This window comes from Phacochoerus africanus, chromosome 13 (assembly GCF_016906955.1).
Source record: "Phacochoerus africanus isolate WHEZ1 chromosome 13, ROS_Pafr_v1, whole genome shotgun sequence".
Classification (NCBI taxonomy): domain Eukaryota; kingdom Metazoa; phylum Chordata; class Mammalia; order Artiodactyla; family Suidae; genus Phacochoerus; species Phacochoerus africanus.
The window spans coordinates 41,142,262-41,214,350 of record NC_062556.1 but is presented as its reverse complement, the minus strand read 5'-3'; positions in this window follow the sequence as shown (position 1 = coordinate 41,214,350).

Below are 72,089 nucleotides of genomic sequence, written 5' to 3'. Positions count from 1 at the left end.
TCTCAGTTTTTAACCTCACATACTTTGACATTCATTTATTCAGTACATACACAGTAAAGACTGCTATGTCTTTTTCAAAATTCACCACTTTAACATTATGTAATACTCCTCTTTATCCTTGATAATCTTCCTTCTGGCTTCTTCAAAGAATTTTGGATTGTATTTTAATTTCTGCAATGTGAATAATATATATCTGGATTTTTTTACTTTTGTTTTAATCCCCCTGGAGCTCTCTGGGCTTCATGAATCTATAGCTTGTCTGTCATTATTTTTATAAACATCTCAGTAGTTTTCATTTGAAGTATTTTATGTAACCTCTTGTTTTCTTCTGCTTCTCCTATTCCAGCCACAATTTTTTTATTCCATTTGGTCATGACCCACAATTTTTTGTCAATCTTGATTCTCTTTGTGTTTCAGTTTTAGAAGTTTCCATTAATTTATCGCAGTCATAGATTCTTCCCTCATATGTGTATTCAGTCTACTGGCATTCCTTCAGAGGCATTTTTGATTTCTGAAAGTTTTTAAAATTTTTATTTTTAGGATTTTCCTCTGATTCTTTCTTAGATGTTTCATCTCTCTGCTTGTATTACCTTATGTTCTAAAATGGTGTCTATTATTTCCAGATAGCCATTAACATATTGGTTATAGTGACTAATTCTTTATGATAATTCCCAGTATCTTTGTGATAACTGTGTCCGGTTATGATGATTGCTTTATGTCTTCAGGGTATGATTTTTTTTTCTTTTTAAAAGTTCTTATATGTATTCTGGAAGCTAGGTATGTTGTATCAGGCAGTAGAAAAAGAGATAAATAGGTCTTTAGTATTAGTTTTTACATAAATCTTCCTAGGATTTCAGCTATGTTTTATATTTATTGAAATAAGTTACCAAAAGTTTCATACTCTCCTAATGTATTTGTTTTTTCTTTCTCTTTACCTTGTTTTTCCCTAGTCCTTTTCTTAAGAGTCTGCTTCTTGAAAATCTCTGCAATAAAATGCTATCATTCTGAAGTCCTGTTGATCTGGAGGTAAGGTCTAAGAGATTGGAATTTCTATAATTTTATGATTAGATTTCAGACGTATAGTGTGCCTATCTTCTGGAACTATTACTGTTACAAGAGTTTGTCCAATCCCCCCCCCCCACACACACACTTCTGGATCAATTTTCTTGATTTCAGCATTCCCAATCCTTTTCTTGGTGTCCTGACCCCTGCAACAATGTTTATTTTTTCCTTTAGTTGCAATAGGCAGGCAGGATGTGGTTAGAATGGTGAGAAAGCTCCTTCTCTACATAGATTTATAAATATATTCCATTTAAATTATTGATTTATCACATACAAAATATTTATTTTTCTTAATTATTTATTGATCGTCTAATATTAGTGAGGAGTAATAATTCTATACATTTCCTGTATATACTTGAACAAAAAAAATATAGCTTCTGTTATTGTGCATCTCGAGTTTAAATAAGGGAAGATATAATAGACAAATTAAAATGATAATTTAAGTGCTATAATATTCTAGAAAGACTGTTGTATATGGCTACTCTGGGTATCGTTGTCAGGGAAATTTTGTAAAGAAGTAAGATTTAAGCTAAATTCTTAATTATGTGAAAGAGCATCCTTGAGAAAAGAAAGAGGGATATTATTTCTTTAGGGACTAGAGAACCTTCAAAACCCTTGATCTAGGAAAGAATTGTGTTTAAACCATCTAAATAAGGCTCATATGGCCAAGAATTTGTTAGGCGTGTGTGGAGGAACAGTGACTAAATGAAGTTGGAGGTTGTGGGAAGTCAGGTTATTAGAAGTACAGGGGAGGGTTTCAAAAGGTCATATTTGATTTTTATTTTTAAAAGTTCCTGTAGCTGCTGTGAGCAGAACTCATAGCAGGAAAGTAAAATAAGGTAAACATGCAATAGTTAGGACTTAACACACATTACACCAGAAAAATGATGATAAATTGATGGAGGCAGGTAGACTGGTAGAAAGGAACAGATGAGTGAAACATATATTGTGGAGATGGATTCAGTACTTCCTACTCATTAATTAGTTATGTATTAAGATTGGAATCAAAGGTGATTTCTGTATTTTTCAATGCAAAACTTGATCACATGTGACACCATGTCTTAAAATGGGGCACATTTAGTGAAAAAGTGTGGACTGTGGTAAGAAATAATTAAGATTACCTACAGCTATACTTAAGTTTGTGATTTCTATTAAATTTTTACCTAGAGATAGCAAGAGGAAAGTAGGATGCACTGTTAAGAAGCTCAGTTCAGACAAGCCAGGAAAAATAATTACAATATTTAATTTGTTTTTTTTGTTTGTTTGTTTGTTTTTGCTATTTCTTGGGCCGCTCCCACGGCATATGGAGGTTCCCAGGCTAGGGATCAAATCGGAGCTGTAGCCTCTGGCCTATGCCAGAGCCACAGCAACGCGGGATCCGAGCTGCGCTGCGACCTACACCACAGCTCAGGGCAACGCCGGATCGTTAACCCACTGAGCAAGAGCAGGGATCAAACCTGCAACCTCATGGTTCCTAGTGGGATTTGTTAACCACTGCGCCACGACGGGAACTCCTTTTTTTTTTTTTTTTTTTACAATATTTAATTTGTAAATCATGAACTTAAATCTGATTTGAGGCCATGAAATTATTTGAAATCACCAATCATCAGAGCAGGAGATCCTCATGAGACAGGAGAAAAAGAAAAAAAGTAGTTAGATAGATATTTAATTATGAAAAAGACAATTGCACTAATTTTGAATCTTTGAATATTCTTAATATGAATATTTGATTATTATTTTCCTTATAAGTTTCTGTAGTGTATGAGTAAATTAAGTTAAAGAATTTTAGCCCTCAGTCTTTTCAGAGGCAAAATTTATGCATTAACAATTATTAATTGATTGTATTAAACATATGATCAAAAGATAATTTTCTAATATTTTAGTTGCTTTTCCAAAGGAATGAAATTACCTCTGTACAAATATTTCATAGAATTTAAAAGGAATCTCACTACCACTGTGTCCTACCCACTTTTCCTGCACAAGGTGTCATTCCAGGACCATGCTTCAGACATGTAAACTCATCATCCTTTAAAGGATTCATGTCTCTGTGCTAATTCTGGGCTCCTTACTAGTCTTAAAGATGGGCAAATACAGGCCTTTTGGGTCTGTGTGGTGTAGTTCAACAATTCAGAGAGCCAGCCAGGAGACAAATGTCCCTGAATACCAAAATGACTGAAAATTCAAGATGGAGAATGGGAAATTGAAGGGGTTGTCCATGAATATGTGGGGCCCAAAAGTTCCAGGATTGATCCCAAAAGATGTGTGTGTGGGGGGTGTCTACATGTTTCTACAATATTTTCTTAGTCTTTTTGATGAAAATTCCATCTTGTCCTGCTTTGCTTTACCCCATCTTCCTGCTAGAAAAATAGTCACAGTGCTGGTAAATGGCTTAAACTTAAGAACAAAGACCTAAAAGCATAAGTTATTCATAGGGTCAGCTGAATGAGGACATAATACATTGGTCTAGGCATCCTGGCCTGTGCATATTGGCACACCATTTGCACAGTGTGATATGTCCTCTTAAGAATAGAGTAAAAGGAATCTCATGGCCCCAAGGGGTTTATGAGGGGTCCTTAGCAGGATATGCATTAGCAAGGAAAACCAAGGTGCAAACCTAGGCACTCTGCTGGGTTGCTACAGATAGGCATGCTGTCTGCAGAAGCACAATGGTGATTCTCTATAATGCTATGCAGAAATAGCTGATGCCAAGCTTCCTCAATGATAATGATTGTTAAATGCCTAAAGTCAGAATAAAATCTTAATCAGCAACCAGCTATGTGACTTTTAAAATAACTTAAAAAAAGCCTATATCCTGTACCTGCCACACCTTCCTCACTTGATGTAATCCTCAAGAACACAGTGAAAGCAGTGTGGCTTCTTGAGGCAGTGCTCTTGGTCCCTGAGACCTTGAGTCCCCTGGTTCCCACCTTTACTTAAGATAAATGTCTCTGTGTCTTGTTTTATGTTAACTTTTTTCCATAAGTTTCACAGCACCCATTCTTTAGCCCCAACCTACTGAGCTGGTCTTGGCAGGGGGGAAATCCCAGTGTGGATATCCTCTAGTATGTGGGGCCCTGTGTTGGCCATCCTTGATGAATGAGAGCTGCCAAGTGACCTGGAGAACAATATCCTCTAATGGCTCTACTGTTGTATCAAAGTGAACTTTTTGTAAATGGTTAAGCTAGCTCTCTAGAAAGAATTGGTATTTTTCTTTTTCTGTCTTTGAGATTTAAATTATCTACCTAGGATTTCTGGAACTTTAATATTATGTGATATAAGAGTAAAGGAGATAAAACAGCTCTTAGGTAAACTATAGAAATATTTATGTTTTGGGAATGGCTCTCTATAATAGCCTTTCTAAATTCTGGTATCTTGAAACTAAAAAGTTAAAAGCAGAGATTTCATGGGTCATTTCAAATAGGATAAAATACTGGAATATTATTTGTTGGTTGGGTCTAAGTTTACTTACCATTTTCTGCTTAGGAGAGGAAGATTAAAACATTGTTTTCTGATTAGATATTGCACAATGATTTGCTTCTTGGTTTTTGCCAGAGATTAAGATTTTTAGATGCAAAGATTATAGTTGGTCATAATTCTGGTTATTGTAACCAAGTTTCTTAATTGATTATATTGTGATCAGGTATTTAACTGTGACTTTCTAAGTCTTTTGTCTCTTATAAACAATATATTGTTGTACTCTGATGCTTTTGCAAAATATTTCATGTTCAGGACTATTCATAGGCAGGGCCTTTAAACAAATAATGGACCTCTGATAAATTTCACATCATACTGGAGAAACAGGTAAGAAATTAAAGAATCTGAATGAAGACCTGATAACTTCATAAAAAGTTAACAGGATTAGCTATTGAGTAAATTGGTGGATATGGTCATAATATTTATTTTTTTGTCTGGAATATTACTGGTTTTGATCTGTGTTTTCCAGATATAGGGAGTCCCATTCCCCTCAAGTTACTTATGACTTACAGCAGGTTGGAAAATTACACTTCTGGGTAGAAGTGAAATATTTTTCTTTTCTCTCTGCCTAGTGCTTCCAGAAATTGGAGACTCAGGTTCCGAGCAACCTTATCATGTGAATGGGATAGAATATCTCCTGGCATTTAAAGGAATCTTGATATTTTGGTTACCTCTGGAAGAGAAATCCACCAAAGTGGAACCTGAAGGCAAGGCTTTGGCATGACTTTCCTGGCCTTGATTGGCATTTTGGAAATTCAGTCTGAGACTCTTTCTGAGGAATTCCACCACAGCCAGTCTGGAGGAACCTTTATGGTCAATTAACCAGACTCGTTTTGCAAACAAATTAGTCTTGACTTGTCTGTGTTTGGTGGGGATAAGTTTAATCTAAGAAAGAAAAAAAGACTACTTTAGTGGATATTATATTCTCTTTCTGCTAATTGAGGCCTATATTTATGAAAGTTCAGCCATACTTTTGCCCTGATATTCTGAATGTAAAGAAAATTATCTAATGGAGTTGTCACAGAGTCTAACTACTCATGATATGTAGTACTGCTTGCTTTAAGTCTATTGCTAAAGGCACATGTACAATGCTTGTGTGACAACTGAGTATAAGTGATAAAAATATGGCCTCTTAAGTGTTTCCCCATTAACACACCTTTAAGCCTATTTGGAAGGTGTAATTTTTTCCCCCAACATAAATGACTAGATGGATATAAAGGAGGCCTAGCAGTAAGGGACATGATCTGAACCTGGGTTAGGAGCCAGAACCCCAGCATCATGAGAGGAATACTTTGATCATCAGTGCTTTCTTTTGAAAGATTTGCAATCCAAAGGGGAAATGACGGGAAATTTTATGGTGTTGAGGTTTGGGGAAGTCAGAAGACTAATACATAGTTTAACTCAAGTTTCAAAGCAGCCAGTTTTGTGGACTTTCAGACATGCATTGCACATCTGCTTTGGCCACTGAGGAAGGTAATGCATTTGAAAGTCACAATGGAGTAGCTGTGATTCAGACATCGAGGTAAAATTTGGTGGCCATTGTAGACATTATTTTAGAAATAATTGAAAATATTAATAATTTTAATTTAAAGTAATAATAATTAATTGCATTATTGAAAAGTTGAGTTTTCTGAACTGTATTGCAGACCAGCACAAAACCCACAGGTGAGTGTGGTATTCTCTCAGAGTGCAGCTACTACTGCTTGTATTTTGCTCAATGGTCATGATTTTCCCTGTTTCAGGCATGTTAGATGTCCTACATTTTGTCCCTAATCTGAGCAAAGGAAATCTCTTCTAGGACTGAGGAGAAACACTGGCCTCAGTGTGAAATGAATCTAGTTGCTGGGTCTACAGTGAGAGGCTGTTGTCATCCTCCTCTGGACTTCCATGAAAAACTGACCCAGCTACAGTGACTCTGGAGACCATTGACACTGGGAGAAAATGATTCTCACCCCCTTCCTATCTCACATACCAATACATCAGAAGAACGCCTGTCAGTAAATGTTACCACACAATTGTTTGCCCATGAACCCCTCTGGGCTATGTTTACTTCTGGACACATGAGCTCAGGTAATAGGATTAACTATTATTGCTTGAAAAGACCTAATGAGCCCACCCTTAAATGCACCCATCATAACATGGAATAGAAGATCCCTGTTGTGGCTGTTGACTGCTGACAAGGCCATCAGAATATTTCTTTTATAGCCATAGCCTGCCTGTCCCCTTGGAGGTGGCTCTGGGTTTGTGAAAATCAGGGGTGCCTTACTTTCTGTCTGCAGTGTATCTTGTTGTAATGCACCCCTATGTACTTGACTCCAAGGATATTGGGGAAGAGGGATGGGCCAAGATTGTAAGGGTCATGCAAGGAATATAGGGGTGGAGTGTATGGTCAGGCACTCAAGGGCTCTGCACATCCCCTGCCCAACCAGTGCCTGCTTCACCTGTACCCTATGAACATAATTAACCTTCCTAGGTACTTTCCCCAGGACCAAACTTGTGATTGTTCTTTATCAAAGGGGCAGTGTAGGGCCCCTTGCTGGTTTCCCTGGTAACTAATGAGCCCACATGAAGTCAATTCCCTCTATAACTGGCAATCTCCCCTGTAATAGCAAACCCTTCCACCATGTCCTGTCCATCATCCATAGCACCTTGTATGGAATCACTCCAGGACTTTGCCTCAGATATATACCCTCCTTTATCCATTAAACTTTTGATGTCTCTGTTGCTGAAAAAAAAAAAAAACATGAATCTGACTTACAAATAGGAATAATATGTACAAATAGAATGTGTATTTTGTGTAAAAATATAAATAACTGATAAAATGGCATTACAGGAATTTTAGGATTTTAGACTTTTTTTTCTATAATAACAAGAATTTATATGTCTGTGTGTATATGTGGAATTTATCTCTGTACCAAGTATCCAAACCACTATGAACTAGGTATGATGTTATATCTGGAATAATAGTCAAGCCAGGCTTATTCTTGAAAAACAAAGACATATAAAAATATTTTGACAGAAAACTCAAAATCCATATCTATTCAAAATGAAAACTTTTAGAAATAGAAGGTAATTCTCTAACCTAAAGTTTATCTCTTTTGAGCTGAGTAAATATCATGTTTATTGAATGAGATAATTGACATAACACTGTAAACCAGCTATAATGGAAAAAAATAAAAATCATCATATAAAAAATTAAAAAAATAAAATTAAGATATCCTTTAGGAAAGTAGGACTAAATCACTTGAACAAATTGCAGGGCTAGTTTCTCAAAGAATGCTCCATTTTTTATATCGATAATACCTAGCATGATTGTGGAGTATTGGGTACGTTGATAGACTCTATACCAAGAATCTAGACTCTAACACATAAGAGAAAATATTTCAAAATAAACAAGTGACAGCAATAAGGAGAGAAAAGACTCATAACATAAATGTTATGGATATCAAAGAAGCTAAGTTACAGAGAAAGTGGGTAAAGAAAAACATGGGAAAATAAATGGACAGTGAGGAGAACTTCTCCCTGTGACAAATGACACAATCCAACACCCCAGAGAGTTGGTGCCAGCAGTGGGGGTCTGGTAAATCTTTAACAAAAAACAAAACATATATTATATATATGTTATATATTACAAAATATTGACATACATTGCCGGAGGCCAGCTCCAGTGGCCAAGGAGTATACATCCCAATCGGAGATGGACAGTGTAGGCGAAAGAACGGAGACAGCGTCTTTGGCCCTTCTTTCAGGGCACTGGACTGCTCAAATTTTATTGGCATAAGTGGTTAATTATATAGACAGTTTTTCACTACAGATTACATCATAGTGTTAAAAATACATTGGTTAACCATTAGGCTTTGTTTTTTAATCACATGGTACAGTAGCAATACGTCATGTTTTAAAATCTTTAGTCTAACTAAATTTAGTGAGTACAATTCAAGGACAAACAGGTGCAGCATATCATGTGGGAAAGAGGAGACCCAGCACAAACCATCTCATGGTCAGCTAATTCCCACAAGCTGAAGAAGTTACAAACACAAAAAATCCTGTCTTTAGACTAGTGTCTATCTTCAAAGTGTCCTTGGCAGGGAGACAGTGTGAGAAAATACAAATCAACTTAGCTAGCTACTGTTAAAAGTTTCTAAAGTCAAGGACAAAACTCACAGCTGGGTTTCTTTTGATCAAGAATAATATATGTCTAACTTCTACAGACCTCATTAAAATCCTAATTCTAAAGTTTAGTGTATAACTAGTTAGTAGATAAACACTATGTTTAATTAAGTTGGATCTAAATAGGGGAAAGTCCCTTAGAATAAAATTCTTATTATATTATTATTGTAATTTTGTTAAGTCACAAATCACCACAGGAAAATAAGAATGGGAAATGAGAATAATAAGCAAATAATCAGGACAGACTGAGGAAACCTAAATAAAACAACAGGAAAGACTAGGTCACCTGAGAAACAATCCATGATCTCCGGCGCAAACATGGAAATTGTTTTCCCAGGAAAGCCCCGATTCTTCCCCATAAACATCAAAATGAGAGCTGTGTAACCTGAGGCCTGCCCTCGGCTTGTACCGTACAGGCAGGCTTTCATCCTGACCAAAAGCCCACCTTTGGCATGTACCTTTCAGGTGAGCTCCCTTCCTTGGTTAAGAACCTGCCTTCAGGTTTTTCTGCCATCAGGCAAGGTCCTTTTTTTGAGTCCTTGCATCTCCTCGGCTCCCCGCAATACATATAATTATACGTAGTAGTATATAAATTGTATTACATATTACTGCATCTAGCATTTATATAGTACATCATATATAATGTATTGTGTTTATCATATATATTATATATATTGTATGCATAATGTTTATATGCATACTGTGCATATTATGTTTAGTAACAGAATCATAGTTATGTAAATACATAAAGGGTTATATATTTATAGTATAAAATTTACCAATATAAAAGAAGTGAAGCAAAATTTAAAATAAAAATTAATAAAATAAACTCTATTTTTCAATATAAATTCTTCATAGCTGACATTCTCAAAGTTACTTGTTGATTTCTTACATTTAGAGCCAACCTGTGGTTTCAACCCAATTATACTTGATAACTGGAGTTGCATCCTATCCAATAAAGCTATTTCCAAAAAATGTATCATATTTAAACCTGATATGTGGTTTACTGTTAAAATATTTTTATCTCTATACAAATGATAGTTATTAAACAGTCTTACTTTGGCCTCAGCATTCAGTATGTTGGAGTGTCACTCATCTTTCAATGACCTGAGTGACTTTTTTGTTGAGTTGAATAATACTTTTTTTTAATGCAGGGAAAATACTTTCTAATTTCTGTCCAGTTTACAATGTATGTCTACTAATGTGACACATTTTAAGATTTAATAATCATTTTTCAGATTCTTCCATTACTTTCTTATTTAGAAAATCAATAAAATAATACATCAACCCCTGATTTGTAATGATTTGCCAATTTCCACCTTGTAAATACTATCACCAAGGCTGATTTTAATCTACTTATACAACGTCACTGAATGCATTGTTGGGAAAGGAAGTTGGTATCGTCCTGTTATGTGGTACTTTCATCACGTAACTGTAATAGTCATAAATGTGTATAAACAACTAAAAAGTAATAAAATAATTAGTTTATTATTTTACGTATTTAATACCTTTGTTTTTAATATAATTGTATACTTAATTTTTGAAATTTTATGATTGTAACAAAACTCACTATTTAAATCATTTCTAAGTTTACTGTTTTGTGATTTTGGGTATATTTATATTTCTGTACAAGCATCACCACCATCCATCTTCGGAACTCAAAACTGAAATTCTGTATACATTAACAATAACTGTATATTCTCTCTTCCCTGTAGCCACTCTAAAACCACTTTCCACTTTCTATCTTTAATAATTATGCCTCTGTAAGTAACTCATATAGATCGAATCATACAGTACCCAGTATTTTTTTTTTTTTTCTTTTTAGGGCCACACCTGATGCCTATGGAAGTTCCCAGGCTATGGGTAGAATTGGAGCTACAGTTGCGGGCCTACACCACAGACACAGCAACGTGGGATCGGAGTCACATCTGTGACCTATACCACAGCTCACAGCAACCCCAGATCCTTAACTCACTGAGTGAGGCCAGGGATCAAACCTGCATCCTCACAGATACTAGTCAGGCTTGTTACTGCTGAACCATAATGGGAACTTCTGTATTTGTCCTTTTTATTTGGCTTATTTCACTGAATATAATATCCTCAATAATTACAGTATCTGTCAGAATTTCCTTCATTTTAAGTATAAATAATTGTCCATTATAAGTGTTTTCCACATTTTGCTTATTTATTCATTCATCAGTGGATACTTAATTTGCATCCATGTTTTAATTATTGTGAGAAATGCTGCTATGAAATGAATTTTACAAATATGTCTTTGAGACCCTGCTTTCAATTATTTTGGGTATATATCCAGAAGTGGAATTACTGGATCATATGTTAATTCTATTTTTAAATATTGAGGCGCCACCATATTGGTTTCTATTGTGGCTGAACCATATTATAATTCCACCAACAGTGCACAGGGGTTTCAATTTCTCCACATCCTTGCTAACTTTTGTTATTTTCTGTTTCTTGGATACCAGTCATCCTAATGGGTGTGAGGTGGCATTTTGTTAAATTTTTACTTGAATTTTCCTAATGATTAGTGCTGTTGGGCATCTTATGTGCTTATTGGCCATTTGCGCATCTTTTTTGGAGAAATGTATTTGCCCATTTTAAATTGTGTTTGTTTTTTTGTTGTTGAGGAATTTGTTACATGTTCTGGATATTCTGGATGTTAATCCCTTATAATAAATATAATTTGCAAATATTTTCTTCCATTGTGAACAGCTATTTTATTTTGCTTACAATATTTTTTGATATAAAAATTTTACAGGAAGTCCAGTTTGTCATGAAGTCCAATTTTTTCCTTTTGTTGTTTATGTCTTTGTTATCGTAACCAATAAATCATTACCAAATTCAATTGTTGTGAAGAGTTTGTTCTATATTTTCTTCTAAGCATTTTATAGTCTCGGATCTTACTTTTATGTCTTTAATCCATTTCAAGTTACTTCTTCTTCTTCTTCTTTACTTTGGCCATTCCCACAGCATGGAAAATTTCCCAAACCAGGAACTGAACTCAAACTACAGAAGTGACTGGAGTGACAAAAGTGACACTGCTGGATCCTTAACCCATTGAGTTTACCAGGGAACTCCTTTCTTTTTCTTTTTTTTTTTTTTTTGGTGGGGGGAGGTACTTTTAATTATTTAACGTTTTTCTTAATATATTAGAGCAATGTTTTGTATTTTCATTTTACAAAGCTTACATTATCTTAGTTGTGCTAATTCCTAAGTATTTTAATTTTTTGGATGCTGTTATAAATGGAATCACTTTCTTAATGTTTTTGTATTGTTTATTATTAATGTATCAAAATTAAACTGACTTTTTATGTTGGCTTTGTATTCAGATATTTTGATCAGTTTGTTCTAAAATTTTTTCTGGAAATTTTTTTTACATGTAAAATATCACCTGTTGTTTTTTCATAAGTAGTTTTTATTATGTTGAGGTAGTTTTGTACTATTCCAAGTTTTTTTAATTTTTTTGCCATAAAGTGATACAGAATTTTTACAAATAATTTTTCTACATAAATTGAGATGACCACAGTTTTTTTTTTCCCTCCATTTTGTAAAAATGGTGTATTGTCAGCTATGTGTGTTGAACCATCCTTGCATTAGAGGGATAAATCCTACCTGATTATGTTTTACAAAATTTTAATACACTGCTGAATTCATTTACAATATTTTGTTAAGAATTTCTGCATCAGTGTCCATAAGAGATATTAGTGTGTAGTTTTCTTTTCTTGTAGATTTTTGTTGGGATTTGTATCAAGGAATGCTGGCTTCATAGAATGCATTAGGAACTATTCATTCCTATTGAATTTTGGGGAAACATTTTAGAAGCAATGGTGTTAGTTCTTTAAATATTTGGTAGAAATCCTGGTTAAGCTATCATATCCCGGGCTTTCCTCCATTGGGAATGGAATTGGATATTGGTAGCTGTTGCTAAAATAAGAGCTGAAATTAAACTTAATTAACCACAATTTACCCTTCAGGCCTTTCTTTGGAAGTTGCAGGCTTTCAATAATTTCTAGAGTCTTCCAGTATCATTGTCTGTGAGGAGACAGATTCCGTGCTTACTACTTTGTCATCTTCCAAGAGTCATCTGTGTTAATTTAATTTTAACACTGACCATATATATTAATAAGCTTAAACACCTTTCTAAAATTTAATAGAGTATTTAATATTGGTCAGCTCCAACACAACACTGACAGCAATTAACATCATTTTTATTGTACAGTGAACATTCAAAAAAGAGAGATAAGATGGTAATGGGATGGAAAGTTTTGTGAGTATAAAATAATGTGGCTTGGATTTAGAAGGTGGAGAGAGGCTACATTAAGTACAAGGTAGCATTTATCATCATAGATATGAGGTATAAAAAGAATTGCCAACATGAGGGTAGACATATAATTTAATATTAAATGAGTAAGATAATGAAAGATACATTATTTTGCCTTAAATGAATATATTGATGCAACTAAGCACTGCTACAGTTGGACAGATAATTTGTTTTCCTTGTCATATTGCAAGAATCACCATATTAAGTAGAATGGTTAAAGCAATAGTAAGCTAAACATAAAATTTATTATTTATTTATTTAGAGAGTTAGTTTTGGCTCTATTTATTTATTTTTAAATTTTTATTGGAGTATAGTTGACTTAAGATATGGTCAATTTCAGCTGTATAGCAAAGTGAATCATTTATATACAGTGATTCTTTTTCCCCATAGAGATTATTACAGAATATTGAATAGATTTCCTTGTGCTATACACTAGATCCTTGTTAGTTATCTATTATTTATATATAGAAGTGTTATATGTTACAAACAAGAAATTCATTATTGATCTTTGAGTACTAATTATGAGCCAACTTAAAAATGTAAAAGAAAAAAAACTCATATCTTAATGTGTCAGATGTTATTCAGATAAATATAAAATAAAATGTAAAATTGTAAGCCTGAAAATCTTCTTAATAAATGCTATATGGGTCCAGTCAGGTGTGAAATTAGAGGATGCTGCACATGGAGAGACTGGAGAAAGTCCTCCCTGAGGAAATAATATTTGAACTTTGAACTGAAATTGATGAGAGATAACAATAGGCACATTTGAGAGAGAGGCACATTTGAGAAATAGGCACACTTAAGAGATAAGAATATCTAGAAATTTTGGATAGGTTTCAAAAAGCCCTTTTAAAAATAAAAAAAATTTAATATGCCATATGAGAATAGAAAAAAAAATGTGCAGAATGTTTTCATTTTTAATCATGGGAATAAAATCAAACTTCTCTAATCAGGGAATAAAATTTATCTAACTTACATAATTGAAAATTTTAAGCATGGTTGCATTCCATATTTAAATAATGCATCAATAATTGACTTTCTTGCAATTGCTTGGTTTGGAATTGTATTATATTGTCCTCATTCTTAATTGTCTCCTTTCTCATTTGTAGAAGTTGACTTTCATAATATCTAGTTTCCATCACCTCTCAACTACAGCAACAGTATTCTTCTTACACTATGATTCTAATAAAAACCTTGGAGTTTTCTCGAATGTGATTTTCTTCATTTTCAGTAATGTGTATATGTTACAAAATTTTTCATCTTTTTATCTTCCACCTGTTTCATTGAGTTGGAACTGAGTTTCTTGTAAACAGTATACAAAGTGGTGGTATTGTTTTCTTAGCCACCCTGCCAATTCCTGTCTTTAATTGGTTTACACAGAACATTTATATTGAAGGTTTTATTAATTGGTTACTAATCTGCTATTTATTATTTGTTTAAAATTAGTTTCTTAATTTCTTTTTACTTCTCTGTTTCTCTTTTTTGGCCGTAGTAAATGTTACTTGAATAATGTGAATAATTTTTTGGACTCAGTCTTGATTTATTTATAGTGTTTTGAGGATATCTCTTTATATTTCATAGTGGGTTGGGCTGGTTTTTTAAATACACATATATGAATTATATCAGTCCACTCATAGCAACATTTTACCCAAATTTGAGTGAATTATGGAGATTCACTATGACATATTATCCTTTATCCTCTCCACCAATCAATCTACCACATGTTTCAGCAATTCCACTGCTGGGTATATACCTAAAAGAAATGAAAACAGGATATTGAAAGATATCTGCACTCACACATTTATTACAGCATTATTTAAAATATCCAATATATGAAAGTAACCTAAAAGTCTATTATCTGGTGAATAAAGATTTGCTTTATATATATGCACATATAAATATAATTCAACCATGAGAAAGGAAGGCATCCTGGAATATGATCCGTGCAAGCAGATGTTGTCATTACTTAAAATTGGGAGTAGAGGCAGACTATATGGATTATTTTTTTCCCCAGAGAAATGAAAGACTATAAATCAAATGTTTATATATTTCAATCTAAAATTGCAGAGTTGGGAGGTCCCACTGTGGCTCAGTGGTAACAAACCCAACTAGTAACCATGAAGATGCAGGTTTGATCCCTTGCTCCATTCAGGAGTGTTGCCATGAGCTGTGGCATAGGCTGGTAGCAGAGGATCCAATTGACTCATAAGCCTGGGAACTTCCATATGCCACATGTGTGGCTCTAAACATAAATAAATAAATAAATAAAGCCAGAGAATTATTTTTAAGGTGAAATTCAACTAGTGGAAATTATTTTTTTGTATAACCTTTATAGGAAATAGCACTATTAGAAATAAAGAATGATAAATATATTTGATTTTTATGTTAGTATTTTATTAATTCACATAACTATGTGGTCACATGAGGAAAATTTTGTTTATAAGAAACCTTTTTACAGTGGGAAGAGTGTGATAAGCTATATTAAATATTAACTTTACTAGTGAGAGACTTCCCAAATGTAAAGTTTCCAAAGATATATTTCAGTTTAATAAGAGTATTAGCAAAAGTTAATGATCAGGTAGATGTGAGTAAAATTCAAACTGAATAGGCATAAAATTATAAATGGTATATTAACCCATATTATACATGTTGTCTTACAAACAAATAGAGAGTAGCTTATGACTTATCAACCTAAAAGTTTTGCAGAATCATCTTTAAGAAAATTAAAAGGAAAAATGAAATTAAAGCATTTACCTCCAACTGACTTTTATTCTATAAAATTTTATTAGTGCAAATAATTTATTTCTTCAATCAGCATTTCCTCCACATTGGTAGTTGCTTTATTTGATTATGGAGTTTTTGAGGGTAGTGTCACTGTTCATCATTTTTCAGTTTTGGCACCTATAATAGAGTCTCTATTATTTAATGTGTTCAATAAATATTTTTTCTATTGAATCGATATTTTCATGAAATTTCACTCAGTTTTGTCTAAATATTACATTTTTAAATATGGTAAGATTACTCAGATTTTGATTATTTCAAAATATCTATGTTATCACTATTTAGGGAATCTGCTATTCCTTTTAGAGTCTGCTTAGCAACACCATGGGAATTTGGAATGTGTGTGATGTTTCTTTCTAGTTTTGACTTTTCACAAATTTCCTTAGTTCATAGTAAAATTTAAAACTATAAAAGTACTATGTTACTAGATGATTTTATTTATATGACATGATCCTCACTTTCCTCTTGTAAAACATGTCATTCCAAAACACCTGACACATAAATACAAATTAGTGCCTAATGCCAACATTTTGTTTCCAACCATGTCAAGCCCTGTTATTTAAATGAATTCAGATGTATTTATTTTATTAAATAAATTTAACTAAATGTTTATACACTTTAAAAATAATATTGGAGATAAAAATATGTCCAATATTTCCTACAGGGAGAAGAGTAAAGGGTACAAGATGTATTGCAGATCACATTGCACACAATTATTATTTTTTTGTAAAGAAGTTCCTTTAAAAAAAAAAAAGCTGTGAGACAGATGCTCACTGTAAGCTGTAGGACTTTAATGAGCATAAAGAGACTAGGTCCAACCTTTAGAAATACAGTCTGTCAAGTATTTAACTTAGAGAGAGCTCCTTGCATCCCCCATACTGAGGAGAAAATAATTTATAAGAAAAGCACAACTTCCTTTGCTGAAAAAAGAGTTCTAAAGATTTGGCCCTTAACTTGAGCACAGAACTCAACAGCCACTGATGTTAGGTAAAGGTCACAAATATCACATATAGAAAACGTTTGTCAATAAAAGAAAATACTAAGAATTAAAATCATAAATGCTATTTATCGATGAGGCCCAGGGAAGGCCACTCAAAACTCTACCTTGATGGAATATTGATTATTTCAAATTAAAGTTGCTTGAAAAGCATCAGGTGTAAGAAGGGCACTTTGACACCCCTTTGTCTTTCTCAGTGTTGGAAATAAAGCTCCCATGTGAAGTACAATCCCCCTGTGCCAGGAAGCTAGTGAGAAATATCCTAAACACCAGGGATAGGAAATTCTGGGCCAACAAGCCTATATAAACAAACCTGTTATGTTTTTACTAATGTAATATATAAGCCCAAACTTTTCTTAAATTCCTTACTAACCAAGCACTCAAACCTAAGCTTCTGTGTCCTGTCATATCCTCACAGTTTTGTTATTTCTTTATGTAAAAAGATATATAAAAATTGCCTGCTTTGAGTTGTTCTCTGAGCATCATTGTCATAATCCCCAGTCCATGCAAAATTCAATTAGTGTTTTTTTTTTTTTTTTCTATCTGTCCCTGCAGCATATAGAGTTCTGGAGCCAGGGAGAAGATCTGAGTACAGTCATGACCCTACACTGAAACTGAGGCAATGTGGGATGCTTTACTTACTGTTGTGCCAGGCAGGTGATTGAACTTGTGTCCCAGTAATCCCAAGACATCTCTGATTCCATTGCAACACAGTGGAAATTCCAGTTTTCCTTCTGTTAAACTGTCTTACGTGAATTTAAATTTTAGGCCACCTTCAACTACATAGGAGAGTGGAGGAATTTTTTTTTCCTCCTTAGTTGCTTGCAAACACAAAGGGACAAATTCTTTAGCTAGACTCAGCTCCCTTCTAGTTGCTGCAGTTGAGAGATCTGGGAATATCTGAAAAACAATGGTAAAAGGTATCATTTCTTACCTTATCAGTCTCTCAGATCTCTGCCTGAAGGATCTATTAGAAGTAAAATGGTAAGGGTTTTTTTGCTTTATTTTTTCTAAATTTAGATTAGCAAGAGAAAATATTTGTGGAACTAGTATCTTAAGACACAGAGACTGGTAAATTTGGTAGAGTACTCTTGACCTTATTGGTCATTTCCCTCTCAGAGATGGTCACTATTTTTTATTGTCTCTGTCTTTTCCTCTCTTCATAATGATTGAGAATATTCTCTCTGATCTTCCCCAGCTAGAGGACACTTATGCATTTCAAAGGCAGCTGACGAGGCCATGGATACAAGCTTAGGGACTCTGAAAAAAAAAAAAAAGTAAACTTTTGGCTTGAAAAGTCACCATATTTTGTTCGTGAGGGGAAGGAAACAAGTTATTTCCTGTTTTAGATCAGCTGTTTATAACAGGACGCCTCATAGTTATTGCCTTTGCTTTCTTAAGTTAACTCTGTGAGCGAACTTTCTGGATCTTATGAAGGCTGCAGTTATTTCCCACTCTCTATGAAATGTCTCTTGCATCCTTAGTTAAACCATAAAAAAGCTTATTTGTTTGAATCACAATTGAGATGAATAGATACTACACATCAATGGACAGAATATCAGCTCTGTGAATTGAAAAAACTTCTAAATTGAAGAAAAAAATTCTTCGAGGTTTCTCTTACTGATATAATGTCTAGCCATTAAGACTCTCTTAATAAGATAGAAGGAAAGAAATTAGAACAAAAAACTAAGTCTACTCAAACCCCTTCCAGTTTTGCCTTCAGACATTTGCAGATCCTATAAAAATGTCAGTACAATTGTCCTGAAAATTCAGAGAAAAATGAAAAATTATATATATTAAAAGTATGTAATATACATACAGCTAGACTTAGGTACACTATAACAAGATGAAAGAATAAAAAATAGATTAAAAGTTTTAAAAATACAGCATAAATTCCCTTCCCCTCCTTAAGAACTTCCCCATCTCCTCAGCTAATTCTCAGGCCTTCTTACAAATAATTCAGAAATAAATCTACTGTAGGTCAGTAATCAAGGGCTAATATAAACAATTCTCTTTATCTTGTAAATATCCACAAAGCCAGAATAGAACTCTAGAAGTACATCAAAGCTCGCATAACTTTCACAGTCTCAAGGACTTACCTATTCTTCTAGAAATTCCTATAGATGTAAAAGATCAAGATATTAAAAATAATTTTTGATATTTTAAAAATGAACATAAATTATAAATTTTACAATGTATTTAAAATATAAACAGCCCTGCAGATAAGAGCCCACAATCACCTGAAAGTGAACTCAATTAGCTCATTGATAGACTCTAAAACAAAACAAAAAATATTTTAAAATAAAAATTGAAAAAATTTTTGCCCAACACTAGAACATAATTTCCTTATTTACTTAAGAGCAATTCTAGGGACAAATACAAATCTTAATTCTTCTCCAAAAATAGTTTAAAAAAAAAATCCACAGCCATTGGAGTAAATAAACCAAACATGTCCCAACTGTTATTTAAAAACTAGTGAATTTTCTGTTGTATTTGATTCATGGTTAAAATTTTAAATGAAAGACATGAAATCTCTGTTTTTTATCTGTGTGTATGTTTATGTACCTACATTATAGATAAACAATTTTTTTTTAACTTCAGGTGCTATTGCCAAAATTAATTTGTAAAAGTTTTATTTAACTGCCTTAAAAGTGCTTATAAATTAAGTATTTATAAATCTCAGACATATAATAAAAGTAAACCTATTTTATTTCAAATTCATGTGACCTATGACAATCTTTGGTAAATAAATGCTAATTTTAAGCTCATTAGTTTAATTAATATAGCAGTGTCTACAGAGTTATCAACACAATATAATGCAGATAAAAAATGTTTGTTCTACTTAGGTTTGCTAGTCAAATGGTTTATATTGTCTCTGTTGCAAAGTTTGTCAACAAGGAAAAAATAAAATATATTACATATATAATAACAGATTATGGTGAACTGCTTTAAGATCTCATGAAATTTTCAGGAATAAACTTAATGAAGAATAAATAAATTAAATGTATGTGAATGAGCTAAGAGTTTTTAAGTGAACTTTTTACCAGTAATTGTGTTATAAGTCTTCTTAAAGAGATTCCCAAATGTCTCTGGTAACTTAAACCCTTAGAGTTAAATTAAATGATGAAAATTGATTAACTATCTAGATCATTTCCAAAAAAGATAGAATAAAGAAATATTTGCTGCTAAATATGAGTCATATCTACTTTTGGCTTCTTATTACAGAGGAACTAAAAATGTTTGATTTTCAATTGGTAAACATGTTTAGTGTCAATTTGAAAAATTTATACTGTAAAATATGTTTTTCTAGAAATTATGAAATGTATTCACATATTCGTCAATCTGAAAAAAAACTGGTGTGACAGATGGTTCATAGTTGTTTACTTCTTAGTTTTCACTGGAAGTTAGAGCTTCTAAGGGTTAAAATTCTAATTAATACACATAATTAAAGCTACTAGAGATAATAAGAAAAAAAAAAACAACTCCATATGCAAAGAAGGTAGGATATGTTTGACTAAGAAAAGGCATAAAATAGGTGATACAATCAAATAATACCCCTTGGAAATATTGGCCAGGAAACTTGCTTACAGAATTTCCAACAAATTTACCAAGTGAGAAAATAAGTTCACTTCCTGGCAGGTTTGAGGAACTTAGAATATCTTGGGGACTTCATGAAGAGAAGAATCCACCCAAATTTATAGGTATTGAATGTGAAGTATGATGATGAATATTTGGCTTGGCCTCAGCCTCGAGAGGATATTAAAAATTCCATCTAAAATTCCTTATGAAAAAGTAATTAAAAGCAGATTTAAAAGAGCCTATATAGGAAGGCAGGATCAAGACAGTGGAGGAGTAGTACATGTCATTCACTTTCTCCCACAAACAACTCAAAAAAAAATACGTATATATATATACATGTAGAACAATTCACACAGAACATCTGAACAGTGGCAGAAGAACTTAAACCTCCCAAAATGGCAACAAAACCTCCTTTTTTCTCCAAAAAAGGAGAAAAAAGAGAGAGAGAAAGAATCATGATCAGACAAGAACTCCTGAGAGAGAGCTGTGAAAGAAGAAATGAATCCACACCCTGGGAAGCCACCTAACTGATGGGGAGATCAGCCAATACAGAGGAAACTCAGAGACTTAGAAAAAAGCACAACAGCCAGACTGAGAATGGCAAAGTAGAGAGAGAGCCACACAGACCACTGGTACTACTTCCCTGGACACCACAACATGAGATGCTCAAAGGGGGCTGGGTGCTGATACTTAGGCTCTGGAGGTCAGTTCCAGGGAGAGGACTAGGGTTGGATGTGTGGAGACAGCCTGAGGGCTGAGGAGTGGTATGTTAAGGGATGGGGAGGAGAATGCCACAGCCAAGGGGACCAGGGAGGTCTGGCCCTGCAGGCAAAATAAGATGCCATTGTTGGGGGGGGTTAGAGGAGGAGGGGCAGATCACCATAAGAATACCTTTCTCTGCACAGGCATGGACTCTTGGAGGGTGGGGCTATGGGTGATGATTCCTCCTGTGTGGGCTAAGTGCAATCAGGCACCTCTTGCATGGTCTACAGGCAGTGGGAGCAAACTCACCCAACTCCAGAGGTGGGCAGGGACCACCAACACTAGGGATTCTAGAACAGGAACCACCTGTAGCCCCAGTCACCTCAGAGATTGACACAGAGGAGGGCATTGCAACCAATCACCACTGTTGTTGCTCTCACTCACCTGGAAATGCAAATACTCTGTAGCTGCCACTGCCAAATTTACTGGGTACTGCCTACACCTGCCTGACTCTCACTGCCACTTTCCAAGGCCCTGCAAATAGAAACAACTTGTGCCACCTTCCCACAGGTCCTTGACACTCTCAGGGGCCCAGCAACCAGGAACTGGCTACTGGCCTTGCCCATTACCTCCATCTCCCTTGAAGTTCATGCAGACCCTATAAAGGGGATAACAGCCTGCAAGTGCTGAAAAAAGAGAGAGCAAACATTAAAAAAAAAACAAAAAACAAAAAACAAAAAAAAGCCCTCATGCCAGAAATGAATACCCAGGGGCACTTACAAATACCCAGGGGCACTCTTGACTATAAATAACCCTCCAAGACTACAGTAGTTGTTTTCCCTAAACTCACAGAAATAAGAAAAATATAAGCAAACTGAAGAAGCCCAGTTAAATGTACTGGAAGATTAACCTCAAGGAGCAAAACGGAAAGAGATCTCTTCAGTCTAACAGACACTGAGATAAAAAAGGAGATAGTGAAACCACTGAAGGAATTGAGTAAATATGAAGGAATTAAGAGTCAATATAAACAGTAATGAAGATTGCTTTAAGAGTAACTAGAAAAATATAAGGAGGAGCCAAAGAATATTAGAAAATTTATTAGAAAATGCAGAGATATAAACTGAGCAGAATGAATAATTCACAAGAATGAATTAGTGACTTGGAAGATAGAACAATGTAAATTACTCAATCAGGACAGCAGAGAGAAAAGCAAATGAAAAAAAAATGTGAAAGCAATATAGGACATCTATGGGATAATATAAAGCAGCCAATATACACACAATAAAAATTCCAGAAAGAGGAGATGAATAAAAATGGATTGAAAATATATTTGGGGAAATTATGGCTGAAAACTTCCTAGATCTAAAGGAAACAGATATCAAAATACGGGAAGCACAGAGGGCCCCATGTTGGAGGCTTGCCAGATGTGCATGTATACAGACCATAGTGAATCAAAGAAACTAGATGGTGCTTGAAGAATGATGCTAATCTAGGCTTGCAAAATATATGACTTTCCCAGACCTCTGGGGGAAAGGGAGTGAGACAGGAAATGTATATCATATAAGTGGCTGCTTGAAAGCAAGTTGCCAAATACTCCAGATGTTGTCAATGGAAAGCCATCAACATTCTTGTTCTTATGACCAGAACCCTAAGGTAGTTGGAGGAAAGGGCATAATAGCCTTAAGCATAAACTATATAATCTTTCTCTGGAGGGTTAATCATTTATAGCTTCTATAAATAAAAAGGGTCTATGCCTTGCATATCTGTAGCCTTGATCAGTCATTGTAAATGCTATATGGCATCCTGTACATACAAGGAAGTATGTACAGTAGGAAATAGCAAATAAAAATCATGACTTGGCTCAGAGGGTTGCTATTGCCTCTCAAAGGCGGTAGCTCCCTGATCCGCACTCTATTTGTCTTTTCTTTCTTAAATCTGCAGCACCACTGACTTTGGGACCTGGGTTGATGAGCAGGTCTCATCAGCCCCAAATAACTTGATACAAAACAGACCCATGCTAAGATATTTTATAATAAAAAGGACAAAAGTAGAGATAAAGAGAGGATTCTAAAGGCAGCAATAGAAACACAAAGCATTAATTAAAAGGGAACCCCCATAAGGCTATCAGCTAATTTTTCTACAGAAGCACTGCATCCCAGAAGAATGTGTCAAGATATACACAAAGTTCTAAAATGGAAAAAAAAATTGCAGCCCAGAATACCCTACCCAGCACAAATATCATTTAAAATTGAAGTATAAATAAATAATTTCTCTAACCAACAAAAACTGAAAGATTACTAAACCCATTCTAAAAAGAAATACTGAAAGGGATTATCTAAAGAAATAGGATAAAGAAAATCATATTTGGAAAGTAATCATTCAAGGCAGTATACAGACCTAAAAGAAGAAGAAGAAGGAGGAGGAGGAGGAGAAGAAAACTTCATAAAATTAATGATAAACACAAGGAAGAGCAGAAGGATGAATATGAAGTGGTTAAAAATGGACCTCAAAATCAAAAATTGTGGGGAAGGAAAGTAAGAAAACTTAGGTTATGTTTTTTAGATATGTTTGAGCCTATTTGATTATAGGCTAAAGCAAACAGATATCAGAAAGTGTTAATAAACTTGAAAAACAGGGCAACCACAAACTGAAACCAAACATTACATTCACATGAACTAGAAAAAGAGGACACAAGCATAAAATAAAAAGAATTCATCCAACCAAAGAAAGAAAGGAACAAAGGAGAAACAGAATCAACTGGAAAACAAGGTTTAAAATGCTAAGAAATACATATTTATCAAAAATTACCTTAAATGTCAGTGGAAAGAATGCTCCAATCAAAAGAGGTACAATGGCAGAAGAATGGTCAAGATGGCAGAGGAGTAAGACATTGTGCTCACCTTCTCCCCCAAACACATCAAAAAACATAACTTCATGTATAATGATTCCCACAGAACATCTGCTGAACACTGTCAGAAGAACTTAAACTCCACAAAGGGCAAGAAAACTCCACATAACTGGGTAGAACAAAAGAAAAAAAAAGGGAGAGAAAGAGAGAAAATTAATCAGGACATACTAGCACTCCTGATAGGGAGCTGTGAAAGAGAAAAGAAACTCACACTCTGGGATCCACCTAACCCACAGGCAGATCAGCTGAGATGGAGGGACCTCAAACTCACCAAGAAAAGCACAGCAACTGGTCTGAAGTGGGAAAAAAAGAGTGAGAACTATAGAAATCATTTGTACCACTACCCTTGACAGCACAACCTGAGATACTTGGGCTGGGGCTGAGCACTGAGACTCAGGCTCCTGAGGTCAGTTCCAGGGAGAAAACTAGGGTTGGCTGTGTAGCAACAGCCCGAAGGGCTAGGGACCAATGTGCCATGGGCTGGGAAGTGGAATGCCACAGCCAAGGAAACCTAGGAGGAGGTCTAGGCCCCAGGAGAAGCAAGGTACTATTGTCGGGGAGGGTGAGAGAGGAGGGGTGGAACACAATAGGAATCTTTATCCTCGTGCATGCACGCACAGACCCTTAGTGTGTGTGGGACCTCTGGCACAGTCTATGGGTGGAAAGAGGACACTTGCTTGGGATACAGGAGACTGAGTGCCTCTTGTGGGGTTATAGGTGGACAGGAAGCTGTTGTATGTGCTAAGGGCAGTTGGGGGCAAATTGTGACATTGTACCTCTTGCATGATCTACAGGTGGTTGGGACAAACCACAGCAGTCATCTCAAAAACCAGAGGGAGGTATGTCCTGCCACCATTAGGGATCTATGAACTGGCTCCACCTGCAGCCCCAGTCACCTTAGAGGTGGGCAAAAAAATGGACGCTGATAGTGAGTGCCACCAGTTGTTGTTCTCACTCCCCTGGGAACACATCTGCCCTGCTGCTGCCACTGCCAAAAGCTCAGAGCAGTGCCCAGACATGTCTGATCACTGTCACTTCCCAGGACCTGCAACTAGAATCAGACTGCACAGCAGCTCCTGCATGGGCTAAGTGGGACAGGATGTGTCAGGCAAACTCTGCAGGTGGAGTGGGCAAACTACTACAGTTATATCTGACCCCATCACCAGTAGAGGTCCATGAACAGGCATGACTTGTGGCCCCAATCAGCTCAGAAGGCAACACAGAGGAGAACATTGTGACTGACAACATACATTGTTGCTCTCACCCTCCCCACCCCGGGAATTCAAACACCCTGAAACTGCCACAGCCAAATGCTCCAGGAACCACCTAAATCTGCCTGAGGCTCATTATGACTTAGGAGATCCCTGCAACTAGGAGTAGCCTGTGCCACTTTCCTGCAGGTCCTTTCTACTGACAAGAGCCAAGCAATCAGGCACTGACTAATAGCCCTGCCCATTACTTCCTTCTCCCTGGAAACACACTCAGGGGGGTAACAGCAAACTCACACCAAAGAAAGACAGCAAATATCCAAACTCCCACACCGAAAATAAATAGTAACACACCAAAAAAAAAAAATACAAAGGGGCACTCTTGAGTAGAAATAGCCCTCCAAGACTGCAGTGGATGGTCCCCCTAAACTTGCACACAGACAAAAAAAAGTGAAATGAAGAAGCCCAGAAACCATTCCCATTTAAAAGAACAGGAGAATTCACCTGAAACAGCAAACCATGAAACAAACTTCTGTAGTCTATTAGACACTGAGTTCAAAAGGGAGATTGCGAAAATACTGAAGGAACTATGGGTGAATATGAAGGAATTAAGAGCAGGTATAAACAATAATGCAGATTCCTTTAGAAAGGAACTAGGAAAATGTAAAGAGTAGCCAAGAAAAATAGAAAATTCATTTCCAGAGATGCAAACTGAGTTAAAGGCAGTGAAGAGCAGAATGAAAAATACATAGGAATGAATTAGTAACTTGGAAGATAGAATAATGGAAACCACCCAATCAGGACAGCAGACAGAAAACCAAATGAAAAAACACAAAAGCAATATAAAGAGATCTATGGGATAATATAAAGCAAGCAAATCTATGCATAATAGGAATTTCAGAAGGAGAAAATGAAAAAAGGGGATTGAAAATATATTTGAAGAAATTATGGCTGAAACTTTCCAATTCTAAAGGAAAGTGATATCAAGATACAGGAAGCAGAGAGGTCCCCAAAAAAGTTAAACCCAAATAAATAGTCCCACACCAAGACATATTATAATACAAATGGCAAAAGTTAAAGAGAGTATTCTAAAGGCAGCAAGAAAAAACCAAAATATTAATCATAAGGGAACCCCTATGAGGCTATCAGCTGATTTCTCTACAGAAACACTATAGGTTGGAAGAGAATGGCAAGATATATTCAAAGTTCTGAGGGAAAAAAAAATTGGCAGCCTAGAATACTCTACCCAGCAAGAATCTAATTTAAAATAGAAGGGGAAATGAAGAATTTTCCAACTAACAAATGCTAAAAGAGTACAGCAATACTAAACCCATTCTAAAAGAAATACTGAATGGGCTTCTCTAAATAAAAAAGATGTAAGAAGAAATAGGATGGAGGAAACCACAGTTGGAAGTAGTCACTTCAATAAGCCAGTATACATTTCTAAGGAACAACAACAACAAAACTATTGTAAAGTGATGATAAACAGAAGCAACAGCAAAAGGACAAACATGAAGATGTTAAAAAAGGACTTCAAATCATAGAATTTGGGGAAGGAAAGTAAGAAAATCTAAACTTTTTAAAAATAATGTGTTTGAGCCTCTATGACTATCAGGCTTAAGCAAGAAGATATAGGAAGGGGTTAACATACTTAAAGAATATGGCAGCAACAAATCAAAACCAAATACTACATTCACAAAAACCAAAAAGAAAAGTACACGAGCATAAAATAAATGAAAATCATCCAACCGAAAAAAAGGAACAAAAGAGAAACATAGAATCAACTGAAAAACAAGGTTTAAAATGGCAATAAATACATATGTATCAATAATTACCTTAAATGTCAATGCAATGAATGCTCCAATCAAAAGATGCAGAGTAGCCAGATTGGATAAAAAGCAAAAGCCTACATTATAATGTCTAGAAGTTACTCACATTAGGGCAAAGGACACATATAAATTGAAAGTGGGGATGGAAAAAGATTTTTCATGTGAATGAAAAGACAGGAAAGTGGGAGTTGCAATACTCAGACAAAATAGACCTCAAAATGAAGGACTTAAAGCCAGACAAAGAAGGATACTATTTAATGATAAAAGGATCCATTCAAGAACAGGTCAACATATATGCCCCTAATATAGGAGTACACAGATACATAAAACAAATCTCTGATAAAGATAGTATGAAACTGGAAATAAACCACAGGAAAATAAAGAGGAAAAACTGACCAAACAGAGACTAAAGAGCATGCTGCTAAAAATTCAATGGGTCAATTATGAAATCAAAAGGGCAATTAAAAAATACCTCAAGACATAATGATAATGAAGACAGAATCATTCAAAATCTATGGGATGCCACAAAAGCAGTGCTTAGAGGGTATTTCATAGCCATACAGGCCTTCCTCAGAAAAGAAAAATCTCATATCCACAATTGAAGCCACCACCTTAAAGAATTAGGGAAAGAAGAGCAAAAAAAACCTAAAGTCAGAAGGAAGGAAAACATAATGATTAGAGAGTAAATCAATAAAACAGATTAAAAAAATAGACAAAATCAATAAAACTAAGAGCTAGTTCTTTGAAAGAGTATATATAATTGACAAACCTCTGGCCAGACTCACCATGAAGAGGGGAGAAAGAACTCAAATTAACAAAATAAGAAATGAAAAAGGAGTAATCTTGACAGTAGTGTAGAAATGCCAAAAAAAAAAAGAGAGAGAGAGAGAATACTATGAACAATTATATGCCAAAAAATTTGACAACCTAGAAAAAGCAGCCAACATTCTAGAGACTTACAGCCCACCAATCCTGAATCAGGAAGAACTAGATCAACTGAATTTACCTGTTACTAGAAATGAAATCATATATGTAATAAAAACACTCAGTGCAAACAAAAGTCCAGGAGCAGATGGCTTCACAGGTGAATTCTATCAAACATACAATGAAAAACTTATACCCATTCTTCTTCAGCTTTTCCAAATGGTTGAGGAAAAAGAAGTAATCCCAAAGACATTCTATGAAGCCACCATCACCATAATATCAAAACAAAAAAAGACAATCATAGGCCAATATCTTTGATGAATATAGATGCAAAAATTCTCAAAAAAATTTTAGCCAACTGAATCCAACAACATATAAAAAAGACCAAGTGAGATTAATTCCAAACTCACAAGGATGTTCAAACATATACAAAACAATCAATTTTATATACCACATTAACAACAGGAAAGTAAAAAACCACATGACACCTCAATAGGTGCAGAAAAATCATTTGACAAAGTCCAACATCCATTCATGATAAAAACTCTTACCAAAGTGGGTAGAGGTAACTTACCTTAATATAATAAAAACCATTTATGACAAACCCACAGCAAATATAATACTCAATGGAGAAAAGCTGAAAACTGTCCTGTTAAAATCTGGAACAAGACAAGGATGTCCAGTCTCACCACTTTTATTCAACATACTGTTGGAAGCCCTAGCCACAGCAATCAAACAAAAGAAATAAAAGTCTCTCTTAAATTGGAAGAGAAGAGGTAAAATTGCCATTCTATGCAGATGACATGATGCTATATATAGAAAACCCTAATGACTCCACACAAAAACTAAACAAACTGCTCAGTGAATTCAGCAAAGTAGCAGAATACAAGATTAACTTTCAGCAATTGGTTGCATTTCTGTATACTAACAACAAAATATTAGAAAAGGAATATAAAATACAATACCTTTTAAAATGTCATGCAAAAAATTAAATACCTTTTTTCTTCTTTCTCTATGGAAATATCTCATTTAATTCCTGATTACTTGCACTATAAGTCTAACTTTGGGAGCCCACCTGCATCACCATCTTCTGAAATGAGTTTAACTGAATAGAACTACTCTCAAGACCAAGAGACAGTTCAATGAGATGGAACAACCTAACAATTCAGTTTTAACATGTAAAACCTCCAGGGAATTTTCAGAGAAGAAAATATTGGCGCCCAGGCCAGGCCACCTAAACATATGACTTAATGGCATATTGATTATTTCAAATTAAAGTAACTTGAAAAGAAGTAGGTACATTTTAATACTCCTTTTGTTTCCTTTGATGTGGGGAAATTAATCTCCTGTGTAAAACCTACCCTCCCTACACCAGGAGGCCAGTGAGAGACATCCTTAACACCATAGATAGGAAATTTAGGGTAAAGAATCTGTATAAACAAATCTTGTTACTTCCTCAGTAATTTACTATTGAATCCTAAGCTTTGTTTAAATTTCTTACCAATTAAGCATCCAAATCTATGCTACTTTGTCCTATAAAATCCTCACAAATTCATTGTTTCTTTATGTAAAGAAAAGATATATAAAAATTGCCTGCTCTTGGCTTTCTGAGCATCATTTTTATAATCTCCTGTGCATGCGAATTAAATTAGTTTTTCTCCTGTTAATCTCTTTCATGTCAATTAAATTTTTAGACAAGCCACACAAATGGTAGAGGGATTTTTTTTTCTCCCCAACATTATTATCAATATATTTCCAAAACAACTAAATGTTACTTTTTTTATAGTAGACATTTTATCTATTAAAAGTTTTAATAGAAATATCAAGGCAAACTTACATGCATCTTTAAACTATGTCCTAAAATATAGACTTTCTGATAGATAATTTAATACAAAAATTTCTCATATTTTCTTAATTTTTGATATTGTATCTCTATAATTAGAGCAACTCAAGTAACTTTAAAGTCTCTTGGCTCTCTGATACTGAAACAAGATGTGTTGGACAAGCTTATACAGTCCTCTTACTCTATCTCTTCTCCATGATCATTTGTAAATATTATCTTATAGTTTAAGCATTGATAGACTCATTGACCCACCAGTAATATATTGTTACCTGTTATGTGTGGTAGCTGTATTCTATACCTAGAATAAAGACATGGATATGACACATTTGACTAAAGGAAGCTCACAGTGAAATCAGTATGACAGATAAACACCACTTCTAATAGAATGAATGAAGTTATTAAAGTAGGTTTCTTAGCAAACAAATGTGGAAATTAAGAATTGGGTGCTATTAGTTCTTACTGCAAAGCTAACAAAGTCTTTATAGTGGAAGCAAGACTTGTGCTCTCTCTTAATATACATATTTTTTTTCAGATGGGAACACATTCCAGGTATTCCAAACAATGTGAATGAGACATATAATGTGAAATATATTCTTGGCAATTAAAAAAACCAAGTAACCAGAATAGAAGGGACCGATAATTCTGTGCTACATGATAGAATGGGCTGAACTTCCTTAAAATAATTTGGGATTTTATTTTCATGACATTAAAGAAATCACAAACATTTCTCTTAAAAGACACATCATAGGATTGTTTCTGTTTATGTATAATTTGAAGTAATTCTATTGGCAGTTTTGGATTTGATGCAATAGCAAAGAGACATGTAGAACATTTTATAATTAGGCTATTATTATTCCAGGCAAGAAATTATAAGCAACTACGCTAGGACAGCAGTATGAAAATCAAGAAAAACTAATTTGAGGGAGTAATTAAATATACATTCACATTCAATGTTTTATTATTTTATCTAAAAAAGATAAACTTTACGTTGCAGTGACTATGACATTTTTTGACAATATTAGGTGTTGTTTTAGCAATACCAATAAATGAGATATACCATTGTATATTTCATTACATATAAAGGATACAAAAATCATTGCATAGTTTGAGTTAATATCTCTATAATCAAGGTGTTATAGCAACTTGATAGAAGTATAAATGTGAGGGATCATCTCAGACTTAGGGCCAGAAATCAATATTTTAACAAGTCCTCAAGGTGACTCTGATGAACACAGAAGTTTTAGAACTATTGTGCTATGTTAAGACGCAGGTGGTTTCATATTAGGTAAGTTTGATATTTTAGCATTAGAATGATGAGAAAGTTCTTATTTGATGCACTCCTTTTTTGTTTGAATGAAGGGGATAGGGAAGTGAGGGATAAGTTAGGGAAAAAGGAGGGTTAAGAAATGATTTTTAGATAGTTCAAAATAATTTTTGGACAGAAAAAATCCAAGTTCAGGGCATTGTAAGAGAGAAATATTATCTATCACAGACTGAAATGACCTCTTCCTTTTCTGAAATTCCGCATTTTATTGATACTGTGAAATAATACCCTACAGTCTACCTAGTGTTAATATTCTCTTATTTCTACTGGTATGTCTCAGGTCTTTGTCTTTTTTGTTTTTATTTTTTTACTTTTTCTTATTTATGGCCAGATCTAGTGACTTTCATTGTTTTTCCTCCTTATGTATTTCTACAAGGGGGTTTTAAATGATTTTTCAAATGTTTAAGAAATAAATAAAACAATATGTACATAAATAAATGATGTGGACACCCAGGTGGATAAAACCTTGTGGTAAAGGCTTAGAAAGTAAAATTGACCATGCTTCCAGTTTTAGAAAAGTTGTTAATAATATTTGAAAAGTTGTTAAAAATAGTATTATGATGTCAAAATAAAACTAAAAATCTCCTTTAGATAGGTGACAAAAGCATCATGCATGGTTGTTCTCTGCATTATTGCTCAGCATATTAAGTTGCAGAATTGGAGTCCTATGTGCTGTCAGCCTGGAAGCTACCTGTCACAAGACAAACAAACCATTGTGCTCTGAAATTTCCTTTACTCACACAGCAATCACTAGACATGATATATTGTATTGTGTTTTTTTATCTTTAAATTCACTTAACTATTTCATTTTGTTCACTAAAAATAGCCAAATCATGGGAAATACTAGTACTTTTTCATTGCTCATACTTTGAAAAATTTAAAATAATGATAAATAAATATAGGAGAGTCTCTGGCATACTACAGATAGTTAGAAAGAATTTTAAATGACCCCCAGTGAGAGAAGTAGTATCGAAAATGAATGGGACTTATTTCCATTGAGACCAGCCTGACAAATGAAGTGAAAGGGACTCAAGGAGAAATGAATATCAGGGAAGATTGACCTGTCTCATGAGTTATGTTCAGGCTATTCAACAGGCTTATATAAAGGTGTCTGGATCCTTCTTTATATTTAATATTCAGAACTTGATCATCTTCAAAAACCCACCTGTCTACTAGTGCAGATATTATGAACATAGAGAAAGTACAAAAGCATTCTATTAACCACTTAATTTTAAACCACCATATTTCAGTTTGCCAAAAGAAGTAGAATGATTCAACTGAGGCCTAAATAGAAATTTATGGAAAACTGGCAAAAATGCAGTTGAGTTAGTGATACAAATAAGTAGGAAACATAGTGTAAATACTTGAGACTTCACAATATGAGGCTAATAAGACACTGTTAAGTAAAAGTCTCATTTATAAGATCAATTAAAATCATTGTTATCATTTCTTGAATGATTAAAGTTTAAAGCCTTAGTTTTCATATTACCCCAATGGAGGGGAAATAGCAAATTAGTTTTATAGTCGAATATCCATAATTTTAAAAAATGTATATTATGTGTAAAAGTTAGAGACAGATGATTTAATTCCCTACTAAATTTTTTCTTATTTTTTCAGTAAAATGAACTAATATAGGTACCCTGATTAGACCACCAATGATACTCTATCCCATGACTGTTTCAAATACTGTTATATAATTGATATCAACATCATCATTCAATTTCAAATTATCAGCTAATTAAAATGCTAGTTTAGGGGTTCTCTTGTACAGTATATTAATTATCTGGCCTTGTCATTGTAGCAGATTCACTTGCACCACTGTAGCATTGGTTTGATCCCTGGTCCAGGAACTATCACACGCCATGAGTGTGGTCAAAAAAATCTAAATAAATAAAATAAAAATAAAATTTTAAAAATGCTAATTTACTCTCTGCATTAGTTTATTAGGGCTTGTATAACAATTTATCAAAAAGTTGGCACTTAAAAACAACAGAAATTTGTTTTCTCACTATATTTATATCAAAAGTCTGAAATCAAAATTTTGCCAGGGTGTCCCCGTCCCCTCTAGGGACTTTATAATAGAATTGACTCCTTGATGCTTTCAGTTTTTATGACTGTCGGCATTTCTTAATTTTTGGCTGCGTTAATACTATCTCTGCCATCATTTTCACATTGTCTGTATTTAACTAATCTTCATTCATTCTCACCTCTTTTTTAGGACCCACCTGGATAATCCAGAATAAGGTCCCTTAATTTATTCACATATTTTACCATATAAGGTAATGTTCAGAAATTCCCAGAGATAGAAAATAGATCTTTTAGGAGTTCCTATTATGGCACAGTGGTTAACGAATCTGACTAGGAACCACGAGGTTGCGGGTTTGATCCCTGGCCTTCCTCAATGGGTTGACGATCTGGTGTTGCCGTGATCTGTGGTGTGGGTTGCAGACGCTGCTCAGATCCCGCGTTGCTGTGGCTGTGGTATAGGCTGACAGCTATAGCCCCGACTGGACCCCTAGCCCGGGAATCTCCATATGCTGAGGGTGCAGCTCTAGAAAAGGCAAAAAGCCAAAAAAACAAAACAAACAAACAAAAAAAACAAACAAAAAAAAGAAAATAGATCTTTTAGGGGCACATTAAATCTATTATATTCTTTCTGCCCAACAGAGGCAGAAAGCAAAGAGCAGTAATTTTTTTTTAATAACCAGGTATGTTTGGTGATAAGCAAAATCCAACTTTTACATTTTAATAGTTATATTTTAAAAAAATCAGTTATACAACTATAGAACATATTTAAAGGCCATTCATAACTATTTTATTAAATTTAAATGAAGTTCCTTGCCTAATATGATTACAAATTTTTGGTCGATTTGATTCACCCACATAGTACCTCCTTGTAAGCAAAATTTTGTGAAAACTCCATGAATAAATATTTTTCTTTGCCAACATATAAAACTTCAATCTGCTTGCTTTATAAATCTAAACCTTTTCTGATTAATTACATCTAGATATTTATTATCTAAACATTATTAAATATATGGCTATATTTCTCAATACATTTAATAATTTAAGTAACTACTCAGTATTTATCTACTCATCAGATTTTACCTTTTAAAATGAAACAACAAATGATTGAATGAAACTAATTCTCATCTCATGTTTATGTGTGATTAATTAATTAGCATGGAAAGCATGGTTGTTATTACAGGCTATTAGTAAATGGACCTTTTTTTTTTTTTTTTTTTTTTTGCTATTTAGGGCCCCACCCACGGCATGTGGAGGCTCCCAGGCTAGGAGTCCAATGGCGCTAGAGCTGCCATCTATGCCACACCCACAGCAATGCCAGATCTGAGCCTCATCTGTGACCTACATCACAGGTCATGGCAAAGCCAAATCCTTACCCCACTGAGGCCATGGATTGAACCTGCAACCTCATGGTTCATTTCTGCTGTGTCACAGTAGGAACTCCAGTAAATGGTTCTTAGAAGTCTGTGATAACTAGTATAGCCATTAAAATTTTCACACCTAAATTGGAGTATGGTTACTTAAAAGATGGTTATTTAAAAACACATAAAATCATTTCTTCAAAGAAAATGATAAAGTCTCCAAGGAAAAAACAAATTGTTACAGAAATTTAAATAGACGTTATATTTAATTTTACATAAATATATATGCATATATATGATTATATATGCATATATATTTAAACAATTGTTTCTTTTCTACTTCTAAAAAGTCTCCAGACATTAATGTTTAGAAAGGAAAAAGAGCATGTCAATAAACAATAATTTAACTTATTTTGGACAGATGTAACATAAACATTATATTGCAAATATTTCATAATCTTGGTGTAGACAACAGATAGTCTATTACTTTTAATAAGAGCATCCAGAAAACGACAAAATTAAAATTGTCAAAAAAATCTAGAAATAGTAAAAATTAAAGCCAGATCATAAAAATAGTATCTGGTAAGTTTATTGCGTATTAAAATTTTGCAAACTAGGAACTTTCAAACCCCAAAATCATATGAAGCTGAGACATGAAGTTATATTATGACTACATAAGTGAAAATGAGGATTTTTTTTAATCTTTATAATGATAGGTTATCACATTGTACATTCCATGAGATAGAGGATTGATTAAAAGTGATTATCCTAAATTATGTTAGGAAAATGATTAAGTTTCTTTTATGATAATCAGAGGCATTTACAAGAAATAACCTGTTAGATTTTGCTTATGTTCATGAATTAAGCTAGATTTGGTTTCATTCACCTGGCCTAAAAGGAGAGATCTTCTTGCCTGGGTCTCTGTTTTATTTTTATTTTAACAAAACATAATTATGTGACATACAAATGTTATTGATTTGTTAAAATGAATCTTTTATAAAATTATTTTAAACTACTATTCCGCCAGAATTCTCTATAAGCCTCTTTATATTTTTAACATGAGGTATATCATCTATAATGCAAAATAAATAATATTTCATCTTGCTTCAATGTGCTGAAGTTGGTTTATTTAATAATTTCTTAGGAAAAGACAGATATTAAAAACTTTTTTAAAAGTTTCATAAATGTGTATTTTTAAAATTATTTATAGTATTTTGAAGTAGTGACAGTGGGTATATAAGGATTTAATTTGGTTTAAATATTCCAGATAATTGCACAATACTTTCTTTAATTAGAAAAAAGTGACTTGGTGACAATTAATTTAAGAGTTTAGGCGTTCCCATTGTGGCACAGTGGTTAACAAATCCAACTAGGGACCATGAGGTTGCTGTTCGATCCCTGGCCTTGCTCAGTGGGTTAAGGATCCAGCACTGCCGTGAGCTGTGGAGTAAGCTGCAGACATGGCTCAGATCCCGAGTTGCTGTGGCTCTGGCGTAGGCCGGCAGCTATGACTCCGATTCGACCCCTAGCCTGGGAACCTCCATATGCTGCAGGAGCGGCCCAAGAAATGGCAAAAAGACAAAAAAAAAAAGAGGTTTAATATGAGATACCATTTTTATTTACATTCTCAATAAAAAATAGACTTTTTGCCATTACTTTTGAAATGCATTAAACCCATTACTCTTACAATAAGTTAAAACACTAAATATATATTAATTGTTTGGGAGTGGATTATTCTACTTTATTTTTCAGTTATTTGAAGACTCAAAACTTATAAAATTGTTACTGTATACATTTAGAGTGAAGTATTATATTAAACAATATTTATAAAAACAAATCTGTATTTAATAACTAACGACCAACTACTTACCTGTTGTCTCAAATCCAGGGTATGTTTTTTCCATGTTTGCCAAAACAAACACAGGGAAGAAAATGAAATATTTCCGAAGTCCAATAATGTAGCAAAACACAAGAATGCATCAATGAAAGTATGATAAATATTTGCATAAATGTTGAACACTATCACTGTAATTTTCATTTTCAGTCATTATGATTTAACCACCAATATGTATATATATGTGTGTGTGCATATATATATTATATATGTACTATCCATCGATGTATATACAAATGTTATAAACTGATGTATGTATATAATCTTTGAATTTAAAACAATATGTAGGTTCAATAGATTCCATAAGCTTTTTTTCTTTTTGATACATATAATAATACCTGACTCCCCAGCAAGAATAGATTATACCTGATTATTTCGAGAAAAAGTGACTTGTATTAGAATGTTTTAAGTTCTATTCAAATCAATTGTTTCTTCAATAATATCCATTTTATTCTTATTATCATAGACTTGTCACTGAAGTACCAAAAATCCAAACATTTTTTTCTGAAATATTGTTAACTGAGTTTTGTCATATACAATATATGGATAGAAAACATTTCTCTATCAAGACACTCACTGCAGAATTTATATAATTAAATTTTAAATATTTGGTCCTCATGGTCTTTCCAGTTCAAATATTACTCAGTGATCTACATGAAAATTTAATGAGGAAAACAATTCAATTTATGACAACATCAAAAAGAATACAATAATTAGGCATAAATTTAGTGGATAAGATGAAGTATATGTACACTCAAAACTAAAATATTGGTGAAAGGAATTGAGGAGGACACAAATAAATGGAAAGGTATTTTGCTTTCATGGACTGAAAGAATTAATGTTGTTAAAGTATTCATAATACCCTAAGTGATATTCAGATTCAATGGAAACCTTATACAAATTCCAATGTCACATTTCAGAGAAATAGAAAAAAAAATCCTAGAATTCATATGATACCACAAAAGACTCTAAATGTTTAAAGCAAACTTAAGGAAGAATGAAGCTGGAAACATTACAATCTCTAATTTCAAATTATTGTACAAAGCTATAGTGATCAAAACATTATGGTACTGGCATAGAAACAAACACACAAATAAATGGAACAGTAGTTATTCAGAAATAAACCCAAGAATATATGGTCAACTAATTTTGATCAAGGGTACCAAGAACACACTTGGGAAAATGATAGTCTCGTCACCAAATTGTACCAGGAAGCCTGGGTATCCACATGTATGAGATAATAGAAGATATATTTTGGTCTTTGCCCCCAGTAATTGCTACAGAACTGAAAGCATTGTAATATCCTGTATGGTAAGAGCACTAGGAACATCTTTTTCCTAATATTTTCTCTTTGACCCAGGTTCCTGAAACAGGGCTCCTGGAACCCTTGTAAATCTCCTGAGTGATAGGAATGTCTAATGTTCTAATAGGCAACTTTTAGGTGGACTCCTGGATGGTTTCTGTTTGAGGGCTGGTCAACCAGAAAGAAGAAGTCATGATTAGAAGCTTGGAATTTTCTGCTCTACTCCTCATTCTCTTGAGAAGGGAGAAAGGCAGTTTTACCAGAAAAAAACATGTAAAATAGTAAAATTGGACTCTTATCCTACACCATACTCAAAAATCAAATGAAAAAATCAGTAGAATACTTTTAAGACCTGAAAGCTTAAATCTTCTAGAAGACAACAAAGGGAAAAAATCCTGATATTGGCTTTGGCAATGATTTTTTGGATATGACCGCAAAAGTGTGAGAACAAAAGCAAAAATAAAATGGGACTACACCAAACTAGGAAAATTCCTGGGACAGCCATGTCAAAAGCTAAAGTGGGAAAAATTAATTAATGACTATCTTACTGGGATACTAATTCAAAAAATTATTAAATAATTTTAATAGTAAAGTCTTTCTTTTAGTTTATCCTATTTACAAACATCATTCTTAATAATATCTTACATAGAATATTATTTTATTTCATTGTTACATCAACCCTCTAAGATAGGGTTAATATAAATTAATAGATTAATATAAATTAATATTATATTTGTACACATTAAAAAAACAGGCTCAGAGTAATTACACAATGCTGTTTCTAGTGAAGAAAATTTTATGGTTACTTCTTTAAAACAAATAATTTTCAGAGGATTAATTTAATTTAATTTTTCATGTGGACACATAAGAAAGTAATATGAAGGAAATATCTATCATGTTGTTACTATGTACTTTAATTCCATTAATTCCAATGAAGCATAAATGGAAGAAAACTGTCAAATGATCTGGACAGCTGAACAGTAGATACCTGAGGCTGAACAATGTAAATATGTCCAATTACTTTCAATCCAAGTAGACCACATAAGCCAGAAAACACATAGAATTTTATAAAATAAATTGCATGCTAACTATCAGCTAAAAATGAATGTATGTAAATGATTTGTAAAAAGTTCAAAATATACAAAGATAGTTGACTCTATTAAAATAGAAAACAAGAAGACAGATTAAAAACTTAGAATATCAAATATGAATTAAGGAGAAACTGAGGGAAGTGACATTACAGCCATTATACCAATACTTCTTGAATACTGCCAGTATAATGTTTCATAAGTTCATAGTCCATAAGGAACATAAGTTTGCAAAGGAACAACTGAAAATATAATATAGTTTTAATTTTATAATGCATATAAAAATGGTAACAAAGAAAAAAATGACCAAGTCATTTAAAAAATTATGAGAGGGATCACAAAGGAGAAAATAATTGAGTTAGACATTAAAGATAGACAAAAACTTCCATCTTTGCATCTGTGAAGAAACTGCAGCCCCAAAATAGAAGTTAGATACAAAAGCTATAATAATATAAAGGAATACACTATTTAGATTTTGTTCCAGAAAGGACAGGAGCTATTAAAAGAGAAAAAATACTATACATGAACTATTCTGACACAAAAATTAAAACAAATATTGTTGAAGTAGCAGTAGATTAGTGAGGGCAATCTTTTTATATTCCAGGTGTGATGATAATGGATAAATAATATATATAATATCTCAATCGCTCTCACAAATATTATTAATAAGCACATTATAAACTAGGTTTTACAGAGTAGGTATGAGAAGTTACTAAACATTATAACTATTACTCTGACCCGACTTGTCTGAATGCAAAGTGTTTTGTAAGATGGCATCCCCTACTTCTCCTAAAATCTTTTTTAAATCAATTTGAATATAAAATTAGTAATACCAATAAACCCTAGATATATAGTTTTAATGTTTTAAGTTCTTTAGTTTCACTTTCACATTTAATGTTGACATTCAGTCTATAATGAAAAGTCAACCTTGCAGCATTGAAACACTTTGGTGCTAAATACTCTCTATGTCATCAACACCTATTGCTCCTCCGTCATTAAAGTAAAATCTTGAATAGGTGTGTCTAACTGGTGCAGCCATGTTTACCTGTTTCCATAAGTAGGGGAAAGGAACTTGTGATGACTTTTTTTTTGAGGAAGTAGGACTCATTTACAAGAATCTCAAAAGGAAAAAAAAGGAGTCCATTAAAGGCAACCTATATGCCCTTTAATTGAATCCTGAAAAATAAGTGTAATCCACCATAATTGATGGATGCAAAGTCAATAGCCAAGGGGGTTTCAAAGCAATGGAAGTATAAAGTTGTGTTAAAAACTTAATCCACTTTGTTCTGATATCATATCATTTTTCCCCCTCACATCACACAGCTCTTTGTACTAAAGGGAATAAAAAGAATTATAAAGATGGAATAAGTAAAAATTGGCTCAAAAGGAATAACTCACCAAAAATGCACAAATACATCACCATTATGATAAAGTAAAGAAAAATACTGAAGTTAAATATTTTTCCTGCTGTACAGCACAGGGAACTGCATCTAGCTGCTTGTGATGGAACATGTTGGAGGATAATGTAAGAAAAAGAATATATATTTTTTTATATATTTAATATATTTTTATGTTTATATATATGACTGGGTAACTTTGCTTACAGCAGAAATTGACAGAACATTGTAAATCAACAATAATAGAAAAAATAAAAATCTTTCAAAAAATATTTTCTTTGAAGTTCTCACTGAGTTAAGAATCTGACTGCAGTGGATTGGGTCACTGCTGAGGTGTGTGTTTGATCCTTGGCCAGTCACTGTGTCAAAGGATCCTGCATTTCTGCAGCTGTAGCTCAGATCCAGTCCCTGGCTTGGAAACTTCCATATGCCACATGTGCAGCCATAAAAAAATTAAAAATAAAGAATATAATAATAGAATAAAGAATAATAATCTCTTGCATGTATAGAAGCTAACAATGGTGCTATAAAACCACTAGCTACTTTAAAATCCCCCCTCACTTTTATATTTATTTCTTTATTTGCCCGTTTTCCAAATACAAATTCTACGTTCAAAACAATAGCAGAAGGTTTATGAAGACAAGTACAGTACTCCCTATTTTTTCTTCTATTATGCACATCAATGAAAACCTGAAAACAGACACAGAGAAAAAGGATGCTAAGAAACTGTAACTCGCCTTGAATCAGGATGTCTGCTTCAGGGGGAGAGACTGCATAACTTTTATCACCAGTATTATTTATTCAAGTTTGTTTCATAAGAGAAATGTTATTAATAAAGAAATGAGGTGAATATATGTGTTAAGCATTGTGTATGAATATGTGTGTTTCCTCTGGGAGACATCTGTGCATTTCAAAGTCTTGTTCTCATGTTCTTACCATTTTCCTCCAGAGCTCTGAGATAAGTAACAGTACTGTTTTAAATTTTGCCCAATAAAAGCAGCTCCATACCTCACCCATAGTTCACCCTTACTGACAGGAATATATGATCATACGGTCCTATAAACCTATCATATTTTCCATTAATGGAAAAGAGAATATATTTAAATGTAGGAATTGATATTTGTAGATGGTAGAAAAAAAGGGAAGTTTTCAGTGTTTCTCAAGCAGGCTGCTTAATATATTTTTTGACAGATAATAAGATTTCTAAGTTGCATTATCCCTAGTTTTATACTATTTGAGGTCATATATTTATGCCTATGAAAAATTTTCAGTTGTAGTTACAGAGCTGTAATAGAACTGAGTAACCAAATGTATGCCCCTCACATATTCTACTTTTAGTAAATATAGAGTTTTTCATTATTTCATTTTGGTTATATAAGATATAATCATATAATTTGTTTCTTGGAGAATTGGATTTGTCAAGTATCAAAAAATAAAAATAAACCATAAAAGTATTGATGATATTAATTGTGTACTGACCTGGGTCTCCATGAAGCACAACTAGAATCAAAAAGTTGATGCCAATGATTTATTTGGAAAACGGTCCCTGTGTGGAGGAATTTGAAGCCAGATGTTGGACCAAAGAAAAAAGACAAATCTGTCCAAGAAGCATCCGTAAGGAGAACACTGCTAAGGATGATGGGTCAGCATGCTCACTGATTCCTTTTGAGGAATTAGACTTCATTCTCTGATGTCGTGCATGAAAGATTAAAGAAAAACATTTATTTACTTATTTATTTACTTTGTAGGGCCACACCCGTGGCATATGAAAGTTCCCAGGTTAGGGGTTGAATTGAACCTACAGCTGCAGGCCTATACCACAGCCACAACAATGCAGGATCTGATCCATGTCTGCAACCTACACCATAGCTCATGGCAATGCCAGATCCTTAACCCACTAAGTGAGGCCAGGAATTGAACCCGCATCCTCATGGATACTAATTGGACTCATTTCTGCCACACCACAATAGGAACTCCCAGAAAAGCATTTATATTTTTAAGGAGAAATGTAAGCTTCCAGGCAATTTTTAAGACAATTGTTAAATTTCTAGAGTTTTTGTTTGGTTGTTTTTCTTTATACAGCTGCACCAGCAGCATATGGTATTCCTGATCTAGGGGTTGAATCAGAGTTGCAGCTGCCACCTATGCCACAGCCACAGCCACACCAGATCCATGTTATATCTGTGATCTACGCTGCAGTTTGTGGCAACACAAGATCTTTAACCCACTAAATGAAGACAGGGATCAAACCAGCATCCTCATAGAGACAATATTGCATTCTTAACCTGCTGAGCCACAATGGGAACTCCAAATTTCTAGAGATTTTAAACCTCCAAATTAAATGCATTCATGAGTCCTTTACCACATAGTAGAGTCTTAAAAGTTTGTCACTGACTGTAAGGCAAAGCATGGGAAAGAAAGTAAGATAAAAATGGCTTGAAATGAAAATATTTCCCACAGTGCTAATAAAGGATGAGTACAGAAATGACAATTAGTTTGTGTCATAATAGTCTACACTCCTGAAAGTCAAATCATAATTATTACAAAGGCGTAACAGATTACCCTCAGAAACTCAAATCAGGCACAGGTGGGGTGTAGGGATGGGGTATACCGGGAGTTTTCCTTTGGGTAACATTGCTTGACATTAACACAAGCCTTTACAGATAGATAATACTCCAGAAACTGAAAGTAACATGCATGGAATGGCAAGGGAGGGCTTTGCCCAGAGAGCATCAAGAGAAGCTCCATGGAGTTCCCGTCGTGGTGCAGTGGTTAATGAATCCGACTAGGAACCATGAGGTTGGGGGTTCGATCCCTGCTCTTGCTCCGTGGGTTAAGGATCCGGCGTTGCCGTGAGCTGTGGTGTAGGTCGCAGACGTGGCTCAGATCTCACGTTGCTGTGGCTGTGGTGTAGGCCAGCACTACAGCTCTGATTCGACCCCTAGCCTGGGAACCTCCATATGCCACGGGAGCGGCCCTAGAAAAGGCAAAAACAAAAACAAAAAAACATAAAAAAAAAAAAGAGAAGCTCCATGGCTTCCCAGTGACTTCAAAAGCTGAAAGGTCAACATTTGGACCTCAGGCCATTTCTGCAATCTGAATTAAATAAACCTCCTCCTCCAAAATCCTCTGCTCACACTGACAAAAGGACGCAACATTTTCTACAAGCTGCTATCCCTAAATGTCCAAGATTGGCCCTCCTATGCTGATTCTCCGTTAGCTACGTGTGCATGTGTGATTTCCACTGTTTATCACAGAAGTCATCTTCCACAGCATCGGAGAAGCCCCAAAAGTGAAATTTTTTTAATAAGATCTGGGTCAGGAGGCTTCCCAGTTGTATCTGAACAAGTGAACATGACAGATCAGAATAATTTTATTTATTTATTTATTTATTTTTGCTGTCTGTTTAGGGCCGCACATGCAGCATATGGAAGTTCCCACACTAGGGGTTGAATCAGAGCTGCAGCTGCAGGCCTACTCCACAGCCACAGCAATGCCTACTTCAAGCTGTGTCTGAGAACTACACCACAGCTCATGGCAATGCCTGATCCTTCACCCACTGAGGGAGGCCAGGGATTGAACCCACATTTTCAAGTTGGATTCATAACCTGCTGACCCACAATGGGAACTCCTAGATCAGTGTAATTTTGAAACTGATTGTTGGTGAAAGAGCTCCAGATGGAGCTGGGGCAAGAGATTTTTATCATAGCACATAAATTATCCCCCCCAGCCCTTGTCATCCTGTAGTGCTGCTCTACTGTCATATTAATTAAAACCGAACTAATGCTTTGAGGCACTTTGGTTAAAAAAACATGATTTTTATATCCATATTACTCAGATGAAATCTATTGGAACTAAAGATTTAAAATAATTTTTATTTGTCAAGATCTTGCCTCTACCATTTTAGAGTTCCTATCTTTTTCTGAAAGATTGACAATATTAATTGAGATATGCAAAAAAGTGGCAAAAGATATTGTGAAAAAGTAATTTTAGCTGAAATTGAATATGTAGCAATGAAATTAATATCACATCTTTGGGGTATATTGGAAATAAAATTGAGTCATCTGGTTTTATTCCTGGTAATAAAGCAGGTATTTTTAAGGGAAGAATGAAATTATGAAAACACAAAGATATTTTTCTGACCACAACACATAGTTTACTTACAATCTATATGTTCTAATGTTAAATATTCTATAAAATGACCAAGCTTTATGATGAGAACAGTTTGCTTTTCTGAAAAATTCACACATGCAATTTACAGATTTTTCAAGAGGTTGTTTTCAGTAAAACAATGGACACCTTTTACCTACTTATGGTTGAATTAACCACTAAGACTTGTATAAAAAAACCAAAAAGAGTAAAAGTTAATTAACCTAACAAATGAACATGGAAGAAACAAGATGTATCTACAGGTGGTAAATCATTTCAACTGTGAGAGAAATGGGACAGCAAAAGTGATAGCCAGCTGTTCAAAGCAATGCAAATTATATGCAGCAAACCTGAACTTGAAATCCAAGCTAAAGCTTAATGTAAGACTTTCAAGGCAGCAGATGCTTATGAGGAAAAAAATAAAGGGACGATTTGTTTTAGAAAATTACTTTGCTATTATGATCTGTGATCTAGACATCAAATTAAAGATCTCTCTTAGTCAATAGACGAATATAACAAATACGATTTGATTGCAATGGCATAGAAAATGAAGATTCAGTATTAAAAATGTTTAGTAAAACCATCTGGAATGAGACCCTCTTAGTATACCATCCACCCTTAGGCAGATGCTTGACAAACTCAGTTGAGAATAACTAAACTAGATGTATTAAAAAATAAAACGCTTAATCACAGAACTCTTTCAAAATGAAGCACTTTCCAGTGTATCTTGGAAAATATAGAGAAAATAAAGATTTTAAATGTATCTAAAAACAGATGAAGTCTACAAACAAATTCATAGGATAATACAGAATTAATTTTGTCATTGATAAAGATGTTAGATGTAACATAGTAAACAACAAATATCCACAATAACAAAGAAATCAGGAGACTTTTAATGAGCATGTACTATAGCAAGTGGTAGAATTATTTAAACCCATATGGGTTACTTTCTCAGGTATTGCTATAAAATTAAATATGATGTAGTTAACTAAGTTGAATACTATGTTTGCTCTTTTCTTTATAGTTTCCTCTTTTTTAAAATTATATTAATTTTTTAATAAGATAATTTATTTTGTTTAGTGCTTTACACATATTTGCATATCAGTAGGAATCCTGGAAAAATCCACCAATAGTATCATCTCAAAAATATGGATTCACTGAATTCCCTGGTGGCACAGCAGTTAAGGACCCAATATTGTCACTACTCTGGTGCGAGCATGTTCCCTGGCCAGGAACTTCTGCATGCCAAGGAGTGGCAAAAGAAGGAAAGGAAGGAAAGAGGAAGGAAGGAGGAAGGAAGGAGGAAGGAAGGAAGAAGGAAGGAAGGAAGGAAGGAAGAAAAAAAGAAAGAAAGGAGAAAAAGGAATTATACCGTGTTTCCTTTAAGTTTTTGAAAAATTTTAATTGGTCAATAGTTATTTTACCTGGTTTTGACCCTCATGAGATATTCTATTTATATGTTAAGAATTTCCAGAAAAAAAAATTGTAATATACCACATTTCTCTAAGAATTGTGTGTATTCACTGGACACCAGAGAGCTGACTTGGACTTAATATTTCACTAATACTCTTAAAATGAGGAATCTGAAACTTACAAGTTCTTGATGTTTTTGCTATAAGATGTATTTCATCTATGTACATTATAAAGTTCACAATGCAATGCTATAATTATGTCTTAAAACCATATTTTTAAAAAATCAAGAAAAAAGAATCTATTTCACCTATATTATTATTCCCAGTGTCTCTTGATTGCATTTCATTTCTAGACAAAAATTTACTTTAGCATTTATTGTATTACCTGTCTATTGGTCAAAAAAAAATGTTTTTTCTTTCTTCTGAGATGAACTTTCTTTCATCCAAAGGACTTTATTTAATTTTCACTTAAAAAATTTTTATTGGAGTGTAGTTGACATACAGTGTTGTATTAATATCAGGTATACAGCAAATGTGAATCAAATATACATCTATCCATTCTTTTTTCCCATATATGTTATTATAGATTGAGTGGATTTCCTAGTCCTATATAGTAGGTCCTTGTTAGTTACCTATTTTATATACTGTAATATGTATATATTAATCTCATCCTCCTAATTTATCCCTCCTCCTGCAATGTTTTCTGCTTTGATAACCATAAATTTGATGTTAAAATCTACATCTCTTCATGCAGTGTAAATAAGTTTTCTGTGTGTCATTTTTATTTGATTCCACATATACATGGTATCATATTATATTTGTCTTTGTCTGACTTACTTCACTTAGAATGATAATATCTAGGTCCATCCATGGTAGTGTAAATGACATTAGTTTGTTATTTTTATGTTTGAGTAATATTCCATGGTAATATATTATGTATATACATCTATATATATACATATACACACACATATATATATATACACACACACACATACATATATATACAACATCTTCTTTATTCATTCCTCTGTTGATGGACATTTATGTTGTTTCCATGTCTTGGCTATTGTGAACAGTGCTGCCTCTATTTTCCTCTAAGAATTTTGTAGAATCCAGTCGTACATTTAGCTCTTTAATCCATTTTGTGTTTACTTTTATGTATGGTCTTAGAGAATTTTTTATTTTCATTCTTTTACATTTAGCTCTCCAGTTTTCCCAGCACCACTTATTGAAGAGGCTATCTTTTCTCCATTGTATGTTCTCCTTTTTCATAGATTAGTTGACCATAGGTATGTGGATTTAGCTCTGGACTTTCTATCTTGTTCCACTGATCTATTTTTCTGTTTTTGTGCCGTGTCATACTGTTTTGATGACAGTAGCATTGTAGCAGAGCCTGAGGCTTGGGAGCATGAGTCCTCCTGCTCCATTTTTCTTTCTCAGGATTGTTTTGGCTATTTGGGGTCTTTTGTATATCCATACAAATTTTATAATTATTTGTTCTTGTTCAGTGAAAAATGCCATTGTTGTTGTGTAGGGATTGCATTGAATCTGTAGGTTGCCTTGGGCAGTATGGTCACTTTGACAATATTGATTATTCCAGTCCAAGAACTGGGTATATCTTTTCATCTGTTTGTGTCATCTTCAATTTATTTTATCACCATTTTATAGTTTTCAGAGTACAGATCTTCTGCCTCCTTGGGTAGGTATATTCCTAGAACTTTTATTCTTTCTGATGTAATCGTAAATAGGATTGTTCCCATTATTTCTCTTTCTGATTTTCATTGTTAGTATATAGCAATGGAAGAGAATAAATTTGTATCCTACAACTTTACACAATTTATTGATGAGCTCTAATATTTTTCTGGTAACATCTTTAAGATTTTCTATGTATGGTATCATGTAATCTGAAAACAGTGACAGTTTTACCCCTTCTCCAATTCGGATTAATTTATTTTCCTTTCTTCTCTGATTGCCATGCCTAGGACTTCCAAAACTATGTTGAATAAAGTGAGAGTGGATATCTTTGTCCCTAATCTTAGCAGAAATGCTTTCAGCTTTTCAAAATTGAGAATGATGTTAGTTGTGAGCTTGTCATATATGGCCTTTATTATGTTGAGGTAAGTTCCCTCATGCCCACTTTATGGAGACTTTTTATCATACATGAGTGTTGAATTTTGTCAAAAGCTTTTTCTTGATCTTTTAGACTATTCATATTTTTATTATGTAGTTCGTTAATGTGGTGTTTCATACAGTGTGATATGAAGATATTTAAGAATATTTGCATCCCTTGGATAAATCCCACTTGATGGTGTATGATCCTTTAAAAGTAATGTTAGATTTATTTTAATAGTGTTTTGTTAAACAGTTTTGCATCTATGTTCGTCAGCAATATTGGCCTGTAATTTTCTTTTTTTGTGGTTAATTTCTCTGGTTTTGGTTTCAGGGTGATGGTGGCTTAATAAAGTAAGCTAGAGAGAGTTATTTCCTCTGCAAATTTTTGGAACAGCTTAGGAAGAACAAGTGTTAACTATTCTCTAAATATTTGCTATAATTTATCTGTGAAACCTTCTAGTTCTGGACTTTGGGGGTGTTGGATGTTTTTAAATCACAGTTTCAATTTCAGTGCTTGTGATTGGTTTTTTTCTATTTCTTCCCAATTCAGTCTTGGAAGTTTATGCTTTTGTAAGAATTTGCCCATTTCTTCTAGGTTTTCCATTTTATTGGCATACAGTTGCTTGTATTAGTCTCTTATGGACCTTTGTATTTTAGTGATGTCAGCTGTAACTTCTTTTTCTTTTCAAAGTATTTGAGCCCTCACACTTTTACTATTGTTGAGTTTATCTAAAGGCTTATCAGTTTTATTTATCTTGTCCAAGAACCTTTTTGTTTCATTGATCATTTCTATTATTAGTATCTATTTTTCTCTGATTTTTATGATTTCTTTTCTTCAATTAACCTTGACTTTTTCTTTCTCTGGCTACTTTAGGTGTAAGTTTAGATTATTTGAGATTTTTCTTGTTTCCTTAGGTAAGATTATCTCCCTATAAACTCCCCTCTTGGAACTGCTTTTATTGTGTCTTATACTTTTTGGATTTTTGTGTTTTCATTTTCATTCATCTCTAGGTATTTTTTACTTCCTTTTTGATTTCTTAAGTGATTAATTGATTGTTTAGTAACATATTGTTTAGCCTCCACATGATTGTGTTTTTCACATTTGCTTTTTGTTGTTGTTTATTTATTTATAGTTTGCCTCTTATTAAACACAATACTCTCATGTCAGCCCACACTGCCTTTTAGTTAATAGAATGTGTATGGATTCTTCTGTGTCTTTGCTATTGGCATTATCAGGAATGCTAAAAGAAACATACTCCATATCTTATCTTTTGTATTTCCAGGCTTATAGTCTTTAATTCTATTAACGGCTGTTCATATTTCAGAACACAACACAGTTTCCTCTTTCTCAGGAATATTTCATTGACATGGCTGAAATGGTCAATTATCCCATTAGGTTAATACTCTATATTTTGTTGAATAAATCCATAGTTGAGAGAAAAACAGGGGGATTACTGAAAGAAATGCATGAATGCATGAATCTATGACTGAGTAGACAATCTTTAGTGAACATCAGTGTTGTTTCTTCAGTGGGGAACATTCTCCTCAAATTCCTGTACATCCACTTCAACTATAGCTTAGATTTCACATTACTAAACTGAATAATTTATTTGATTGATATAAATATATGAAAAATAAGTAAATAATTATATGGAATTGCCTTCACTTTTTTATTTTTAATATTTACTTTATTTATAATCAATTGTTATTTCCCCAATACATTTTTTTTCTACTGTATAGCATGGTGACCCAGTTACACACACGTGTACATCCTTATGTCTCACATTCTCATGTCTCACATTGTCACGCTCCATTATAAATGACTAGACATAGTTCCCAGTGCTAGAGAGGAGGATCTCATTGCTAATCCACTCCAACTGCAATAGTCTGCATCTATTAACCCCAAGCTCTCAATCTACCCCACTCCTTTTCCTTCCCCCTTGGCAACCACAAGTCTATTCTCCAAGTCCATGAGTTTCTTTTCCGTGGAAAGTTTTATTTGTACCATTATTCAATTCCAGATATAAGTGATATTATATGGTATTTGTCTTTCTCTTTCTGACTTACTTCACTTAGTATTGGAGTCTCTAGTTCCATCCATGTTGCTATAAATGGCATTATGTCATTCTTTTTATGGCTGAGTAGTATTCCATTGTGTATCTATACCACATCTTTCTAATCCAATCATCTGTCAATGGACATTTGGGTTGGTTCCATGTCTTGGCTATTGTGAAGAGTGCTGCAATGAACATGCACATGCTTGTGTCTTTTTCTGGATATATAAGTTTTGTCTGGATATATGCCCAAGAATGGGGTTGCTGGATCATATGGAAGTTCTATGTATAGTTTTCTAAGGTACCTACATTCTATTCTCCATAGTGGTTGTACCAGCTTCCATTCACACCAACAGTGCAGGAGGGTTCCCTTTTCTCCACACCCTATCCAGCATTTGTTATTTGTGGACTTACTAATGATGGCCATTCTGACTGGTGTGAGGTGGTGTCTCGTGATAGTTTTCATTTGCATTTCTCTAATAATCATGGATGTTGAGCATTGTTTTAAGTGCTTTTTGGCCATCTGTATATCTTCCTTGGAAAAATGTCTATTCTGGTGTTTTTTCATTTTTCCATTGGGTTGTTAGCTTTTTTACTGTTGAATTGTATATGTTGTTTGTATATTTTAGAGATTAAGCCCTTGACAGTCACATCATTTGAAAGTATTTTCTCCCACTCTGTAAGTTGTCTTTTTGGTTTTCTTTGCTGTGCAAAAGCTTTTCAGTTTGATTAGGTCCCATTGATTTATTTTTGCTTTTATTTCTGTTGCTTTGGGAGACTGACCTGAGAAAACATTTGTAAGGATAATGCAGAGAATGTTTTATGTATATTCTCTTCCAGGAGTTTGGTTGTGTCTTGTCTTATATTTACGTCTTTCAGCCATTTTGAGTTTATTTTGGTGCATGGTGTGAGGGTGTGTTCTAGTTTCATTGATTTGCATGAAGCTATCCAGTTTTCCCAAAACTGCTTGCTGAAAAGACTGTCTTTTTCTCATTTGATGTTCTTGCCTCCTTTGTCAAAGATTAATTGACCATAGGTGTCTGGGTTTATTTATGGGTTCTCTATTCTGTTCCACTAGTCTGTATGTCTGTTTTGGTACCAGTACCACACTATCTTTGTTATTCTAGCTTTGAAATATTGCCTGAAGTCTGGGAGAGTTATGCCTCCTGCTTGGTTTCTGCTCCTCAGAATTACTTTTGTTTTTTAGAAAAGTGTTCTATTTAATCATGAAAACGAGGGAAATAAAAAATTTCAACAAAACAAGAAAATATATAAAATTACAAAATAAATGCAAAAAAATGGACAACTTAAAAGCTTAAAATATTATGATTGCTGTTCTCTTCTACAACATCTTCCAATATCTACTAGCCCTTACTGATTTCTCCTACCTCCTAATCAATACAGAATTTAACAGCTGAGCCATTCATTTACACTTAATATGTAATTATGTATGTATATTGTAAGCACAGATTATTGTAAGTACTATTATTTGCAAATGCTGTGTTTTTTTCTTTTGTAATACAATTCTACTATAATTCTCACAACATCATAGGTGCTCAAAATTGCAAAAATAATTAGAATATGTTGTTAACATATTCATGGAAAATCAAAGATGAAATGAGAAATCAGATCTCCAGCTATGTATTGAATTCTTGCATTGTTTCCATCTACTTTTATGCTCTGAATAAAATAAATTTCATACCATAATGACCATAACACCTTTCATTTAAGATATAAATCAGATCATCCTTGACAGTATTTTCAATAAGTTAACAATTCAACTAAATGCTATAATATTAATTTCTCTAAGTAAATATTTTATGCATTTAGAAATTTTTGACCCAAAGACCAGAAAACTTTAAATTTCAAGCAGCCCTATGTTATAAAAAATAACCTAAAATGGAGTTATATTGTAATGAGTTACAGTATCCTTCTTTCTAATCTTGTTGGCATTTTCATAATTTTATATCCAACTACTTAAGAAAACAATAGAGGTAGAAAATAATTTTAGTTAATGCTTTGATTCATTTTATTTTTTAATTCTCATAGCTCAGGAATAAGGCCATCTGTGCAATATTTGCTACCCAAAAGATTTTTTGAAAGCTAGAATTTCCTTAAGCCTGAATATACAGGTGCTCGGACTCATGCAGTGGGAGTATAGTTAACAAAGCTTTAGTTTAACTGTATGATCTAACTTTAAGAGAATCAAAGATTGTATGGTGCAGGAATTGGGTTTTATATTCATGACTGATGATATTGTTGTATCAAGTGAAAGAAAAGACCTCCATAATGACACACATATGCTAGTTGCAGATAAGATGCTTTCTTGGTTGCATTATTTTTATGCTCTCTGTCTTAAGTGAACTTTTTAAAAATTTTTTTCTGACTGCTTAATTTTTTTCATGACTTTTTGTTGATATCTTGATTCAGGATCATTTATGTGAATGTAAAACCAAATAATTTTGCTAGGGGAAATTATTGTGCTTTATAGAGATATATACACATTTTATCTTTAATCTTTATCATGGATTTCTACCAATAGATAAAAGTCACAAGTGTAAATATTAAGTGTAAATGAATGGCTCATGCTTAATTGTTTGTCTCCAGCAGGTTTTTGAGTGTTCAGCCATTGCTTTAATCCTTGAATATCTTTTTGGGTTCCCAACAGCAAAAGTAAAATTTTAACAGCTAAAATGTTGTAAAAAGGCTACACAGCTATTACATTTTCCCTTAGTTTTTCTTTTCTAAATGATTGTTACAATTTTTTTATTAAATACGTTAGAATTAAATGCCTTTGAAAATCATCATGGCCTCCAAAATATCTAGATATCTTTGTAACATAGAAAAAGTTTTTAAAACATTGTGCAAGTTTAGTCTGATAAATGAAGCCAAGGCAGGTGGTAGGAACTTGTTTTTAATTTCTCATTTGAGATGATTATAAACTGTCAGAAGTCATGTTAAAAATAAGATTCAAATTCATAACAAAAATATTTTGTAAATTATTCTACATTTACTGAGGGAATGTGCTATGTATACAGTTAAATTTGTTCACTTTTATGAGAAAGTACATAAAATGTAGCTTTACGCAGCTTGCTCTATGTAGAATGCTGAGCATGGAGTCATAACAGATGGGAAATATCTGGAATTTTTGCCTCCAAAAATTGTCCAGGACCCTTTGTCATTAGATGTGTATCCAGCCCCTCATAGGACAACTTTTTATACATGTTGAATTAAGTATACAAAATCCCTATCAGTGAAAGGCAGTAAGTATTTTGTTCAGTGGATACAATGATCCAAACACTGTGCACTGAATTCAAAGATAAATATGACCATTGTCTGTCCAGGTGCTCATAGACTTTAGGGAGATATAGGAATATAGCAGGTTGTTTCTATAAAATGTAGTGAGATATAACATACAAAATCTTATGGGGTATAAGGGAGGAACCTCTGCTGTGTTTGTAGGTACAATTTGAAATATAAAAGAAACTGTTCCTTTAGACTACGAGTCACACATGGGAAGTATATTGCCTGAAGACAATGAAGACACCCTGATGAGGCAGATGCTATTCTAAGTAAAAAATATTAGCAATCTTTTTTCAAACTTATTGCATGCTTAATTGTTTGTCTCCAGCAGGTTTTTGAGTGTTCAGCCATTGCTTTAATCCTTGAATATCTTTTTGGGTTCCCAACAGCAAGCAGATTGCACACTTAAATTAGGGCAATTCAAGTAAAGTTTAAAGGCGCAAGTAGGATGTAGGGAAATAAAAAGCTAATCATATCTTGACTCCTAGCCTCCAAGGTATAAGGTGTTGTTGGGAGAACCTGACTGGATGGAGATTTTTGCACAGAGAGGACTGCACTGACAGAAATGTAGCAGAAAGCTGGGGAAAAAAAGAGACTATTGTTTTCATCTATCCAATTCTGCTTTCTGGAGAAGACAGTTGTATATAAAGGGCTGTCTAAAAGTACATAAAAAGACAACCAGTGATATGAATAAAAACTTAATTCATTAAGGAAAAAGTATTCCTAACACCATTCATTGACTAGACTGTCCTTTCCCAACTGTATATCCATGGCTTCTTTGTCATGGATTAATTGGCCATATATGCCTGAGTTTATTCGGAGGCTCTCTAATCTAATGGAAATTTTTAAAAATTAAAATTCCAATCACAAAAGTGATTTTTATAGAGATAGCATGGATGGCAAAGCATTAAAACTGTGATATGAGACTTTTTAAAATTAAACAATGAAGGTTAGGAAATCTATGTAATTTATGTTTTTTTCTGTGTATGTCTCATGACAGAATTTTTGGCAGCTAGCAACCCTATCTGGAAATAAAAATTAGTGGTGTATTTCTCTCTTTAAAAGAGATTTGAGGTAAGTACATTATAGCCACTCAACCCAATCTTCTATTTGATATTAACCATCCTTAGAAATGGCTTCAATCTTTAGTGCCATTTCATGGTTTAAAATTGTCAGTTATATTTCAAGAAATTTTTCTAAAAACTCAAAGATCAAATTCTGTTTATATTTCTCACTAGAATTTATTGTCATGATGACATCTATCTTCAAGGGAGAATAAGAAAGCATATTTTATTTGGGGCTCATGTTTCTTTGCTTAAAATCAATATTCTCATTAAGGAAGAGAGGAGAATTCATGTTACATAGGCAAATAGTTGCCCCTACAAGATACTCAACTATGAAATGAAGGTATTTGTAGAATTTACATATTCCTTAATTTTGGAATGGAAAAGTGATTTACTTTATATTCATATATCTAATAAATTTATGAAGCTTTTTCAACAATTTTTTTCTTTTGACTTTTTCCTTCTCTCCTAGCATAAATGAAATCAAATTATTTTGGATGAACCTAGTAAACTGAATTTTACTCAGTATCACTGATACATTCCTATAATGCCCTATGCTAAAATTCAGAAATATAACAACTAAATTGAGGTTTAAAAAACATAAAAATAAAATTAGTTATATTTTACCATAAGTGTAAATACACTGATTTATGATTTCACTGATGCCAGTGAAACTGTGAATGAGATGCCCAGAAAATTACATGTAATATATGGCTACACTATCATGAGTGAATTTCTTTGATGTAGCTTGTGGAAAAACAGTTCCTCATTCTTAAGGAAACGAAATGTTAATAAATTATTGATCATGATACAAAAATCTAAGAGACATGCACATTGATATTTGATTATTGTTACTTAATAAAGAAAATTAAAGTAAATGGCTATGCATTATTATAAGAAGAAATATAGTCGGGTTTTCTATTTTAATTCTCCAAATACTGACAATATTGGGTTATAATGAACTTTATCTCACACTAAATTTCAAATTCTATTGTTATTTTATCAATAACATGAATTTTGTTTTAAGTAATATGGTATTCTATTTGATACTTACACATAGATGATCTGGTCTTCATTACAGAGAACAATTACATATGAGTTAAAATACCAATGTAGCCACATCCATGCTATGTCTTTTGTAAGACCACAAAACATTTCTGTGCACATATATGGCAAACTTCCCTAGGACTCTTAGTTTTCAGCAAATTTAATTGCATCTAGTGGAAGGATATGTCATAGGTGTTACTCATATTTGTATACTTAAATATCTTCCCTGCTAAGAAACTGCATTAATAGGTAATAGCCATATACATTGCAAAAGCGATATTTGGGTTAAAATAAACTACTTGAACTTTCTTTTAGTTTTTCAATACATGTAGGTGATAATTTTCTTTAAAAATTACAGTTCAGGAGTTCCCATCGAGGCTCAGTGAAACAAATCAGACTAGCATCCATGAGGATGCAGGTTTGATTCCTGACCTCAGTCATTGCCATGAGCCATGGTGTATTTCACAGACTCACCTCAGATCTGGCATTGCTGTGGTCATGGCACAGGCCAGTAGCTGTAGCTCTGATTCTACCCCTAGCTTGGGAACCTCCAGATGCCATGGGTCTGGAGGTTTTTTTTTTTTTTTTTTCCCTAAAAAGACAAAATAAAATAAAATAAAATAAACATATAAAAAACAAAATAAAAATTGCAGGTCAATGATAATTAATTTTATCTACACTGCTGTAACACAGTTTTGTTACTATTTGACCACTATGTTATGGTAATTCCATCTTAGACTGGTGCTCAGTCTCTACCATCCAGAAGATCTAGAAATAGTAGTGTCAATTAGATCTGCCTCTCCAGCACCAGAACATATGCACCAGTTTCTTTGTTGAATTCAGGTTAGTAAAAAATAAAGGGAGTAGAATTAGGGTTGTTTCAGTGGCAGTACCTGTGACCTATAGGTTGGATTTAGACAGCAGAGATATAAGTGACAGCATCAGCAAAGATTTCTTGGTGGCAGCTACTGTTTTTCTTTTTCAAATCAGTTTTGGAAGCTAAAGCTCAAACCTAGTCCTCTAGCATTCTCGACAATTATGAGACTACCCTTTTACAGCTCTTCTATGTTATCTTCCAGAATCAACATTTGTTAATCACACCATAAAACTCAACTTATTTAAAACATTTGCATTTTGTAATGAATCACAGTATATCATCTAAAACACAAAAGAAGACAATGAAGAAAATCACTAATATTTATATTCTTATATATAGTAATCCATTAAAAATAATTATTTTAATCCAAATGATTCAAACATAATTTTATAACTCTTTCAAGATAAATTTATTTAGAATTCTTCAGTACTGCTATATCATCTTTTCATCCACATTGTGAAAATGGAAAGGGAAATTTTTTGTGGAAATAATATATGAAAGGCATATTAAAATTATGTTGTTACACATATACATGAGCCCAGGCAAACATATGTTTTCATTCTTCAAACTTCTACAGAATTTAATTTGTCAGAGTAATCAAGGATTCAAAAAGTAGAGTTTAGGAGTTCCCGACGTGGCGCAGTGGTTAACAAATCCAACTAGGAACCATGAGGTTGCGGGTTCAATCCCTGGCTCCTGCTCAGTGGGTTAAGGATCTGGCATTGCCGTGAGCTGTGGTGTAGGTTGGCTCGGATCCCACCTTGCTGTGGCTCTGGCATAGGCCGGTGGCTACAGCTCTGATTAGACCCCTAGCCTGGGAACCTCCATATGCCATGGGTGTGGCCCTAGCAAAGGCAAAAAGACAAAAAGACAAAAAAAAAAAATAAAGAAAAAAGAAAAAGTAGAGGTTAGGTTGGACATGAGAATTCAACACATGTACAAAACTGAAGATTTTGTTCTCCAGCAGCTTTGTAAAATTAAGGTTTCTCCTACATTGAGCTTCCTGTCTACCATAGCTCCCAGAGCAATGACTTTCTATTGGTATTTTTAAATCAAACACATTTACAAGTTATTATAATCCTTTGCTGCCCATCTTGGGGTCTAGTATTTGACAGATAGAGTTAATAGGCAATCTTGACATTTGAATGCTGTAGGAAATCTTCATTTTATTCCACATCTCTTTTGCAAGTACTTGCTATAGTGTTATCTTTTCTCTTTTAGATCTGTATCCCAAATTAGTTATGCAGGGACATTATATAGAAGCAAAAATGTGGCTACTTTTTTGAATTCTCCTGGACTTAAATTAGCAAGATGTTTCCTTAAAAATATCTCATTCAGGAACATAAATTTCCATGGTGTAGAAAGATGTATATTAAGTTACAGGAAAAAAAGAAAGGACTAAACACCCATTCATACAAAATGGATATTTTTAGTAGAGTTTCAATCTTTAAAAAATGAGTCCATAGAATGAAATATTGATTCATAATTAATGTGGTTGATAAACAAAAGCTTATCTGGGATATATTCTTAAAAGACTTTTGCATTACGTAGTTCTCCATTTTATTCTGGGCTCAGTAAAAATCTCAACCTTAAGGTTGTCCTCTCTTAACATTGGAAGGATTTACTGTCATAATCCACAAAAGAGAAACCAAAACATCCACCTATTAGGGATGCTACGAGAACCACGTAACTCTTTATGTATAAATAACCTAGCAAATTGTACCCTTTTCTTGAAGAACTGGGATATGTTATATCAACTTTTAGTAGGTATTAACCGTATCTTCTATTGCCAGTGAAAATTATACATTTTATTTGACCATTGATATCCATTCTTGACCATGAGTATTTTTGTCAGTACATGTGTGTAGCATTGACAATTAATTTTTGAATAGAGGCTTTAAATGTGCTTAAGGCTTACATGGCTACCATACATGAGAAGAACACGACCAAGCATTGACTTTATCAGTCCTTTATCAGTCAGGATTCTGGTATGAGAGAGAGGTAGAGTGAACTTAATCTAGACTTGTAGCCTGGCATTTAGGCTAGCTGAGCCTAATGGCCACAGATAACCTGTAGAACTATGAAAAATGATTAAATGTTTTGTATAAGCCTCTAAGATTTTACTTTGTTTTATTTTTTGGTTAAGTTAACTAACATAGAGGCCAGTAAACATTACATTTTTTCCTTATCCAAGTTTCAAAAATTTCCTGAAGGCCAACTCCAGCAAGAGAATCCTTTACTTATTTAAACTAAACGTAGAGTGCCTTTATTTGTTCTATTATGGAACAGTAACTTGAACTTTGGAACAAGTGACTTGAATCTCTGGAACAAGTGACTTAAAACAAGCTTAATATTGAAAAGGTAGCATTTGCAAAAACTCGACTATATAAAATAAAGTCTGATGAAAATGAAATTTTAATATGCATTTTACGTTAGATGCTGCTTCAGAGTTTCAGAAAAATGAACAGTAATCAAATGAGGGTGTCACATAATACACAGCAAGCAGAGAGCCAATTATGTAAATGAATGCCCAAGGTTAGCATGATACAATGCTTTTTAATTTGACTAATATTAAAATCAACCTGTTCTTAATGTAATAGATGGCTGTGACAACAGTTAAAGAGCACCAAATGTTTTTGTAATCCCCTGTCAAATTAAAATGCTGTTGTGAGTGACCTGCTTTCCTTAGTACAATACTTGAAAGGCTCAAAATATGCAATATTTCCCTGACTTCAGAAACATTAGACTAAAATTCTTCTGAGATGAAAGTCATAATGACCAGTGCACATCCACCTCCTTGAATTGAAAATACCTAACAATGAAACCCAGTTGCAACAGTGCATTTTCAAAATAAGAGTTTCTGTCATTTAGGAAAATTCACTTCAATTTAACAAATTGCAGATACATTTTTTAAGTTATATACATTTTATTCCTGACTCTATACAAAAAAAAAAATCTTTAGCAGGATCTATGTTCCTCTTATATTTTCCTCCTTACTAATCTACTCCTCCAGCTAGTACACTTGAACAAATTATCTTTATACATAAAGCTATGGATTTCATTTTCTGCATAAAGTAAATACATATGTTTACATAGATTAATAAATGTGGATATAAAAATATATAACAAACATTCAAAAAAAATCAAGCCATACAATTTTCAACTCCAAGAGAATGTACTATTGGCAAAATCACTGTAACATTTAATATATTTGAATTTTTTAAATCTAAATGTAGTAATATTAGTGCTTCATTTGGGGTTGACAATATCTTTATTTATGATGTCCAGTGGTTTATATCTGAAATTGATTTTATCTATAGAACTATAAGCATAGAATTCTTCTAAGAAGCATTGACAAGTCAGTTTCACCTTGACACAGTTTTTTCTAATAAGTGTCAGAGTGTTTTTGTGCTAGACTGAAATTTTCAACAGAAGGGAAAAAAAAAAAAACAAGATGGGAAAAAGGAGAGACCTAGGGAAGAAGGTAATATCTCACCTTTATATTTAAAATTTTACCTCTAGTGATCAACCTCTATATTTAAATCAAATTAATGTGACTGTTTTTTTAAGTTAAACACAGATTGCATTTCTTTAAACCTGGTGATGAGAACTGACAGTGGATATTTCATACATCTTTTTTCCAATTTTAAAAAGGTGAGCTATTAACCATTTATTCCTCAGTTTCTATGTTAGGGTTTTCTGGACCTGGATATTATAGTATCTGTGTATCTTATTTAAAATTTCTAATTCAAAATTCTGCACAGAGTGTAGAAGTGGTTCATGCAGTGACAGGGCCTGAGGTTTACATTTCATTAATTCTAGAAATCCTTTCTCATGAATAAATAAAAATTGGCAAAAGCTCTGTCCACTTTATTAAATGCTCTCCCTTCAAAGAAATAATAGCACTTTGAGGTATTAAGGTGTTAAGATTCACAAAACAAAGTTAAACATAAAAAAGAACTTTTCTGATATTGATTCTCCATCTTAAAATATTATTGTATTCCACCCAATTTTAATTATAGAAATGTTGTAAGGAGTTCTGGCAGTGGCACAGTGGGTAAAAATCCAGTGTTTTCTCTGCGATAGTACGGTTTTGAACCTCAGGCTGGCTCAGTGTTTAAGGATCGAGTGTTGCTGCAGCTGAGGCTCATATTTACTGGCTCAGGGACTTCCATATGCCAAGAGTGTGGCTAAAAAAGAAAAAAAAAGGTTTTAGATATAATCATTTATATCACTCAGATGGTTAAGGGAAAGTAAGTATTCATATAACTTTACCATTTTAAATCTCAACTTGTATTTCAATATGTGATATATGTTAACAAATATTTATTATATCTTAAGTAAAAATCTATTAAAATTATATACCCATGTTCTTTCAAACTCTAAACAGGTTAATGGAAAATGAACATCTTAATTAATGGTGCTCGAGGTGGATTATTAATGGGAGCTCCAAGATTCACCTATAGGCATACTTCCCTTTGATAATCACAAATTAAATTGTATAACTCATCTACATAGGTTTTATTTTTTAAATTATTATTAAATAATATTTAAGCTTATTTGAGAATTTTAGATATTTAGAAGAAACAGTATTTCTCATTGTTGTATTGGTCCTATAAGTAATCATGCATTTTTAAGTGAAAACAATTCATAAATTTTTACCTCAGCTAATCTATGTGGAAAATAACATTCACAGATAGCAGGGATTTGGATTGGGCTTCTGTGATTAAATCATTACTTAAAAAAGGGAATAGCTAGCCAATAAAATATCCAAATTACCTCTATTATTTTGCGCAGTGCCTTTAAACAGAATGTTAATAAAAACTATAGATCTATATTGTCAAATAAAATAGACATTAGCCACTTGTTTAATGTCTGTTAGTTAATTAATAACTAAATTTAAATGTCACTTAATCAAATTAAATCAAATTGAAAATTCAGTTACTGAGTTGTAATCTCTAAATGACATAGTCACATGTAGCTGCTGGCTACCATATTTGGTAGCAAATAGATTATTTTCATCATTACAGAACTTATTGTTGTATAGTGCTATTATAGAGATTTTGCAAAATTGTCTTAGAAGCCATCCTCAACCATCTGTTGGAGATCTCCTGCTAATGATTTGAAGATCTCTCAGATACCACCGTCATATTGCTTTACACTTCTTTTTCCAATTTGTCTTTATTTGCTATATGCTGCTGGTTTTATTTATTTTAAGAATAGTCTTGCTATTTTTAAAAAAGGGCAATGCTCAATGAACTGTTTTTTTAATATAATAATTTTTATTTTTTCCATTATAGCTGGTTTACAGTGTTCTGTCAATTTTCTATTGCACAGCATGGTGACCCAGTTACATATACATGCATACATTCTTTTTTCTCACATTCTCATGCTCCATCATAAGTGACTAGACATAGTTCCCAGTGCTACACAGCAGGAAGTCATTGCTAATTCATTCCAAAGGCAAGAGTCTGCATCTATTAACCCCAAGCACCCCATGCATCCCAACCCCTACCCATCCCCCTTGGCAACCACAAGTCTATTCTCCAAGTCCATGAGTTTCTTTTCTGTGGAAAGATTCATTTGTGTCCTATATTAGATTCCAGATATAAGTGATATCATATGGTATTTGTCTATCTCTTTCTGACTTACTTCACTCAGAATAAGACTCTCTAGTTCCATTCATGTTGTTGTAGATGGCATTATTTTGTTCTTTTTTATGACTGAGTAGTATTCCATTGTGTCTGTATACCACATCTTCATAATCCAATCATCTGTCAATGGACATTTGGGTTGTTTCCATGTCTTGGCTATTGTGAATAGAGGTGCAATGAACATGTGGGTGCATGTGTCTTTTTTAAGGAAAGTTTCTTCTGGATATATGCCCATGAGTGGGGTTGCAGGATCATATGGTAGTTCTGTGTATAGTTTTCTAAGGTACCTCCATACTGTTCTCCACAGTGGTTGCACCAGCTTCCATTCACACCAACAGTGCAGGAGGGTTCCCTTTTCTCCACACCTCCTTCAGCATTTGTTATTTGTGGAGTTATTAATGATGTCCATTCTGTACATTAACAAAACTAAATATATTTAGAAATAAGGAGTTCCCATCATGGCTCAGTGGTTAACGAAACTGACTAGGAACCATGAGGTTGTGGGTTCAATTCCTGGCCTTGCTCAGTGAGTTAAGGATCTGGCATTGCCATGAGCTGTGGTGTAGGTCACAGATGTGGCTTGGATCCCGCATTGCTGTGGCTCTGTCATAGGCCAGTGGCTATAGCTCCGATTAGACCCCTAGCCTGGGAACCTCCATATGCCTTGGGAGTGGCCCTAGAAAAGGCAAAAAGACAAAAAAAGGAGTTAAATACTTCCTTTTTACTCAAATATTTTATTACAAAATATTTTATCATACAACTACCTTAAAAGGGTAGTATGAAGTCCATATAAACCTTGCCAATGTTTGAATACTCCTCCAGTAATTGAGAAAATCATTGAATAGGAAATCATTAAAATGTTAAATATTTGGAAAACACTATCAATCAAATCCAATAATTGATATCTATAAACACCCACAGACACATATGAATATTCATTATTTCAAGTGCACAAAGAACATTTACCAACTTAAGACACAAACTCTGGGCTATAAAATACCCTCAGTTAATTTCAGAGGGTTAAAAATATGCTGAATATATTTTCTTATTACAGTGGCATTAAATTATAATCAACAAAAAGCATACACCTTTAAAATTACCAAATATTTAGAAGTTAAAGCATAATACTTCTAAGCAAACCAAAATACCAAGAACTTGAAAGATATTTCAAACTGAATATTAATAAAACCACAACATATCAACATGTGTGGGATGAAGATAATGCAGTGCTTAGATGGAAATTTATAGCTTTAAATGCCTATGTTTGAAACAAGAACAGTATAACATCAATTTTCTAAGTCTCAAAATAATACACTAGGAAAATGAAAAAGGATATTAAAGGCACAGAAAGTGGAAAGAAGGGGATGATAAGAGGGAAATAAAAGCAATCATATAGAACAAAGGTAAATATTTCAAAAGTTAAAGTCAAAAGTTTGTTCTTCAAAAATATTAATAAAAGAGACTAATGTTAATTCAGGAATTACAGGAAAAAGTAACACTACATTTCCTAAAAACAAAATTTTATGCAAAAAAAATACAACTAAAATGGAACCTATTATTAAATAATTTACGTTACCAAAACATAGAGGCAGAAATGAAAATCTAAATAGCATTATTTATCATTAAAAAGGAATCTTTATTAAAAAACTTTTCCTCAAATAAATCTGGAGGCACATAAGATTCCATTGGAAAAAACTATCAAAATTTCTCATTATAAGTAACACAGCTGAAATATACACACACAATTTCAGAAAAATGGAAGAAAGGGTCCCTAACAACTTACTACTGAAAGTAGAATTACCCAAACACAAAATTCTGATACTGATATTACAAGAAACACACACCCAGGCACAAACAAATGCTCAACTATCCTTCATGAATATAGACCCAAAAAATCATAATACATATTGGCTAAATCAAATCCAGCAATATGCCCATGAGCAACTGGAATTTATTTTAATAAGCCTATTAAGTAAATCAGTTTAAGAAGCACATAAACTGGGAAAGCCACCAGGAAAGCCATGCCCAGGTCTTTTGGGAACATGAATCCATTATTTACTCTTCAGCTCACAAAGTGTTGAGGTGAAGCCCTGTAAGGAGCAGTGAAATTTCACCCTTATTCCAGCTTTGTGGTAGCTACATCACATCAGGTCTGGTAGAGGAGTATGAGAAAGTAAGTGTTCTTGAACTCTTATTTCCCTTTGTAACTTCCCTGCTGGTCCAAATGTTCATTGTTCTTACATCATTTTAAGGTGCTTAGCAATAATCTACTCCTCAGCACTTTCAATACTTGTAGACATTTAATTTATTAATTTCCTTTTTGATGATACAAACATTTGGTGATCTCTATTTCCCCAATCAAACTGTCTGATACACCCATGTTAGTATTGATATTTATAAACTATATTGTTCATACTTGCTTGAAAGCAATACCAATTATATAAAATAAGATTTGGCAGTTTGGTTGGGATTACTGTATTAATGACTGCATAATTATTTTCTGCATGTCTTCCATGTTGTAATACATATATTCTACAGTTACATTAACATTTTGTGGAAATTTCCAGGGATGTTGGAATATTTTGGAAGACTTTTATTATTTTTCTTTTCAGTATATCTAGCTTAAAACTTGCAACTTAATTACTGCCATTAGAGCCTTGTGATCTTTGTATTCATAGATTAAAAGATTTTCAAGGTTGTTCAAGTTTCCCATCCTAAATATAATGCACATATTTACTTTTTTAAAATCTGAAAAGGGGTTGGTGACAGAGTGAGAAAGTGATCTCAGTGACTATAGGAATATATTATATTTCTGTACTTCTCATTTAAGTCTGTTTTAGTACCACTGGCATGCTCCACCCACATTACATAAATGAGATTGTATTTTTTTTATTCTTCTTGCAACTACTTAATTTTTCTGCCTCCAATCCTTTTGCTTCTTGCCAGCTTCCTTATTTTTATTCATTTGATTTTAGCTCTCTATAGTTAACCTCAAATCTTAACTATAAAGCCAAAAAAGAAATCTGATGCTTTTAGAAAAAAAAAACCTAAATAATGACTAAATGTAGGCCTTTTCTTTGACTTGGTTGATCTTGGTTTATATTTATCATTCTAACATATTTATTGAGGGTAATTCATTATATTCTCAATATTAATGTAGATTTTAATGATAAGTTTTATGGTCTTCCTACTGAGAATATTTCACATAATCTAGAACTCACTCACCTCTCCAAACTCTTCTTTCATATGCATTTGTTCATATGCATGGTTCAAGTTATTGTTACTGATCTACATTTATTTTTTCCAAAACATTAAGATCAATGCTGGCAATGTGTTTTCAAATACTCTCTGTTTTGTGCCTGCATTTCACATACTTTATATCTTATCTTCTGAATTAGGCTCATTTGTTAGGTCTTAGCTCATATGTGAGTCCCACATACAGAACTTCTTGAATTACCAATTGTAATTTGAGAACTCCATATTTCTCTTTTATAACTATCTGTATATTTTTGCAACTAATAATTTCACATTTATTCTACATTGATTATTTTCTCTAATATTTTGTAAACTTTAGAATGGCAAAAAAAAACAAGCATAACTATTTAGTATATGACTGTTTACATAGCACCCAGAAGAGTCCTGCAATATACAAGTATTTAATAAAGAAATGACTGTAAAATGATTACCCACATCATATGACCATCAGGATGATTTCACTCATAAAAAGTGATGCATTTAAAATACACTTACAGGCATTTTGGGAGATAGGATTAAGATGGCAGAGTAAGGACTTGATCTCAACTTCTCTCCTAAAAACAACAAAATTTACCACCAAATTCTGAGCAATCTTCAATCAAGTGGACCAGAAACTCAAAAATATATCCTAATCCAGAAGACAAAGAGGAGGCCACATCAAGAGGTAGGAAGGGTGATTACAGAATATAAGCCCTCCCATACCTCCAGGGTGGGAAGCCCCACAGACTGGAACATAACTGTTTCACAGAGACTCACCTACAGGAGTGAGAGTTCTGAGCCACACATCAAACTCTCACATGTGGGGATCTGGCACTGGGAGAAAGAGCCCCCAGAGCATCTCTCATTGAAGGCCAGTGGGACTTGTGAACAGGAGCACCATGGGACTGGGGGAAACAGAGACCCTATTCTTAAAAGGTGCACACAGTCTTTCATTTGCACTCAGTTCCAGGGCAAAGCAAAGTCTCCATAGGAATCTGAGTCAAACCTGAGTACAGTTTTTGGAGGACCTCCTGAGAAAATGGGGGTGAAAGTGGCTTGTTATGGGGGAAGGACATTGGAAGCAAAGCTCTTGGGAATGTATTCAGCAGCATGCCTTTCTCTGGAGGTGGCCATTTTGGGAAAATCTGGCCCCACCCATCAGTCAGTGCTGAGAAGTCCCAGGCCAAACAACAATCCAGGTGGGATCACAGCCCCACCCATAAGTAAATAGGCTGCCTAAAGTCCCCTCAGGCACACAGCCACCTCTTATCTCACCCAGAGACAAAGCCCCACCCACCAGAGGAATAGGAATCAGTTCCATGTACCAGTAGGCTGGCATCAGTCCCTCCAATCAGGAAGCCTACAGCAAGCCTGCATACCAACTTCAGCCACAGGGGGGGAAGACACCAGAAGTAAGGGAGGCTACAACTCTATTTTCTGTGAAAAGATCACCACCACACCAAAACCCAATAAAAATGAAAAGACAGAGAACTATAACTCAGATGAGGGAAAAAGAAAAAAAAATAGAAAAACATTTAAGTGACCAGGAGAATCTCAGCCTCCAGGAAAAACACTTTAGACTGTTGATACTGAAGATGATGTAAGACATTGGAAATAAACTCGAGGCAAAGATGGATAACTTACAGGAAACACTGAGCAAAGAGATATAAGATATAAAACTTAAGAAGAGATGCAAAATACAATAACTGCAATAAAAAAATTAATTAGAAGCAGCCAACAGGAGAATACAGGAGGCAGAAGAACACATAAGCAAGGTAGATGACAGATTAGTGGAAATTATGGGTGAAGAACAGAAAAGAGAAAAAAGATTGAAAACAAATGAAGAGAGTCTGGGACAACGTTAAATGCACCAACATCCATATTATGAGAGTTCCAGAAGGAGAAGAGAGAAAGAAGGGGATAGAAAAAATATTTGAAGAGATAATAGCTGAAAACTTCCCTAACATCGGAAAGGAATTACTCACTCAAATCCAGGAACCACAATGAGTACCAAATAAAATAAACCCAAGGAGGAATACCCCAAGACGCATGTTAATCAAACTGACCAAAATTAAAGACAAAGAGAATCTATTGAAAGCAGCTAGGGAAAAGAAAGAAATAACATACAAGGGAACCCCAATAAGTTTATCAGCAGATTTTTCAGCAGAAATGCTGCAGGCCGGAAGGGAGTGGCATGATGTACTTAACATGATGAAAGGAAAAAACCTCCAACCAAGATTACTTTACCCAGCAAGGCTCTCATTCAGATTTGAAGGAGTAATGAAAACCTTCACGGATAAGCAAAATTCAGCACCCTAAACCATCTTTACCCTGAATACTAAAGAAAATTCTCTAGGCAGAAAAGAAAAGGCCACAACCAGAAACAAAAATACCACAAATGACAAGGCTCAGAAGTAAAAGTATATATACAGTAAAGATATGAAATCATCCATGCACAATTATGCCAGCAAAATCAGAACTCATGAGAAGAGGAGGGTACAAATGCAGGACACTGGAGATGCACTTGCAATTAAGAGACCAACTTAAAACATTCTCACATATATACAGTCTCTTATGTCAAAAATTCAGAGTAACTGCAAACCAAAAAAACTACAATTGATACACAAACAAATAAAAAAATCAATTCAAATACAACACTGAAGATAGTCATCAAACCACAAGCAGAGAAAACAAGAGAAGGGAAGAAAAAAGAGTGATGAAAACAAATCCAAAGCAATTAATAAAATGGCAATAACATATATATCGATAATTACCTTAGGTGTTAATGGACTAAATGCCCCAACCAAAAGACATAGACTGGCTGAATGGATACAAAAGAAAGATCCATATATATGCTGTCTTCAAGAGACCCACGTCACTTCTAGGGACACATACAAATTGAAAATGAGAGGATGAAAGAAAATATTCCATGGAAACAGGAATCAAAAGAAAGCTGGAGTAGCAATACTCATATCAGACAAAATAGACTTTAAAATGAAGAATATTTTAAAGGACAAAGAAGGTCATTACATAATGATCAAAGGATCAATCCAAGAAGAAGATATAACAATTTTAAATATCTACACACCCAACAGAGGTTCACCACAATATATAAGGCAACTGCTAAGAACCTTAAAAGGAGAAATCGACAATAACACAATAATAGTGGGGGACATTAACACCCCACTTACAGCAATGGACAGATCAACCAGACAGAAAATCAATAAGGAAACACAGGGCCTGAATGATGTGTTACACCAGATAGACCTAATAGATATTTATAGGACATTCCATCCAAAAGCAACAGAATACACATTCTCCTCAGGGGCACACAGAACATTCTCTAAGATTGATCACATCCTGGCCTAGAAATCCAACCTTGGTAACATTAGGAAAATTGAAATCATATCAAGCATCTTTTCTTACCTTTTGATCTTTTCCCTATATAATTGGAAATCAACACGAAAAAATCTGCAAAAAATACAAACACGTGGAGATTAAACAACGTGATACTAAAATTGAAATTGAAATCATACGAAGCATCTTTTCTGACCTTCTGATCTTTTCACTATATAATTGGAAATCAACAACTAGAAAAAAATCTGCAAAAAACACAACCAATGGATCATTGAAGAAATCAAAGAGGAAATTAAAAAAAAAATACCTAAAAGCAAATGACAACAAAGATACAACACTCCAAAACCTATGGAATGCACCAAAAACTGTTCTAAGAGGAAAGTTTATATCAATACAAGCCCACCTCAGGAAACAAGAAAAAGCTCAAATAAACAAGCTAACTTTACATATAAAGCAGCACAAGAGAGAAGAAGAGACAAGATCTTCTTCTAGTAGAAAAGAAGTCATAAAGATCAGAGCAGAAATCAATGAAATAGAAACAAAGAAAACCATAGAAAAGATCAATGAAATGAAAAGCTGGTTCTTTGAAAAGATCAACAAAATTGATAAACCCTTAGCCAGACTTCTCAAGAAAAAAAGAAAGAGGACTCAAATCAATAAAATTCGAAACAAAAAAGGAGAGGTAACAATGGACATCACAGACATACAAAGGATCATAAGAGACTACTATATGCAACTATATGCCAATAAAATGGAAAACCTAGAAGAAACGGACAAATTCTTAGGTAAAATCTTCTAAGACTAAACCAATATGAAATAGAAAAGATGAATGGACCAATCACAAGGACTTAAATTGAAACTGTGATAAAAAGACTTCTAACAAACAAAAGTCCAGGACCAGATGGCTTCACCGGCAAATTCTATCAAACATTTAGAGAAGAGCAAACACCTATCCTTCTGAAACTATTCCAAAAAATTGCAGTGGAAGGGATATTCCCAAATTCATTTTATGAGGCCACCATCACTCTGATACCAAAATCAGACAAAGACACACACACACACATTAAGAAAGATAATTGCAGGACAATTTTCACTGATGAACATATATGCAAAAGTCCTCAACAAAATAGTAGCAAACAAAATCCAACAATACATTAAAAGAATTGTACATCATGATCAAGTGGAACTTATCCCAGGGATGCAAGGGTTCTTCAATATCCACAAATCCATCAGTGTGATATACCACATTAACAAATTGAAGAATAAAAACCAAATGATCCTCTCAATAGTTGCAAAAAAAGCCTTTGACAAAATCCAACACCCATTTCTGATAAAAACCCTTCAGAAAGTGGGCACAAAGGGAACCTACCTTAACATGATAAAGGCCATATATGACAAACCCATAGCTAACATCATTCTCAATAGTGAAAAGCTGAAAGAATTCCCACTGAGATCAGGAACAAGACAAGGATGTCTACTCTTCAACATAGTTTTGGAAGTCCTAACACAGCAATCAGAGAAGTAAAAGAGATAAAAGGAATACAAATTGGAAAGGAAGAAGTAAAACTATCACTATTTACAGATGACATAATACTATACCTAGAGAATCCTAAAGACTCTACCAGAAAACTGTTAGAGCTCATCAATTATTTTGGCAAAGTCGCAGGATACAAAATGAATACACAGAAATCAGTGGCACATCTATATACTAACAAGGAAAGATCAGAAAGAGAAATTAGGGAAGCAATTCCATTTACCATCATATCCCAAAGAATAAAATACCTAGGAATAAGCCTACCTGAAGAGACAAAATTCCTGTACTTTGAAAACTGTAAGACACTGATGAAAGAAGTCAAAGATAACACAAACAAATGGAAAAACTTACCATGCTCTTGGATTGGAAGAGTTAATATTATCAAAATGTCTATACTACCCAAGGCAATCTGCAGATTCAATGCAATCCCCATCAAATTACCAAGGACATTTTTCACAGAACTTGAACAAAATATTTTATAGTTTGGAAGCACAAAAGACCCAGAATAGCCAAAGACATCCTGAGAAAAAAAAATGTTGCTGGAGGAATCAGGCTCCCAGTCTTCAGACTATACTACAAAGCAACAATCATCAAAACTGTATGGTACTGGCACAAAGACAGACATCTAGATCAGTGGAACAGGATAGAAAGCCCAGAATTAAACCCACACACCTATAGCCATCTAATCTATGACAAAGGAGGCAAGACTATACAATGGAGAAAAAATAGCCCATTCAATAAATGGTACTGGGCACACTGGACAGCTACATGTAAAAGAATGAAATTAGAACACTCCCTAACACCATACACAAAAATAAACTCAAAATGGGTGAAAGATCTAGATATAAGACCAGATACTACAAAACACATAGAGGAAAACATAAGCTAAACACTCTCCAACATAAACAACAGCAACATCTTCTCATATCCACCTCTTAAAGTAATGACAGTAAAAACGAAAATAAACAAATGGGACTTAATTAGACCTAAAACTTTCTGCACAGCAATGGAAACCCTAAACGAAACAAAAGGACACCCCACAGAATGGGAGAACATATTTGCAAATGAATCGACTGAAAAGGGGTTAATCTCCAAAATTTATAAACACCTCCTACCACTCAAGACCAAAAAAACAAATAACACCATCAAAAAAATGGGCAGAAGATCTAAACAGACAATTCGCCAAAGACATACAGAAGGCCGAAAAACACATGAAAAGATGTTCAACATCAACATCATTAGAGAAATGCAAATCAAAACCACTCTGAGGTACCACCTTACACCAACCAGAATGGCCGCCATCAAAACGTCTACAAACAATAAGTGCTGGAGAGGGTGTGGAGAAAAAGGAACCCTAGTACACTGTTGGTGGGATTGTAAATTGGTGCAACCACTGTGGAAAACAGGATGGAGATTCCTCAGAAAACTAAAAATAGAATTAGTTTTATCCAGTAATCCCACTCCTGGGCATCTATCCAGAGAAAACTATGACTCGAAAAGACACATGTACTTTAGTGTTCATTGTAGCACTCTATACAACAGCCAAGACATGGAAACAACCTAAATGTCCATCGACAGAGGTGTGGATAAAGAAATTGTGATACATATACACAATGGAATATTACTCAGCCAATAAAAGGAAATAAATAATGGCATTTACAGCAACATGGATGGACATAGAAATTATCATGCTAAATGGTTTCCAAAGGAGGTTGGGGGGATGTTCTGGGGTTGTGGGATGTAAATTCTACAAAATTTGATTGTGATGATCAAAGTACAACTATAAATGTAATAAATTCATTTGAGTAATAAAAAAAGAAAAAACAATAAATAAAAAATTTTAAAAATAAAATAAAATACACATAAAAATTTGATTATATAACCTATTATTGAAAATGACATCATAGGAATACTGGAAATGTTAATGGTTTTCTCAAGCTTTATATATTCTTAAGTCTTTGTTGTAAGGTGATAACTGGAGGGAAGGCAATGCCATAATCATGTATTTATGCCATTGTCAAAATTTTTATACTTAATATTATTGTCTTGAGTTTGAAATAGTGGAAGTGTGACTACTTTTT